General features: G+C 40.4%; 1 protein-coding gene across 1 annotated transcript; it reads left to right on the top strand.

Moving 5' to 3' along the window:
* The first annotated feature begins 30,044 nt into the window (after positions 1 to 30,044).
* apln (apelin) lies at positions 30,045 to 52,363 on the top strand. Its single transcript, XM_063494571.1, has 3 exons — positions 30,045 to 30,438; positions 43,985 to 44,157; positions 48,047 to 52,363. The coding sequence occupies exons 1-2, from the start codon at positions 30,372 to 30,374 to the stop codon at positions 44,149 to 44,151; spliced, it is 234 nt and encodes a 77-aa protein (XP_063350641.1). The 5' UTR covers positions 30,045 to 30,371; the 3' UTR covers positions 44,152 to 44,157; positions 48,047 to 52,363.
* The last annotated feature ends 19,726 nt before the right edge of the window (positions 52,364 to 72,089 follow it).

Here is a 72,089-nt window from a genome sequence, read left to right as displayed (position 1 = left end):
TCTTACATTGCAGAAGCAAAGCTGGAGACAAACAGTGGAGACATTTTATTTCGGAGCAGAAGTGGATGAATGAACTCACCACACACTAGGGCAGTCGACTGTGAGTGCACAATATCCTCAACACATTTTCATTTGTTTTGCAATTTTTGAGTAGCCTCGTGGATTAAAAGTATCTGCACAAGCTGATCAATGAATGACCTATTTTAAGTGTAAAAGAGCGATAAGAGGTACTTCCCAAAGACTGACCTGCATAAGCCGATCCGCTCAGTGTCATGCTGGTTACATGATTGCTGCAAAAGCCTTAAATTACTATGAACTGATTAGTTAAGCTGAGCTTGCACTGCAATAACTTATCTGCTTTATTATGAATCAGTGTAACACATAGTTGAAGTATATGAGTGGAATTTAGCTACGGCCTGGACCATCGAGGCCCGTCCATAACGACAATCCCGATAATAAATAATAAACACAAAGTCCACAGGCAGGCTCATCCATCCTGAATTATATTCATGAAAAACAAAAAAAAATAAACAGAAAGTTTCAAATATATCTCTCATCTGATTTTTTTATTTCACCTGATTTAAGGCTGTACTGTTTTCAAAGTAGTAACTTTATATTTGACTGTAAGTTATGTATTTACAGGATATCTGTAAACTGTGCTAGTGCTATCATCTGCAGTTTTGTCTCTTATTTTTAAGGCTGATTTTTGGGGGGGCTAGTTGGGGAAGAACATGTATCAAATCAGCTACTCAGGACATTTGTGCCCACGTGATATGTGCCCTTGCCACTCTCCTAATGGGTAGCCCAGTTTTCTCCCTAACTTCCTCCCCTGAGGCCTCACACAAAGTAATTCATTGTACATAAAGCTCACATTAATGCAAGTTAACTTATACGTTCAGGTTGACATCCTCAAAGAATGCAATAAAGCCTCTACTTTCCATAGTCAAAGAATTAGCTGAATTCCTCGAGGTTCAGATTCTGGACAAAGGTTGGATTGAGGTTCCTTGGTGAACTTCGGGCTGCCTCTGTGTATGTCTCTTCATTCATCCACCCTAGACCCAACCCTTTTACACCGCTTTAAGCAAACACATCAGCATTTAAATCACGCGGTTTCAGAGCCCTTCTCTCTACAACATGAAGAGGGAGAATCTATAAAATGATGCCGGCTACAGGCAGCCTCGCGCTTCAAAACACAGAGCTGCCAAAGTGATTTACGGCATTCTCACTTTTCCTCAGGGTGACAGCGGAGACGGAGAGGAAGACTGATTCGGGCCTTTGTGAGGTCTTCTCATAAAAGGTTGAGCGATGAGACCCTGACTGCTCTCATAACATTCCTTTGGTGTTTGGGTAACACAGCCGCACAGAAAACGATACGCCATTTACGCCATTTGCAGTGTCACCAAACACTGATGCCGCTCACCATCACTACGCATTTAAAGTGGATTTTCATGGGAAATTCACAGAGCTTTATGGCTTTAAGCTGAGATGTACACATAAAACAAACAGACTAATTCAATAATCTCAATTTGCTGCATTCTCTGTGGGCATTTTGTAACTTTATAGCTCAGCAGTGTTGAGGAAACTGTGACAGTGCCAGTCCTCCTTTGATATGAGAGAGTGTCACAGACATGAAAAACAGACAGACGATAGACAGATGGGCAGTCTGAGTGTAAGAGAGCTTTTTTTATGTATCTATGTGCAGCTTGAACCCATTTCTCCTCTACAAACAGACATAGGAGGCCGGCGCACACAGTTATGTTAATATCAAATGCTGCAATGCCTGTAGTGTGGCATGGTGGGCTGCTCCCTATTCCCTCATGCCGGAGCATTCAACATAGCGCTGCTGGACCGCCGCCTGGGAAACAGATGGCAGGGAATAACACTGTCACCCACCCTGAACACTGACATCCTGGGCCAGGACTTGGCCATGCACTTTGCTATCTGTGTGTCTGTATAGCCTTTGAAATCCCCCCCACTGCCCGTTATCCTCGCAGACCCATCGTCACATTAGGAGATATACATGAGTGAAACTGACTGGAGAGCTGAAGCTCATTAGCCAAACATAAGCTTCTATTTTATGAGTCTGTTTGCTCAATGCTGTTTGAGGGTTACTGCTGGTTGGTGTTGTTTTGGATTTAGGACAATGGGACTAATGAGCATAAGCCATAACCCCATGTGAGCTCCTCAGGAGCTGAAGGAGGAAGACTCGGGTCTTCCTACTCTCTGTCTGGATTTAAAACAATTAGATAAATAACTAGTTAAGAGGGATCAATTGGTCCCAGGATAAAGACTAAATAGAAATGATAAAACACTTTAGATTAGAAAAAGATTACAAAGAGAACATGATGTTCTAAAACTGCCTCCTGAAATAAGCCTACTTACATTTGGTAATTTGGCTTATATCGGGCTAATTTACCTTGGTAAAGATCTCATATGCTGGTATGGAATAGCTTAAGTCTTTACATGTCTGCATTTTGATATTTTTGGGATTCAAATGCCTTGATACAGGGAATTAGAAGGAAAAACTAAACATACTCTGAAATGTGTGTAGCATAACATGGTCTATGTTATACTAGACCCAATGGGTTATTTGCTATGCTATAATTAAGCAAAGAAAACTGAGGGAGAGCTTTCAATTCAAGAGACAGCCGAAGAAATAGCAAGAGAAAAAAAGTATCTTACAAATGATTTGGATGATTAAATAATCATTTTAAGCAAATATCTTCTTTTTTTGGTGATCTTTGGACTTGGTGGATAAGGTGTGGATAGATCAGTTGGATTAACTACAAAAAAGGTGAGACGTTTTATTTCTAATATGCACCGATTGATTTCTTTATATCAGTAATAGATATGTTATAAATCATTTCATAAACAACTTAAATTTTAATTGTAATCGGAAGCTAGCTCACTTTGAAGAGTCCCTGTCATATTTTTTGTAGTGTAATGGCTTTAGATTACAACACTCGGTAAAGAGATTACTAAGCTCGACCATGAGTGTTAAAATGACCCCAGACATACCAGCAAAGTCTCGCACCAAACAAGTAAGAAGCAGACACAACACTGAGTTTAACTGGAGCCATAATTAAAGTTTCTCTGTCAGATGTTCTCCAGAACAGGTTTGGGAAACCATCTTTCCTGAATGTTGCTTTGTCTCGTTCAAAGACAGAAGCAACAGCATGGATCCTTTTTAATATCAGACCACTAACCCTCACCTCACCCCCCACCAGCATTTCTAATCAGGTTGGCAGGAAGTGATTTGATCTCGGTGAAAAGCAGATCATCTGAAAATCCAATAGACTAGGACATGAAGTGCTGCCCCGGCTATTTGACCTTGTGTGTTCCTGCTGGTTTTGACAGTGGGAGATCTTAACAGCAGGTGTTTATTTTTTCACTCCTAGCACTTTTAATGCCCTATGGAAACAGACTCATCTGCCTCCTGTCTTGTGATTTTTGTCTGAGGCCACAGAGTCAACAGGTAAACATGGACTATTCTGAAGAACAATGTGACAGGCTGTTGTCTTGCAGGTTTGTGAAATATCACAGCCCAAGCAGTGCTCGGATTCAAAGTCCACTTCTAGCCAAGTAGGGGTCAAAGAATCACAAGTATCTTCGGGAGTTAACTGAGTGGACTAGCCAAGATCAATGAAGATTTTGGACCAAATTTACACAATTTTTGTCCAAGGAGTTCTGTTTTTTTTTCTCCAGTTATGATAACATCTGATTTTTTTTTAAAGTCAGTCCAATTCTTCAACAGCTTATCTCCCTCAATCTTCTTGACTGTGAATTCTTCTCCATCCTAATCCAAAATGATGACCAATTTACTTATAAACTGGCAGGACTCTCTCCCAGAAAGGTAAAAAACAAGTCCCAAGTTAACAGTTTTCAACCAAATGACAAAAACTGAGATCAGAAGTCTCAAAAACACCAGCAGACAAAACACAAAGAATGATCACTGACTCTAAGTGAAAAGGAATGTGAAATGTGGTTGTGTCTGTACGAGTTGGCTGAACTGACTCTTAACTGTAAAAAGTGAGAGAAAAGTTTTCCGGTTAATGAAAAGATACCACACACGCAATATGGGCACACTGACTCATATTGTGAAATGAAGGAATTTCCAAAGCTCCACTTTTGGTCAAAATCAGACAAAACACACTCCTGATGGTAAAATACATCCCCTCTCACCAACAGAGTGAAACATATCCATCAGTTAAATATAATAACTCTGACGAAATTTAAGGCTGCCAAGCGGGCCGTTGGTGAGTTTCCTTTGATTAATATGTATATATACATGAACAGTTCTGAAGGGTTATAGCATGCCTTCTCATGAAGGTGACTCATATTCATACCTGCCGCTTTCACTTCCCAGTTGGCGTTTGAACCTTTTCAGACTCACTCAAAGAGCAAAGTGTCAGAATACCCCAATGGCTCTCTCCATTTTTCATTTTCCTTGACTGGAGACTTTGCACCCTCTTAAACCTGTGTGTGTGTGAGCTGTCACGCCACAAGTGAGGCCGCCCTCACCTAAGAACCGCCAGACCACCAAAGGTGCCCTTGACTGAAAAATGCTATGCCCTGTACTGAAACCACCAGGGGAATGTCAAGTCAAGACCGATTTTCTAGAGGAGTCTTCCCCTGCCACCATGGCAGGAAATCAGTGTCCCTTTTTCTACAGGTGGCTTCACATCTGGAAGCTCCAGCTGCAGGAGAATGTGGATCCGGAAAAACAGATGTATGAATGCTGCGTGGCTTGTGGAAGTCCTCATTATCCACATCCTTCTAGAGGAGCCTGCCTATTGAGGCCATTAATCCTTGGCTGTTTCAGGGGTCATGTGTCACTTCTAGTCCATCACTCCCTCGTCTTCCACGCCATCTCACCCATACACACACTACGTCTGACAGGCACAGAGAGAGACAGGCTTGTTGTGATGGGTCTGAGCCAGCCAAGCGTGAGGAGCCGATAGGATGTTTTCATCACTGGGAGAGGTACACTGACAATAGACAGAGTGGTAACCTCAACAGGTCAGTCAAACTCATCTGCTATACCCACAGCTCCTCTTCAAATAGTCGCTGAAAATGTTACAAAACCCGAAGAGATTTTCTGAATGCTCACAGCAGATTTTCAACACATACATACAGTACCTGGCAAGCAGCACGGTTTTAATCTCCAAGATGCAGACATCCAAGAAAAAAAATCTAAATTTATTCCTCTTCTTTAACCTAACGAAAGCAAAGATGCTCTTCCAAACTTATTCCCATGGAAAAACGTGGGATTTTTAGGCTATCTGTAACAGTAAAGGTAAACACCGGTTCAAACAAGAGTGAAACATTTACTGCGGGATAACAAAAGATTCATCAAAGTGTCAACAAATCATGTGGGAGTGAAAAACTAAAGCTGTCATTGTACGAAGAGTGGATGCAGGTGGAATATAAGCAAGAGAGATATGAAAATATGTCATCCTTCGTCCAAAATGCTTTCATGAAACTTAGACTTGTTTGAAGCATTTTGCAGTTATGAAGAATCATAGTTTACACAAAGCAATATAGAACATCATAATTAGAAAGTATTTTAGTAAGCCTCTTAAAAGGTACGGCTGAGTTCATTATAAGGTCTCTTAGACAACAGAAATGCATTATGCACTAAAGATTATAATCAATGCTTCACTAAATTTGAACTCCACACACGATAAGCAGTATCATTTGCTGTCCAGCTGCCTTAGTCCCTACTGCAGTTAGCTAGCTAGACTCTAATGAGCTGAATAAACTAGATACACCTTCATAGACTTATTCAGTTTGCATTTTCTTGACTAACAGGAACTATAAAGTGATATAAAATAATATTCAGACAGTTTGATAATGCATGCCAATGCAGCATCATCATTTTTGTGTGCCTTTATTTCCTTAAATCCTGTTTCAGTGTCTTTGTTTTATCTCTGGGAAAATATTTTTAGCTATTCCAAGCAAAGGACTAGCGAGCTTATGCCATAGAGAGGCATCTGTCATCCGTCCATCCGTCCACAGGTCACAATAATTGCTACACCTCCGACAGTATTAGTCACCTGAATTGCGCTCAAGGTCAAAGTCATATTTAACGTTTTACAGGAAGTTTAATTTTCGCAAGAAATGCTGCTTCTCCCTGGAGTATTAGTCAGATTTTCGTCAAACTTTCATCCAATGACTATTTAAAGCATCTTCACTGTGCAGAAGTTCAAGGTCGTATTTGTCACTCTCATTGAATTTTATTCCTCATCATTTTGTGCAATACAGTCAGTCAGTGACGAAACCTATCACTTTCACTGTGTACTTCACACATTAGAATAACCTGTGAATTGTGATGGATCATGAGCCAAATAAGCTACTACGTCACTGACAATCTGCTTTTGTTTTTTGTTGCACTTCCTCTGTCACATACAGTTTTTAAAAAAAGTCTAGACTTCACTGTCACATATTTTCTGTGTTTTGCTCCATTTTATTAAGCTAATATTAAGAACCTTTGTTTGCATGACTAATGTTTAACCAGCGTTTTGCACTGTTGTAATGCTTCCTCTGACAAAGAGTCTCTTTCCACAGAAACTCCATGTCCGTCACTTCAGGTAGCTGGGGAAAGCTATCATTAATACCAGGGAAAACAAAAGCAGTAACCTTGTTGCATTTTAGTTGCACAGTGAAACCTCTGGTCTCCCAGAAGGTTTCATAGCTGGGGGTAGACAGACCTCCAGGATTAAAAGCAATGTTTATATGCTATTTTAAATATTAATGATGTCATTATTCTACATCTATTGCAATATGCATTTGACTTTGTCCTATAATAAAGTTAAACTTGTTTATCTGGTCTAAGTACTATACCAGCTCTACAGTATAATACCAGAACAACTGCAATTTATTTATTTGAAAGACAGAGAACTACAACAAAATGCTTCTATCAGTTAGAGTTGATCAAATCTGCTAAAGTTTAAGTCTGATTTAAAAAATTACAAGGAATTTTAAGCCCATCCACAGCTGAGATACACACACAAGCTACACACGTAATGATTAACATCTTGAGGCTAACATCACTTTGTTAATTAAACCATTTTACTACCAAAATAGAAAACTCCCTGAGGTACTTTAGAAAATCATGTTTTTCATTTTTAAACAGTTGCGCATCAGTTTTCTAGTAGAAACAATCCGTCTGGGGACTTTAGATGCAACGTGGATGAGTGAACCAGCTGTCCTTTCTGCCTCTTAAGCCCAATGTGGAAGTGCACAAGCACACATCTACCTCTCATGTGTCTTTCTGCTCCCCTGATCTCTCACTTGGTTAATGTGTCTGCTTGCAGAGAACAGAGTAATCTTACTTCGGTGTCAAAACGCAGCACATCCACTCTTATCCACCTCCACTCCCAAGTGTACAAGCTCCTGTCTTGGGAAACATGATATCACGTCAAAACAGTGGAGAAACAGAAATAAGTTATAGGCTGAAAGAGCCTGGGATCCCTTGAAAGTGCTCAGTGTCACAAAAAAGGGATGACAGTCCTCTGCTTTCATTTACAATACAACAGGCAGCTGGTCTTGGCCCGTGAAACTCAAGATAATTGGTTTTGTTTGCAGAGGCTGAATCATTCTTCCATCCAATTTTTCACCACAACTGTGGCTTAATACTCCACTTCAACATGGTGCCTCCTACATGTTGCAAACACATGAGGTGTTTTAACAGACGGGAAGTATTATCTCACAGACTCCTAGTTTTGGCTGTGCACCACACCATGCACTGAGCTGCACGTAGTCAATGAGTGAAATCTTACACTGACCTCCTGCTGTCACTACTACAGCAGGCATAAATCTGTTCTGAAGTTATAATTTCACTTTTCATATGAGGAAGGAAAAACATTTGTGTACTTTAAAGAATCGTAGAATCTTATACAAATATAATCTTATATTTGTGAAAGCAGGATATTAAATTCAGGCTGCTTTAATATCTAAGAGCAGACATTTCTAACAGACATCCTGATAATGTGTTTCCCATCTAGTCCTAAACCATGGCTTAAGACGGGATGGTCCTGCTCGCTTTCACGAAAAGTACCTCACGTGTCGAGTGAGCTGTTACATTATGATGTAATTTGCTTTTATAAGCTGGAGGGGCTTTAAAAACCATAAAGCTTCCATACACTGAAAATAAATCATAATAAAGGAATAAAAACTAACCTTGTTTGCTGCTGGAGATCAAGTGTCAAAAGTTTTACAGATGTTGGGCGCCAGGTTGAGCAGGTACCCATATGCCGCAGGGCTCAATGCAGTGGACCTGGTTCAACCCCAAAGTAAGATTTTCCGGTGCTTGTCTTTCCCCACTTTCTCTCCTGTTTTCCTGACTTCCCCTCACTGCAGTGTCTAATAAAGGCAAAAAGCCCCCTGAAAGGTTTTACTGATGTCTTCTTTTCACTAACTGTGTAGTACAAACCATCCAAGAAGTTTGTCATTCTCGGCACTAATTACCAGATTTGTCTGTCCTCCAAATATCTTAACCTCTGGTTCCAAAAAACCAACATGGTGGCAGCTACAAGGTAACACTGAAGATTCAAAATTAGAAAAAAATGGTTAATGTCCATCTTTCATATTCATTTTATGGTGCAGACACCTTGTTCAGCCCTCTTAGATAGATCAGAGGTTAAGTTGTAACACATGTAATAAATGTATAAAACGTTCTGTTAGTTCATTGTGTAGATAATCCATAATTATATATTTCTAATGTGAATCCATTTTTTAAAAAAAGCATATGTGTTGTGTAGTAGTGAAAAAACAGCGCTTTGTGTCAATTTATTGTTTATCTGTTACTTAATTACTTTGTTATAGCATGAATGGCCAAGGGGAATGTCTTTATCAGCAAGAGAAGCTGTAACACGTTCGAAAGCACAGTTAAAAGTCCCAAATTTATGCCCTTCTTCACATTTTCCAAAGCTGCCCAGTGGGCCAAATCGGAGTCTTTGCTGGACCAGTCGGTCAACATGGTAACATCACTTGACATGACATAGCTTAAAATGACATAACAACAAAAACACACCAAAAAAATGCATACATTGAGGAAAATTAAAATGTGTAAAGAAGCTGTTCTACTGCTAACCTTTATATTTTAAAACACAAAAAATAAGAAGCATTCAAATCTCACTTTGACTTACTGCCCCAGGTGTTACTTAACACACCGACACCCATGCTTTTGGATAAATGGCAAACATTCTGGTTAGTTATCATTTTACTTGCTCTCCATGTGTTTTGGAAGATTCTGCTCAGGAAATTCAGGCAGAACATTAATGCTGGTCATACATCAGCTGCTCGCTGCTGGATTATCGGAGAACATCCTAAGAAGCAGGCATTTGGCGCTTTTCCAACTCATGAACAAAGAGCGGCCTATCTCTCCCTCTGCTCAGGCAATGCACTTGTTAAACTCTGCTTGACGTTTGTCGTTTTTGGCTTCTTGTTGCCCATTATCGCACTGCAACCAAAAACTTTCACCTTGCCTTTTAAATGCCATTTCTCTCTATCTCTCTCTTTCTAACTTGCTGGTCACAGTTAGAAGCCAGCCAAGTGGGACTTGGTCAGTAATTGGAGTCTCTGCAGTGACTGCCTACAGCACAGCTCCAAACGATGCACTGGGGAGGCTTCCCAGGGAAAACTCAATAAGCTCTTCACACTTAAGTGTAGTCATCATTAGGATTTTTCCACTTTAGTGAACAGTACAAGACTTGTTGGCATCACCAACACGTAGGCAAAAGTAAGGAAGCATTCACATTGTTTCCTTTTGGGTGTATTTCTTTCATCGTTTCTCTACTTTAAAAGTGTCTTCATTCATTTCCTATTTCAGGGATTTGTCTTTTTAAAAGTGGGTCAAGGTTCTTTCAACCCACGACATTGTCTTTTCCCCAGTCTACAGTCATTTATACACATTTACATCAAACAGAGGAGGACAATCATTTGCAACAAAAAACACATTATTCCTGCCATTCTGTTTATTTCCACTTCCACTTCTTTGGCAATAACAATGATGTGTTTAAAGTTTAACATCAACTGCATACTTGTCTGACATGCTCTGCTGCAGAGGGGTTACTGACTGAGCAGCACTTGAGTAATACAGGGCATTAAACGGTGATGCCCCTTTTCCACTTTAAGGATTATGTGCTTACTTCAGAGCCTACTGGGCAACAAAGTGAGAGCATAAACAACGTGTTAATTGCAAAAAATGGATTCACTGCCAAATCAGCAGTATGGCTGTGCTCCTGCTACTCCTCCACAAAGGTCTAACCCCCTCTGGCTGACACAGAAAACAGTCTGCAGGTTTTGTGTCAAGGAAAAAAGATGAAAGGGAATCGAGTCCAAACTGCTTTTCAAACATTTATATTGTTCTGCCTCTAGAGATCTGTCAAAACTCTGGAAAGTGAGATCAGGCCTCGGCTCTGCAGAGAAAACTGATCCCGTCGGTGCAGGTAAAGCTCCCAGGACCATAAGCGCACGGTAAATTTCAACCTTAAGATGCTGCTTCTGCAGCTCAGCATATATGGCATGACAACCAGACCACACCGTGCATCTCGGCTGGTTGTGATCATTTCCTGATTAGGAGCCCCCAGAATTCAGACCCCTCTCACACCTGGTAAGGCATGCTGAGAGTCCTGACACGCAGGCGCTTGGGTGACAGTGTGATGTATTGGTAAGTGATGAAACACAGAGGCTCTGTGACCCCACAACAAACAGTGCTGCCGCCCCCTCAGGAGGACTGAATGCATTACCTTCACAACCTTCAGCCTTGGAAAGATGTCAACACAATGTAGCAGAACTGCAGAGAGTGTTGCACATTGCTAGATTAAGTCTTATTTGCTTTTCCAGTGCTGACAGTTTCATGTTTGTTATTAAGCAAAGGATGTTGGATATAACACTGAGGAAAACAGAACTGAGCTGCTGAAATTCAAGACACTTTCACTGCCTGACAAACACAACTCCCTATCTACAGTCGCTGGCTGCCGAAGGGCCCGTGTTACCTAATTAAAGCAAGAAGAGTGATGACTCGGTTTATCCTCAATGAGTTATCATATTCTGGACGTTTCACTACTGCATGACTCAGCTCTCCATGTTTTCCTCTAGATAGCGAGCTTGTGGCTCAGGCTTCCTGATGGGACAGATCCTGGCATGTTCACTATGGCGTCACCGCCACCCCCACCCCACATCATCAAGACACCAGGAAGCACAACTTACGAAACAGGCATGATGATGCAACACTGGGAGCAACGCTGCCTTTTAGAGTATAAACAAAACATTTGGCTGTGTGTAACTCCCCTCAGCTGAAGATTTAGAGACTGAATCTTAAGCTTTGCAGGAAGTGGTGGGCGATTGTTCAGATTTTTGAGGTGTAAAAGGAATGCTGCCTGTACAACACGTCTATAATTCACTGACTGCTCAAGCGCTGCTCTTAGTCTACATAATGTTTAATGAGCTGGGGTGTATTTAAACAAGAGGGTCAACCCAATCAGATTAATGCTAGCCACTGATGTAGCATTGAACCGCAAAACCTGACATTAATCCTGAGGGTAATGTGGCCCTTCCTGTGGCTAATGAAATCTGAAGCCTTTAAATGGCTGCACCTAATGACACTCTCTGACAGTTTTTGAATTAAGCAACCATGACTGCTGGGACTGGACTAAATAGCACACAGATGGCCCACACCAAAGTTCTGTCCACCCACCCCCATCATTGTTTGCCCTTGGGCTGTAGCATGTGATGCCATACCTGCTTGAGCACTAAAGAAGCCAAGGATTTGAAATGAGCAGGGAAACTTCGGCGCAGATTTTTACCAGCAGTGATGGATGCAAGTTTAAATTGAACTGTTGTTTATGGATAAGTTTTAGGAAGCTTTTTCAGTGGTCACCGAATTAGACTGTGTTATACTTCATGAAGAAGCATGCACACGTACATGTTCAGTGTATTTTCCTTTTTGTTTAAACACATTTTGAACTGTTTACGTGCCAGAATTTTGTCAGATTTTAAGCCAACATGTTAGGTGCTCTAACACTTCAGCTGCAGCTATATTTTAGCCGTTGACAGGTAACATCCATGTCTGACAAATGTGCAAAGTCCTCATGAAGAGGCTGAGGCGATGGTGTCACACTTTCAAGTGTTGATGGTCAGGACATTCTGGTTCAGGCCCCACTGAGACTTTTGTGTTTTGCACTTACATACTATATGCTCATTTTTTAGTGTCTATTGGGTTCAGGTGCTGCTTAAAACTAGGTTAAGGTTAGGGTCACACAACAGTAACCCTGCTCACTGACGAATGATGTGTTAAAAGTCACAGTTCACTCTGCTTTACAACACGCACATAGTTCTTGTGTAAATTAGCCATCCTAGTGGCTTTAACAAATTGGTATTGTGGTTCGAGACCTTTGGTAATTTTGTATTTTGCAGTTTATTTTTGCTTTTTTCTCACTCGCTCACTTTTAAACCCTTCCAGATAAGGGAGCAGCTGAAAACCTGCTTTCGCTTACTGATTAGGTTTAGGTACAAAAATTACATGATTAGGTTAATGAAAACATCATGGCTTAGGTTAACATATATCCCTTCATAAGAGTAACAATACAGTTTAAAAATAATGAGTTGGGAGCAACAGTTCAATCGCACGAATGCCTTGATTCTGCCACCAAAAGTATCATTAAATAAGCCATCCTATTGGCTACGACTGAGTAAAGTCATATACACCTGTTACACCCACTGGTGCAACTCCCGGCAACAAAGTGTTTCAGATTTTGACTTCTTTTTTTTAGCCATCCTCTGAATGAATGTCCACATACAGTCCCGATCAAAAGTGTTCTCAAAGTGCAAGTGTTTCCATGAGGTGAGTGGGAACATTTCTCCAAGTGGGGAAGATGGCCCCACGACAGGCATCTACTGTCTGGAACTGTTGTCCATCCATCCCCAAAGGTATTCATTTGGATTTAGATCAGGGGAACACGCAGGATGGTCCAAAAGAGTGATGTTATTGTCCTGGAAGAAGTCCCTTGTCCTGTGGCCATTGTGTACTGTAGCGTTGTCCTGTTGAAAAACCCAGCCGTTACCACACAGACGAGGGTCATGCAACATCTGGACATAGCCAGCAGAAGTTAGATGCCCCTGCACCTCCTGAAGCTCCATTGTTCTACTGAAGGAAAAAGCACCCCAGACCATTATGGCGGCCCCTCCACTTAGAAAATAGCTCAGGTGGGATCTGCTTGTCATGCCAGTAACGTTGGAAACCATCAGGACCATCAAGGTTCAATTTTTTCTCATCGGAGATTTAAACTTTTTTCTACCTTTCAATGTCCCATGTTTGGTGCTCTCTTGCAAAGTCCAAACGGAAAGTTCAGTGGCATTCAAGGCCACGAGACATTTGAAGACGTTCTTTGTTTTTGAAGCCCTTCAGTCTGAGATGTCGTCTGATGGTTATGGGGCTGCAGTCAGCACCAGTAACGTCCTTAATTTGGGTCAGGGATTATCCAGTGTCTTGACGGACACCCAAATGGACCCTTAGTGCTGGTGAAATTTTGGGGGGTCTTCCACTTGACTCTTTTGTTCCATAACCCTCAGGATCATTTAAGAAATTCCAAATGACTGTCTTACTGCGTCCCACCTCAGCAGTGATGGCACGTTGCGAGAGACCCTGCTTGTGCAGTTCCACAACCCGACCACATTCATAAAGGGAACGTTTTTTTGCCTTTGCCATCAAAACGACATGACAGTGTGACTACCTGACAGAAAATGACACCAAATCCACATTTTGCACAGATTTAGCCTTTAAAAGGCATGTGGCCCTAAAGTTTTGATCAGGTGTAAAACAACCTGTTTCAGTTTAAGCATCGTTTTCAATAAATTGCATGCTCAGAATTTCTTCTTTTGCATGTTAAAGCTCTACTTGGAACCTTGTTAAGATCCAACCATGCAAAATATGATTTTTTGCCATTTTTCAAGTGGCCTTAAACTTTTGATCAGGACTGTATGACCCAAGTGCTTTGTCTCCTCCTCAGCTGTCCTTGTCCATGTCTGTTTCCTCTTCTTTGCTTCCCTATAGTGAAACACTGGATTGCACTATTTGCACCTGCATAACTGTTCAATCTGAGGACATGGCCGCTCGATCTCCATCTCAGCCTGATGACCACGGTCTCTATGTCATTACACTGATGGCAAAGGTCACAGTTGGTGATTTTCTTTGGCCAAAAGATGCACCGGATTTTTCTCAGGCATGTTTTGCAGAAAGATGACAACCTGTCAGCCATGCACTTGGCCATGTGCCAGCATACTGATCCGCACAGAAGAGTCGACAGGAAACAGCTCCTGTAGAGTTTCAGTTTGGTGCTGAGATTGTACTGGGATGATTTCCAGATGCCTTTCATCAATCTCATCCCTCCCCAGGCTTTGCACCTTCTGTTCTTGTTAGTGACTTTAACTAAACAGTCTTAATTGAAGCCCAGAAAATGCAAATGACTAAAATTTGTTCTGCTTACTTTCTAACCTATTTCTTCTTTTTAACATTTTTACCTTTTTGGTAACTGGTGAAGAGCAGAGTATCTTCAAACTATAGCCAGGACCATACACTCCTCTATAGCTATAGTGATTTTGTGGTATTTCTCAAGCTGCTTCTGAGCACATTTTTGGATCTGGTGGGGCTGTTTCAACCTGCTGGGGGAAGGCTGGTGCCATTGGGGAGTCAAATTGACTTGAAATAACGTTCAGGTGGACGTCAAGATAGCATCCACATGAATGCCAAGCAGAACATTACATTGTTTAAAATGACAGGTTTTTCACTTCACCTGTCAGTAGATTTAATGTTGTAATTGAGTGGTGAATAAAAATACCTTTTTCGCCAACAGTAAACTGCAGGATGGACGGATCCTATTTCATGTTTCTGTTGTCAGCAAGCCTTCTTTATATGAATGTCTGTATTTCACTGTCCAAGTTATACAGTAAGAAAAATATACATGTAATTTAATAGAGAAAATGTATAATATCTCCTGCAGTTTTGCAGATTTTCTCCACACAGGTGTTTGGATGTTTTCCCCAAAATGTCAAATCTTTACTTACTAACCCTGTAAGGGAATATCAGATTTATAACTTGATTTTCAGTAATGACATTACCCAAGATGAAGTGATAAAACTCTTGAAATAATAAGGGTTTAATACATGAAAGATGATACTGTAGTCATTTTTTACTACCACTATAAATTTCTGCAATCAAATTATTGTTTTGCATTGTCTTTAGTCATGATGCCAAGCAATCTGCCATTTTTAACAGACATTAAATCCAGCCATGCTTGTCTGTGGATAGTTGAGCTTGTCACAGCTGGACCTAAACATGAAATCTGAAACCACATAATTGGCTATTTGATTGCTCCAAATATGTGGTGCATGCAATCTTCCAAAACCAAATAAACCAATTAATTTACAAACTGCCAACCACAAAGAAATCGGTCTCTCTCTGACTTTTTCTGAAGCAGTGCCATGGTGAATAAACAGCTGCATAAAACAGCTCAGACTCATTTCTTTCATGTGCAGCAAACAAACCATTCCAGCAACCCACAGAGGCACAATGTGACTGCTGCCAGGGGAGGCAGAGTGTGAAAATGACTTTATATGGCTTGAAAACGCGCCACAAAACCATAAAATTGAGCTTTGAGTGATATCGGACGAGGATGTTTTTCCCAAAATCTTGAAAAGAGGCCTTTTATTCCTCTGCCCAGAGCTGTTTTCCTTTAAGGCAAATCGTTGCTGTTTAGAAAGAATCTCAAAGCTATAGATATCCCCCACTGGGGGTAAAACCACACATCCCCAAAATGTTGACTTTTCATGCACGGTTTCACAAACCTCTCAAAAATTGAAAATGTGATTTTCAAACAACAGCAGCATCAATTTCATTGCACTGTATGCTTTGAAGTGACACTAAACAAGGAGCATTCCAGGCTTATCTGAGCAGGGGAGCCTCCCACATCGAGTTCAGGCTCAATGTCCAGATAATGAGTGAGCACTGAGGGGCCTGACTGCTCATTTGATCACAAACACATCAGGACAAGTGGGGCAAAATGCTTCAGCAGCCAACTCTCATTTAAACCAGCTGGAGGGGTGATCAGAGAGGGGGATGTGCTGCCATACTGGACACCTCAACCCACCAAGCATCATCCACTGTTTTCCCATGGTAACTGAATCACCTCACCACCTCCTCTGATTTTTCAGGCAGAAATATCGGAGAGCAGTTGGTGCTGAAATTCAAACATGCAAAGAGCCGAAGCGGCCTGAAGCCTCAAAACAGTACTCTAAAACAAGTAAGTTACAGAATGAGGGCAAACACTGGGAGATCATATTGCAATTTTTCCAATCTCTTCAGGACCTTTTGGCTTTGATTTACTTTTGACAAGAGAAATGTTGACACAAAATGCACTGGAATAAGCAAATCTGAGTATTTACTGAGTGCTACATGGTTCCAAACACCATATTTTTTTTGAATGAATGTTTAAACATATTGTCTAAAGGTTGACTAAAGAGGCTTGTGGTGTACCTTAAGTTACACTATACTGGTTGGATGACGTGTCTGTTTAGCTTGAGAATTCACAGCAATAACCACAGGAAATCCTACTGTTTGTGTGTTACGTTTCCAGTGACCTTTTTTCTTTTTTGACCCTGCAAAGCTTAAATATAACTTCTTACCTAAATCCAACAGATTGCTTTCAGATAACCTTTTGCCTTGGTTAAATAAGTTGTGCAACTGCTAGCATAGACAAACATACACTACTGTTTAAAAGTCTGGAGCCACCTTTCATTTTGCTAGATTTTGCTAGGGAAATGTGAAATGGGTGCAGCAACTTATTGAAACATGTGTAAACATAATAAGGCAAATACCGAGTTTGTGCAGTTGTAACAAGCTTGAAAGTCAATATTTGATATTTTCAACTGCCTTATGTCTCTTAGGTAAAGCTTTCTTTAAGTAGTCTTCAGAAATAGTTCTCCAGGCAGCTTGAAGGACATTTAAAGCTCGTCTTTGGATGTCTATAGGTATGTGCACACATATACATATATATAGATATATGTATATATATATATATATATATATATATATATATATATATATATATATAGTAGGGGTGCAACGATACTCGTATCGATATTGAACCGTTCGATACAGTGCTTTCGGTTCGGTACGCATGTGTATCGATCAATACAAAATTTTTAATTTATTTTATCAACTTGCTGTCTGTGTTGAGAGCTCAGTGGATCTGCGTTCGACTACTCCGCCTAGGCTGCACTGTCGAGCGCAGATCCACTGAGCGCAGCGCAAGCTAGCAAGACAGAAGCTAAGCTCGTTGCAACATGGCAAATTGAACCTCCCCCACCCTCATTCAGATCTGGCCTTTGGAACTATTTTGGTCTTCATGTGAAGTATGACCCTGAAGGTAAGCGCGTCATGGACAAAAGTAGTGCTGGGCGATATGGAAAAAATATTTATCACGATATGAATTATTTTATATCACGATAACGATATATATCACGATATACCACCTGACCTGTGGTCATCTGGAAAGTATGCAGTCTGTAAACAGCGAGTGGAGAGGGTGCAGTCTTTGTTTTGAGTTACCGTAAAGCATGTCGCAAATCCGGGTGCACGTAAAGCAGTACCATGTCGCAAAACCACAAGACGGAGTTTCTTTGCGAAAAATATCATTTTTTTATACTTTATTTTCTCTTGCATAAAGTTAAGAGTATGTATAGTGAGAAGACAACACTAATATATTTGCCACAGGCTATTTAACCCCTTAAGACCTACCACAGAACCAAGTCCGAAAGAGCTTATCTTTACATTTTACATGCTGTAGTGCCATTTGTGGGAGCATTTCAAGTTGCTATACATCAATACAACCGTTATAGCCCAAAGTTTAATAATATGTATGCATTAAGTCCATAGTAACTACATAAATTGCAAAAAAGTGCAATAAACTACAAAAAATTTGAAAATCTTTTTTTTTGTTACATATATTTCTAGTTAGAGAAATTTAAGAGGCTTATCCCTCAAAACTGTAAATACAAAAAAGTTGCACAAAATAGTTTCCAACCACGAGAAATTTATTTTGAGTGTCTTCATAGTTTTATTTTTGAGATACACAAATTTTTATATACCACAGGAAAAATGAAAATAAATAAATGCAAATTTGCAAAAACACAGCATGTGCATCAAAATAAACTATTTCCAACAGTGTAATGTGACTTCTAAGCATCCCGGAAACGATACAGAAAAGCATAAAGTCAAACATGACTTTTAAAAACACCAACATAGGCTTTGAAGCTAAAAAACTATATTTTCCGCGAAAATGACGTCACTTCCGGTTTCGGACAGACAATGCTGGACATGCGATAGTTCGCGCTGACTTATATTCCAACGTAGTATGTGTTATGAACAGCTGATCGGATCGGCAAAGCCTGTTTCTGGAATATTATGTTTTTGTTGCTGCAAGTCTGGAATATTATGTTTTTGTTGCTGGAAGTGCTTTTTATGCAATTTTTGCAAAGCTATATGTGGAAGGAAACCGTGACCTAGGGCAAGCTAATGGAATAAGATGTAAGTACAACTCCTACGGTTTCATATGCAAAAAAAAATTATTGCGCTACCTCACGTGGTTCCAGTACTACAGGGATTTAAAAATAGTTAGGGAAAACGGAGTGTGCCTGCTCCGACCGGTTGTAAAGGGTTAATGATATATTTTATGTAATAATTTATAAAATTAGGGTTAGAAACGATAGAAACGATAGAAGACAAATGGCACGATAGACACTTTTCTATCGTCCACACGATATATATCGTCATATCGCCCAGCACTGGACAAAAGTAAAACAGTATGTCGGATGTGCCACGCAATGCTCAATTACATGGGTGGGAACTACTGTAGCGCAGTTTGCTCGTTAACGTGTTGACGCTGTCCAGCCCCACGCACGGGGCGATCCGCGGTAGCTGTTAACGGAGATTTGCCGTGTTGTGGCGTTAATGTCATTTCAGATTAACGCTGACAGCACTAGTGGGAACACAATGACTATGACTGCACATTTACTCCGACATCATCCTAGTGCAAAGACAAGTGGAAGCAGACAAAAACAACAAGCAGGCATGCTACAAACTTTACCCGAGTCATTTAGACAGCTGTTAGCACATGATTCTCCTTATGGGGACCTGATATGTTTAATATGCTGCTGAGAATATACCCCAGAAGAAGCGTATAGTATAGCTTTTATTTTGGAAAGAGCCATTTCTCTGTAATAAACTCTCTTTTCCAAAGATGAGGGATTTCTCCATCAGATATTTATTTTTTTATTACTTTGTCGTTTCAGCAACATTAAATTTAAAAACTGTACTTTTGAGTTAAAATATATATTTATAATTTTAATAAATGACAAATTAAAAAAGCATGAACATTTTTTTGTATCAAAAAAATATCGAACCGTGACACCAAAGTATCGAACCGAACCGTGAATTTTGTGTATCGTTGCACCCCTAATATATATATATCCTAGATTCTCTACATTGTGAAACTAGGAACTGAACAACTGTGGCTTTCTGTCCCCGTGCTGTTCAGTGCTATACCACCACACAATTAGCAATCAACAATCAGTTAACAGTTAGCACTTAGTTAAACAGTTAGCATTATAGCAGGCAGATGGCACTGCATGAATTGACAAAAAGTTTAATCAACCACTATCAATAGACTTCAAAAACTACCTTAAATCTAGCACATCTGCTCCAATTGAGCAGATGTGAGATCCAGAAGGGCCCGTCATTTGAAATAAAGCTACGTCTGCTAAATGGTGAAGTCTGTTCTTCTCCGGAAAGATTGGCTACTGTGGATCAAGTTGCAAACACAAGAAATCACAGACAGTAGGAGAGAGAACAACAGAAATGCAGTGCAAGTGATTGTTCAAAGTGATATGGTCTTCAACTTTAATCTTATTTGAGGAAAAGGAGAAAGTCAAAGTGTGTGTTGAAGTACGACAAGAATGCTCAGGAAAAAAAAACAAACTGTAAACAAAAATAAACAAGAAACTGATGTGCAAGTGGTCATAATGAGACTTCCAGGGAGCATCTGAAAAAGGCAGAAGCATTGAGGTTGAACCACGTTGCATCATTCAGCCAGCACAAAGTTTACAGCAATCACTAGTTCCTTGCACCATCAGTATAAAAGACACTCATTGGTCGCCACTGCCATCTTGGTGTTCTGGAATTGCTTGTGGGGAGAGAGGGGGTGGGGTGGACTGTGAAACTGAGGACACTACACGCTCATTGGTTAATATCTTGTGACTGACAAGTTGTTAGTTAAAAACTTTTTTCTTAAAATATTATCATATAATCCTCAAACTAAATGACTATGGGTTTGAAGTGTGGTACATGTCTATTGGTTCATCTGCAGCGTTGATACTCTTCTGTAATGGTTTGACCGGTATGTTACTCATCTCTAGTAGCTGAAATCTGAAGCAAGAGAAACTGGTGCCAACTTATAATACAGCCAGACCCATGAGATACCAGTGTGGTCATCAGTGCCATCACATCAAAGAGCTGAATGACCGTCTTAGAAGCACAGACTGTGCTGAAGTTGTGTGCTTCTAATTTGGTGCACTGAATTCCTTTTAATGTAACTCTCAAATATGATTCAGCTACTTTGATGTCCTTAAAATCATTGCATTTTTCAGTCTTTTCTCTATTCTCTAGTCAATTACATATCAACAACTTGATGCATTTAGGCATGAAGACATGGTCACGATGACCTGCTGAAGTTCAAACTTACAATCAGGATGAGGAAGATAGGAACGGAAGAATTTAAGTGACAGTAGTATGGTTCTTGGTGCCAGATGGGTTGGCCCAAGCATCTACTGTGATTGATCTACTGGTATTTTCCTGAAAAATCATGTAGAGGTTTTACAGAAAATGATCTGAAAAAGATAAACTATTCAGTGAGTGGACGTTCTCTGGGAGAAGATACTGATACCAAAGGTCAGAGGAGAATGGTCAGATTGCTTAAAGCTGATAGGGAGGCAAAAGTAACACCATCCATCCATCCATCCATCCATCCATCAATCCATCAATCCATCCATCCATCCATCCATTTATTCATCTATCCATTCTCTTCTGCTAATTCAGGGTCGCTGGGAGGCCAGAATCTATGCAAACTACCACAGAGTGAGAGGTGCTGTACAGCAGCGGTCCCCAACCTTTTTTGCACCATGGACCGGTTTATGTCCGACAATATTTTCATGGATTTTAAGGTGTCATGGATAAATACAACAAAATAAAAAAAAGTACCGGTACCAAAAAAAAGAAAATTTATTCATAACACACAGGCAAAGACCCAGGGAAACTGAGCTAATGATAAAAAAAAATAACGATAAAAAACCCATAAATTTCACACCCGAGCCTCAACTCTCGTGGCCCGGTACCAAATGACTCACAGACCGGTACCGGTCCGTGGCCCAGGGGTTGGGGACTGCTGCTGTACAGTACACCCTGGATAGGCCACCTATCTGGCACAGAATGCAGCATGTCACGAAGCTCACATCAATTCAAACTGGTGTCTTGAACATGAAAATTATTTCACTGTACTCAAATAGGCTCCACAGTCTCCAGATCACAATCCAACAGAGCACAATTAGGATGTGATGTAACAGAAAATGTGCATCATGGTTATGCGAAGAATCTGCAGCAAGTGTGTGGTGCTATCGTGTCAACATGGACCAAAAAAACAGTATTAAGGTCTAGCTCTAATAAAGTGGCCGGTAAGAGTAGACGTGATAAACACTAACACGCCTAGAACCACTGTGTAAAATGTAGCCATTTGTATATTTCATTTTAGATTTCTGTTTAAGATAAATCATGTACAAAAGTCACATATGATGGTGAAAATATGCTAAATGTGTTGACCTTACAGGGCTAAAACTCTGAGCTCTGGTGTGAATGATTCAAGCCATCCAGTCTCGATATGTTAGAGTGGTTGTGTGTGTACATGTGTTTTTGCGTGATGGTGTGGAGAGTTGATTCAGAGGCATTAGCCATTTGTTGTGCTTTGTCAGATCTGATGCCAAAAAAACAAAGTCTGCCAGTTAGTGAAACCGAATAGCAGGAACTATTCGATTGACCCCCGACATAAGCTGAGGAGTTATGAGTGAATAAGTAGAAACCTCCCTCTTTAATAGAGCACACGTCTGCTTTAAATTTATGGGGCTGTGTGCATTCATAGATAAAAATGATGTGAAATACAATTCCTAATACCAAAAGCCTAGTTGCTATGTAACTCAGGGAGGTCAGGCGTTCCCTGTGAAGAGACGCCGTTTCTTCAGAGACGTCCATTCATCAAGTGCTGCCACCGTGCCAAAAGTACAAAGCACAGCATATCTTTTGTTGACTCCATTTCCCTTTTTGTTTGTCTTTCCTGTCTCTTTTCTTCTTTTAAACTCTTTTCAGAGTCGTATTTAACTTCTTTATAATAGCCACAACACAGAGAAATGACCATATTTCTTTCCTTTTAAAGGCAGGAAGACTTTGTCAGCAGAGATGCATGAGCAATTGTTTTTCTTGTCCAATCAAATTTAGGATAAGGCCCATAAAAACTGCGTCCTACTATTTGGCAGCTAATTAAACCAAAAACATTGAAAAAATCATTTAAGGAATATATGCAAGCTTTCATTCATCTGTCAGGTGATCTCCATCTGCATTTCATTGGGGTACATATAAAAGCCTGTTTAAGGGGACTCTAAGCTCATGTTGAGAAATGCCCTTCATCTACCCCTCCTGAGGCAGGTGGGGACTGGGGTGGCTCACATAAAACAGAAACAAATTCAGCTCGGGACACTTGAAGTTTTAGTCTGCCATAAAACATAATGTGCCATTAATGAAGTTGCCTTTTCTTGCCCCCTTTTTCTTTTTTTGTTCATAACAATAGCAGCTGGGGAAACAGTCACCAGATCTGCTCATGCTTTAAAGTCTGCGCAACCATGAATAATTTACTTTGATTGCACGTATCGGAAAAATAAAAAAGGAGTCTTTTTTTTAAATGAAGGGTTGTCGCTTTTTTATTTTTTTGTTGAAAAGAGCAAAGAGAATTCAGAATGGGGGAAGGTGACAAGACATCAAAGACAAGTCTTATACACAGATAAGAGACAAAAGACTTCAAAACACTGCCAGTTTCTAGGCTTTGCTCTTTATACCCCCACTTTTCTTCACTTCCACAAGTTGATAAGTTCTTTTTCCTCCATTTATTTATAATTTAGGACACCTTTACTTAAATTAAGTATTGAAAAAAAGAAATCAATGCATTGGACATTTGATCAGCTTATTCTCCTTCAATTATTACCATTATATATCAAACTATTGTACTAATGATATGAATTACTAAGCTTTGCGTGAATCAGTTAAATATTCCCATACCATCACCCAGTAGTCTTCCTGTCTGAGTGTATAAAAATTAATGCAGCACATTACACAGGCCAGCTGTTACACAGAAATTTCAAGTTTAGACAGTGGAATAGCCCCCAGCAATTTTTCTATCATTAACAAACTAATTCTCCTTCAGCTGCCTCTCATTGGTCTGAATGTCTTTATTGTTTTCAGATGTGTAAATCCATTAATTTGGTTTGTACATAGTAATCACACTTATCAGGTGTTTTACTTTTGATCCATTAATATATGCTGCGCTTGATAAACTGCTGGTCATGTTTCACATAAACTAACTGCATACTTCTTAATAAATTCCTGCACCATTAGTCGATCATCCACACAACTTTGCAGCATTGCGTCCATTGCAGTGTTTAGAAAATCTGGTCCTTAAAGTTTGGCATCATCTGTCATCATCTCCTACTGACAGTCGATTGTGTTCACTCACAAAACAAGATGATCAGTTGCAGTTAAATCAGTAGTCAGGCTACAACTATCAAATAATCATTTCTTCTGAGCTCCTCTCTATTTTCTGTCTTAGGCCTGCTTACTTCCTACCTATAGTATATATTTTATGACAGTGATCGATAGATACTCCATTGCATTTTATGTACCGCTTATATTTAATGTTTTGTCTCTACTTATTTATTTTATGTCTTGAAAGTGTCAGCAACAAGACAACTGAATTTCCATGAAATTTCCCAGTTGGATTAATAAAGTATCTCTCGATTCATCTATGCACTTTTTAAGCTTTCATTTAATGAATGCTCCCCGAAGAGAGAAAAACCTTATATATAGATATTACTAATGGGTATAGACAAGAAACAGAGGGACAAGAGAGTTCACCACATATAGATGGGTGATAAAACAGCAAAGATTAAAAAAAACCCATAAGTTTCACTTCAGCTCTTTGTATTTTATAACTTCTCCATGTAAGTCTGAAGGAGAACATATTTTTGACACTGCCCCCTGGTAATTGTACACAACATTTAGACAACAGCGTGCAAAGCTGCGTGCATAGGCTCTATGTTGAAGCCAAACACAACCATGCCAACAGTTAAGAGCTCAGGGATGTGCTAAATGCTCTGTTTTGAGGGGGGGTTTTCCCTACTCTTGGATCCTCCCCACCACCAATTGTGGCTGATGGCTGCCCCTCCCTGAGCCTGGTCCATGCCAGAGGTTTCTTCCTGTAAAAAGAGTGTTTTCCTTCCCACTGTCGCTAAGTGCTTACACGGGTATTATCTGATTGTTAGGGTTTTTTCCTCTATTATTGTAGGGTCTTTATTTTAGACTATAAAGTGCCTGAGGTAATTTTTGTTGTGATTTCGCACTATATAAGTAAAACTGAATTGAATTAAAAAGTTTCAGACAGAAAACTGGGGAGCTACACAAAGATCCAAAACTAAAATAAACAAAAATAAGATTATTTTTTTAACTGTATAAATGAACTTTTTGACAGTTTAAGTAAAGCAAAGATATGTTGCAGTTGTTAAACATTAACATCTTCATTAGCAACCAGTCAGTTTAGTGTTAATTTACCAGCAATAACTAAAATATAGAATGAGATAGCCTCAACAGCTGCACTAATGAACACATATTTCATCTGTACAGAGGTTTAGTGCAGTTTCTTTTGATTTTCAGGCAGCCTAAAAAGTAATGCCCTTATAACAACAGTTAGCTGCTATCAAAAGTGCACTTTTCTTACTCCTTAAAACATCCCATGACCTGCATCAAGAAAGAAGAAATACGTTTAGTGAAAGGTTTAATGAGCCAAGTTCCGACAAGAGTTGATCTTTAGCTCCGTCAATTCGCAGTACAGACTAAAGCTTTGTGAGCTTTCAAAGACACCTAATGTCTGTTTTCAGAGTCTGTCTTCTCCTCCCCAAGAACATTTCCTTATCGCTCATCTGTCAAGTCACATTTCTCTGTCTTGAGCGAGACCAAGCCGTGGCATGCTCCGACCCTGACAGTTAAAGAAAAATAAAATAGAAGAAGAAAAAAAAAAACATCGTCTATAAGAAACAAATCGGCCATTTCCAAACTGCATGCCACTGTTCAGACAGATCAAACTTCTGATAACTGCAACAATATTGCAGAGGAAGAGGGCAGTTACCCACTTTAGATTCAACACCCTCTCCATTTAGCATGTTTTGACTCAGTTTGATCCTCTGCTACAATGAAGGACGGGTGGATGATTGCTATATCTTCTGTGTACTGAGAAAAACAACACTGCTGAAGAATGGTGCACTCAGGAGCCAGAAGATTGGTATGCTGAAGATCATGGGAGCGTGTAAAAGTCTGGCGTACCGCCATCGAGTCCCCCTCTGTACAGCACATACCGGTACACATCAACAGCAAAGACGTACAGTAAAGTTAAAGGTGAGGAGTCATACTTAAGAAAGTTTCTGTGCTGAAGAGGCATTCAGCAGAAGCAGTGAAACATCTGCCCTGAGGGTGATGTCAGACAGGTTGGTATCACCTGCCACCTGGAGAAAAACCCTCAGTAGATTTTTATTGCTGATTAGCTGGGGGAGAGTGCAGACCATTCAAAAGACTTCCCTTGTTTGTTTTTATTTTTTTAACCATATCTATGAGGAATCTGTGCCTGACAGGACCATGAGGGTGCAAAGCCTGTTTTGTACATGCTTTGAGTTCGATACTGCAAACCAGAGTGGCAAATCCACGTATAATTTTCTCATGATTTGAAGAACCGCTCTGCAGCATGAACAGATTTCTTTAAAAATAGACATTACGCAGGTGCAATATCACAGGATAAAAATCTGCCCTCCCAACCTGCAAATCCACAGAGATGTAAGTCAGCTGACAGGATTAATGTGATTAATAAAAGCGTTGGTGAAAAGTGCTCCCTGGGAATGAAAAGTTGCCTTTTTGTCTGCAGGCAGCTCAAGGGACTCACAACATATCCTTCTTAGATCTGTTGGCAACTTTAGTTGTAGACTGATGAGCCATATCAGACTGATTATAGAGACAACTGTCTGAAAGTCACAACGCTGCAGCATTAGATACAAGGGGATAACCTGCCTGGTCAACACATACAAAGAAGGAGCACAAGTGAAAACAATTTGGAATCTCCCGATGAAAAATGTCATCGTTTCTATTATTTATTTTGATTATTTTGGATTTAAAAGTAGAAAAAGAGGAGGAAGATGAGAAGTTAATTTGTATTTATATGATTACGTTTGTGTAAATTGCTTTATTCTCATGGGTTTCTGATTGTTCTCGTAAGTGTGCTCAGATTCATTAGAGGAGATAAACCTCAGCTGGTGTCCAAATTTAGTGATAAACAGACTGTTTGAATTTCTTCATAAAGAGGCAGCCACTTGATGTTTCACTGTGTTATCTGCATGAAAAACACGAGTTAAACAGATGCTACGTTTCATCGTTACAGCAGTTCTTTATAGTTGTTTAATGACTGCGAGGAACTCAATTCCTGCAAGTATGAAAATACAGAAAATGTGCATGTGTGAAAGTCAGAAGAATGAGGACCTGAAATTGGGGGAAAATTGCTGCCCTATCTTTCATGGGGCTTCAGTGAACCCTGAACATTTCTCAGTTAAATGTCAATGTGACAAATAAAGGCAGATAAGTTAATCCACTGAGCCTCTGATTCTTGACATTTGATGATACGGTGCGCAGGCTGCTTGAGGGAAGGATCACAAAAAGAGCAAAACAGAGCTTAGACTCTTACAGCTCGCATCTCATCTTTGAAACGTCCTAATGAAGATGTCACACTTTCTTCCCTCCACGCTGATTGCTCCCAAGAAGCCAATTAGCAAACCGAACCTGATCTCACATTGACATTCAGTCAAGACGGTGACTGTGACGCTTGTTATGATGGGGGTTGATTTGTTTTCCTTTTCAGTAAAGGTGCGCTGCATCTGATAAGATGCTCAAGAAATGGAAGCGGAAGTGTTCGGTTCACTTTATTCAATCATCAAAAAAAACAACAACAATGCAAACAAACATCCGCAAAATTCATTAGCATTTCAGATATCTGGGGGCTTTATTTAGCAGCGGATGGTAAACAGGAAACACATTAATTGTGAATACAGCAAATAATGCAACAAATCTTCTCTGAGATCAGGCGACCAATTTAGCCACAGCTGAGAGGCCACCTGTTGACAGTTCCTGCGGCACACGCTGACTTATCTTTGAAAGATACCTTCTCCATCATCCATGGAACACTTATCTTAGGAATGTCTGTCTGTTATTAAAAACTCAGGAATCAGGAAAAGTCGTCAGCAGTGACCGAATCCAGCCATCCACAGCATTCCTTCAACAAAAGCTTCCTGTAAACAGCCAAGTGTTTCCCGTGTTGAGGCACATGTGGAAGCATTGCTGCCCTCAGACTTTTGTTGCCAGCGCGGTGCTGCCAGGACTCGCTCTATATCCCTGGATGTGAGGCGGCAATCCTCCACTGGCACACAGTCCACTGATACACTCTAAGGAAACACCATCTGTTACATTTTCATTACAGGCTTTGCTTCAAGCTAAGACAATTAAAGCTAATAGAGTGCAAATGTTTGAGCCCATGCTGCCAACTTTATAATGTCTCACATATTCTTATTACTATCCAACCTGCGTTTTAATGACAAGTAAATCCACAGTCATGAATTATGATCACTAGCATCTGGATTCTCCACATTCTGGATATCTGCTTCGGTTTCAGCCTTGATACCTATCTTAGCTGTTAATTTGAAAGAACTCCGCAGGCGGTTATCCTACATAGATTTGAAATTATCCTCGAATGTTGTATTAAATCGAATTCTGAATTACTCCTAACTACTCCTAACTACTAAGTGGGCTGGTAATGGCGCTATAATCCGCAGTATCTGTCATTATGTACAATTGGAAAGAATTGCCCATTCTTTCTGTCAATGATCAGTGAGCACTTCTGAGAAAATGCTGTGAACAGATTCTTTAAAGGCACTTGGGCGAATTATCTTTCAGCTAAAAAAAGGACAGGCTTGGATAAGCATCTTTAGCCCCAGGGGCTCGGCCACCCCCCGAGGTGAGAGGATTGCTTCACATGAAGTGAAGGCTTCAAGTGCTGCATGTAAAAATGGAAGGTGCTCTTGTTGTTGGATCTCAAGTGGGTGGCACGGACATGTTGCCCTCTGGGACCCGGGGCCTCGGGAAGACAAAGGCCAGGCTGTGCGAAGCGGGAGATGTGGAGTTGAGGGTCACGGGGCCCCTTTTCTCAGGTCTACACCACCAAAGTGACTGTTTAGTGACAACACATAGAAAAGAAGTTGTGTGGAGGATTATGGTGGGTGAGGGGTTGTCTCTGTAAGTCGTGAGCAAAGTAGGTCCATCTATCACGTGCAAGTGTAGTCCTTTGGGGGCTTATTGGAAACTCACACCACGTAAACAATATTTTACAAAACAAAAACATGTTCAAGATAAAAAATTAGCTTCATTCACGAATAAGTATGTTATCATTTAAAGGCTGCAAATCTACTGAGCGTTATTGGATCCGATCCTTTTGCTCCTTGTACCAGAGCGCAGTATAAAAGATTGTTATAGGGTGGAGTTCAGCATTACTGTAGTGTTTAAATATTCTGTATGTATAATATAATACACACAAAATTTATGGCCCTTCCTGAATGATTTTATTCCCAAGAGTCTATGGAGAACGTGTCGCCTTCATGTTGCTCAATGGCTAAACGCGATAAGAAAAGTTCTAGTGCTTGCTTACAGTTCTCACAATTCACAGCAAGAAATGCAACCTTTCCTGTTTATTGTCTGATAAACAGATGAAAAAAAAAATAAGTTGAGTTATTTTCTAGCCATGCAGGGCGTCGGCTCTCGTGCAGCTTTTGTTCGTAGAAAGAATATAATCTGTGTAACAAAATAAAACAAATGACTTCAGGGGTAGTGAAACAAATGCAAGAGATAGAATCAGGCCGAGTCTGATAAGTTTTTTCCTGCATTTACTCCAAAGTGTCACGGACGCTAACTTCAAACGGCACAGATGATTTAAGCCGTACCTTTGGCGAGACACGACTGCCAGGGCAAAGAATAGTATGAGGAAGAAAGAGCTATACAGCTGGCGGAGATACAAAAGCAGGAAAGCATGAACCTCATCTCACACCTTCCCTTCTTTCATCTACTTCCCCTTATAAGCTGGTATTTTGATTTGTGGATTCCTGGCAAGCAGCCCTTTTTGCAATTCAAAGACTTTTCAACAAGAGCATCTGTTTGGGTATTATCATAAACCTGCATGTGCCCCCCACCACACACCCTTCACCTCCCTACTCCTCCCTCTCCTCCTTCCCTTTTCTCTCTCTCCTTCTCCTTCATCAGCCGTGTGCACTTGCATGTTTGAGGAAAATGGGTGGAGATGGTGGGTGATGATGGGGCAAGGGGGGCTTTTCCGTGACCCACAGAGTCAATGATACATAAGCCACATGACCAACTAGTCTCCTTATCCAAGGCAAACAGGAGTAACACACACACACAGACACGCACAGAGGCACACCGACAGGCAGACCCGCAGGCTGACTTTCAGCACATTCACAGCTCCGCTGAACTCACGTTGCCGTTTCTTTGACAGAAGAAAAGAAGAGATTCACGTTCACACACCTCCGTGGGAGAGCTCAGATAAAGACGCGCCTTCAGTCTTGGAGTGGCGCTGTCACACACTGATACACAAATACGTATTTAGACAAATACACAGGCACAGTCAGGGAGCCACCACACGCACGCACACACATTCCCACAAACTGACACACTCACTTCTCTCACACACACACACATACACAGGGGAGCAAACAGTCTCTCTCTCTCTCTCTCTCTCTCTTGCTCGCTCAGCTGCTCTCCCTCTCTCTCTCTCACTCCCTCCCATCCACACACACACACCACTACAGTATATCAGTGAGTGACTAGCGGAGAGCCAGAGGGGAGTGCAGAAATGAATGTGAAGATCCTGACGCTGGTGATTGTGCTCTTGGTGTCTCTGCTGTGTTCTGCCAGTGCTGGTGAGTACAGGAGCGGCCAGTCTTGTCGCTGGTCGTCTCCCTTTGCTTTGTATTTCTCTCTCTGTGTGCCTTGGTCTTGTGCAAGCAGCTGTAGTTGATCAGTTACCCAGCATGGTTAGCCTTGTGTGGGCTCTGAAAGGCAGGAATAAATATCAGCACCTGGTTGTATACAGTACTGCACTGCAGTGGTTATACTGTCTGCTATTGTACTGCCATGGCTTTTAAGATAAAGTTGAATGTGGGTTCTAGCTTGGATTGATCGTTTTCCTCCCTGCCTCACCTTGATGTGTGCTTGTAAGAGATGAAATGTGAAGAGCTTTTTATTGATGGGCATTCATGTGTTGAACTGCTGCTGAGTGATACATATCCTGGATGTATGGATGTTTGTGGCTGTTATGAAATATAAGATATGCACGGCACATGTTCTGTAAGGTGGAGTGGTTCATTTATTGCTTGATGTATTCCATCTGAACCAAGTCCTATATAATTATTAGAGCACCTTACATATATATATGCACGCGTACCTCCCGTGGTGATGATAATGAGGACTGTAATTGTTATACGCATCAGTGAGGGGAACTCAGATCCCAGATGCGTGGCTTGTCTCTGGAGGGGCTCGGGCTTGATGCCTTGTCACAGTAAAATTCCGTAAAGTGCTGTTGCGTCTCTGGAGCCATTGTTAAACAACATATCAGTTCTACTCTGGACCTCAAATGTCTGCAATTTGGAACAAAAACACTGACTTGGGACATTTAAACAGCGAGAGGGCATATCCACTCTGGTAGTTCATGGAAGTAAATTGATCCTGAGGGGCGCAGTTTAGACAATCTGCAGATTTGATGCAGGTAACATTATGGTGTGAAAAAACAACAGTTAGGCCTGTGTAAATGTCTAGACTATTCTTGGGTTTATCACCTACCCACCAAGTACAGCTGCTTAGAAAAACACATAGGCAGGTTGTGCTGATATTTAATACATATGTAAGATCCATATTGCTGGATATAGACCATTTATTATAACATTTAGCCTACTGGCATGCTATTTGGACTACATTATGAAGCATAAAGGCCTAAGCGTATTCACTGTAAGACTCCTTATGCTGCTAGGTCCTGTACAGACAGTGTTTTGAGATACTGTGTAGACTTTATGCTTTCAAGATGCTGTCCACTCCGTATCGATCCGTGGCCACAGCACTCACGGTTCCCATGCTTCCCAGCACATTCATTACAGCGACATGCTATTTTTGTCTGAGGCTCTCAGCACATGAGTAAAATGGGAAGCAATTATCTTGCATCATGGTCAGTGTCGTTTTTCACGCCCTGCGTGTGGCTAAGCATGTTCCACGCCTGAGAGCCCACCGTGCTACACCAGCGACAGGGAAAAGAAAGCTGCTGTGCCTCGGGCTTTCATGGCAGCTTATCCGTCTCAACGTTCAAGTCCTGCCGCCTATGCGCCTCTCTGTTCCCTGGCCGCTCCTGTAGTACCAGAGCTCCATTGACAGAGAGGAAGAGAGAGAAATGGAGCGAAGAGAGAGGAAGGGATGCAAGTGTGTTGCAGCGTTGATGGGTGTGGGGAGGGATGCTAGCTGGAGTGTGCCTGCGTAGCACAAGCCTCTGCTACAGTATGCGCTGTCGCGGGAAGGTGTCGGAAAAGGCTCTGCATGTAGGCAGTGGGTGTGAAGCCTTTCATCTTGAGACAAATGCTTTTCCAGTTCAGTGGGCTTTCGCTTTCTCAGGCATCTGTGCGTGTGTACATGTGTGTCTAAGAAAGAAGAGATACATAGAGAGTAAGACAGAGAAAGCATGTTTGTGTGTGTGTTTGTGTGTGTGTGTGTGTGTGTGTGTGCACTTGCAGGAAGCAGTGAATATAGATCTGGATCTGACTGATATAGGGTGGGGAACTGTGAGCTTTGACGCCTTGATTGCATTTATGGGTGCAGATGCATATTAGCAAAAACTCCTCGCGCAACAGGCAATTCACCTAGACAACCTAAAGGTACTTACGATATTCATCCAGCACACTAAAAGAGCTGCTGTGGCCTTCTCTATGTAATATTAGCATCCTTTAGCAGCGCACTTCAATTACCCATCCTTGAAAAGCACTCTGGCACAAGAGTAGGCTCCAGCTTTGGACATGTGGTATCCATAATTCATCCCAAGGCCGATCACTCTTCCTGCGTCTGAGGAACTTTAAAAACTGGGGTATAAACAGTGTTCAGTCTCGCGTCTGTCACAGCCTCTTAGAAAATATCAAAGCTTAATTTTTCTGTGCCATGGAAACACCCTGCCAATCTTCACCTGGGGTAAAAACAATAGCAGCTGGTTCAGACAAGCATATGCACATGCACAGACACACACAAACACACACAGGTTCAATTGTGCAGCCTGGGATGAACAGGTGAGGCTGTGGTGAGTGTGAGCGGGGCACGAGGACCAGATTAGAGCCATTATCTGGTAGAGAAATCGTCTGCTTAGGAAGGGGGCGATTTTATGAGAGCTGTCAGCAGCGCTATTATTCCATATTAAACTTTGATGTATTGTTGGGGCTGGCTGCTCAGTGCTACCAGCATGCATCTACATACTGTACTCTTTCCAGCCTCGCTCAGATGCTCAGCCAAGTGTTACGGGTCAAAGTACATGCAGCCACTCATTAAGTCACATAGAGTCATAAAAACTGGCTAGTTAGGTGTGATTATTTCGTTAAACAACATCTATAGATGTAAACCTATCATGACCAGGAAGCTTTAAATCATAATCCCCCAGTTTTCTAAAGTAATGAAGGTGTTTGTGCCTGTGGATGTTATTACGGTGGAGAAAAGAAAAGCAGCTAAACTTTTCCAGATGTCCAGGGATAATATAATAATAGTGGGCAAACAGTTGTGTCAAAAGGGGAGCAGTGGAAAGGTTATTACAGGATTACAGAGAATCACAAAGCCTTTTTAAGGCACAGAAGCTTGTGAGGACCAGTTGGGTTTATATCGCATCCACAGGGTCAGATAAAATCTGTTTCATGAAGAACCTGGATTTCCTCTTGATGCAGCCTAAGAATGAAATAGATCCAACGACCTGCAGCATCACTGTAGATTCTCTTCTGCAGAGACAAACGCAGACATTGACCAATCTAAGCAGAGTTTGGAGTCTCAGTAAAGAGTGATTTGTTTTCCTCTTGTTGACTTCTCTGTTGGCTTAAATAGAAGCACCAGAACAATGTTTTTATGATTATATATATATGCACTCTGGTTGACTTTGGGACCTAGGATGAAAATAAATTTGTCAGCTGTCAGCTATTTTTCCATCCTACTTATACTGTATGGATGTGCTGATATATTGCACTGTATATCACATTCTTTAGACTGTAATTATGGACAACCAAGAGGGGTCATCAGGAATTTCTGACAGAGACAATATTTCTTACTTGGTGAAAAAAAAACATCTATCCAATATAAACAGTAATACCATCAATTTAGTGTAAACACAGTTTGCAGGTATCTGGATTTGCTTGTTAACAGCTACAAACCCATAGTTTATTATACATGAGGTTCTCACGTCTTCTGTGTTGACATTGCATAAATAAGGCGTTAAACCACTGTGGTCTGTATTTAACAGCACATAGACAGCGCTGCTTTACTGCATAGAATAAAATACGCTGGTATTTTAATCTGTTTGTTAATTAAACGATACTATTTTCATTCAATATCACCCAAATATGCTTGGGTTTATGATGTGAGCTTCAGTGTTCCTTGAAGTTTCTGTGAGAAGCACATAAAAAAACTTTCTGAGATCTGTATAATATCACCCAACATGAGCTTTGAAAATGGCATTCTGGCACTCACAAATAATTGCTCTGGAGTGGAAGTTGAGGAAGAGATTTAGTGAAAAATCATAACTCATTTGGTAGGGATATAAGGCTAACCTTTGGGTGAACACTCCCCAGAGAGGTCAGCTGTTGAAGACTTTGGCATATGTGACTGCTGTGCTGCTGTAATGTGATTCAGAACCCACTGAATGAATAAATCTACTCACTTAGATCTTCCCTTGAGAGTTAATCCAGTGAAGGGGGTAGAAAAGCAAAGGGAGGAGTTAAGGAACGTCCAAGAGACAGAAAAGAGAAGGATGGGCAGGAAGAGATGTTATCTGGATTGTGAAGAGACAGCTACAGCTACACCTAAAATTTCAAAGTGGATGTTTCAGCCTGCAGTAATGGATAATAATGGCATTTCTTTTATGTAAATAAGTCTTCTGTTAAGCTACATTTTCTTTCCTTTTCCTATTGGAGACCAGATCTCCTTTGAGTTTTGAGAACACAGCCCTTTAGCTTGGATAAGCGTTAGTTTAAGGGGCTCCTGTGTTAACCAGAGCTCATGTGATCACCAGACCCTATCATCAGGCCCGGGGCACTCCTTACAACTTAATTAGAGCCAGATATTTTCAAAATCTGCCCCTTTTTCCTCCAGTGTCCAATATTAAATTGATTTATGGCTCTCTTTTTGAACATTAAGTGCTACATTTATAGTGGTTGTAGCAGCAGATCAGATTCCTGATCGAGATCTGAGTGGACATTTTTATTAACAGCCTGCCAGACCGCAGAATAAATACTGTGGTCTTTGGGAAAGCAGGTGCCTTAATTACTTTCATACTCGATTTGTAAAAAGCCAGAAAAGGAAAATATGACTTTTGTGTATTACTTTAAAGACACCATTTGTAAAAGAAGTACATATTTAAGGACCAAACAGTTATGCAGAAACAGAATTTAATAAATACTGCTTAGGGTATTGTCGCCTCTAACATCAAATCTCTATGGATGGCATTTTGGATAGTGAGATTTCATATATGGCTAAAAGTGCTGCACAGCTGGCTGATGTTAGGCAGTTCTACCTCAGATGAGGGATTTCAGTGCTGTGAAGATGGCAGTGTGGATTGGGGCTATGGAAGTGTAGCCGCACTTCTTAGATTTTGGGTTCATTTAGTGACTCCCCCACTGGGATCTGCTTAAACTCAAAGCCTCAGGCAACACGATGTGCATGTCTCACTTATACTCAGGGAATTATAGGATGTTGTGGTATACCTCATGTGGTTTCAGACTGTCATGTACCTTATGTTCTCGACTTAAATTAAGTCCTTGGAAATGGGAAATGTACAACCTCCACACAACTGGGTACCTTCAGTGACTGAGAACTCACTCATTTATGAAATCATGCATTATTCATCACAATTGCGCAGTCTTTGATCACAAATGTTATTTTCCCTGGGAGACTATTTCACACCTACACATACATTTAAACACTGGTCAATGAAATGATCCGCCACTGACTGAATACCATGGATAAGGGCCTGGCCCCTCACTGTGTGCCTCTGCCTCATTCATTGAAGAAGACAGCCCACCCTGCAATACTCAGAGCCCCTGAACATGAGCAGATGTTTTTGACAAAAAAAAAAAAAGGAAAGCAAAACAATATATGGAATTCATAAACATGCATCTACATCAGGCAAACAGTTTATCCTAAGAGTAGACGGAAACCTCGCTGACGCAGAAGGCCAATAACACACAGAAGTTCATCTCACCTGCAGCACTGTGCAGCTAAATCTGTCAGTAAAAGTCTTTACAATTTTATTTCTTTGCTAAATCTGTGTGATGAAATTGCTTATTAAATTTCATTGCACTGCCTTTAACCAAATGTCATTTCTCTGCACGCCACATGCGCAGTATATAATTTTATAGGGGAGACACTTTGGATTATAGATATACAGAAGTGGAAAACATTAAAGCAGAAATGCAAGATTTACTCCCACAGATTATTTCTATATATAGGAATACCTTATTGTGAACTACTCTTTAGCATTAAGCTTCAGGTTTCTACACTATTCCTTGTAGTTTGGTTGACAGGTAACACTGTCTGATGCAATGTAGGTGCTATTTTCCTTTAATAGCTCTGAATATGCAATGGGGAAAGGCAATGGTCTCCTTTGGCTTTAAAAGCTGCAGTGAACCCTTTGCAGTGATGTTTCTCTCCCTCTTTCTGTTTCTCTCTTTTTCCCACATCTCAAATGGGAACGCAGAACGCAGGTTCACAGCATGGGGGGTGATGACACAGGAGAGGGAGGGGCTGTGTTTCACATCTGATTAGTGTGCCCATGGAAACGGATGGTTGGAGGATCCCTTTGCCCTTGACGTGCAATCTCTAGAGATTAGGGCAACGGTTGGTATCCTTACCTACCTACTGTAGCTGCCATGCGCAGAGATTTACCCCCGCTGATGTTAGCGGAAACAGCAGCAGCAGCAGCAGCAAGCATCTCTCCTGTTCCTGCCCTCAGCTGTTTGGGCACACCTAGTGGAAAGTTGTAAAAGGAAATCTCCCCTTGAGTTTACTTTATGTTTCCTTTTCGGACTACTTAGTTCATGCAGCAGCTTCCAACCTGCAGTAACCTTATAGCCACAAATTCACCTCTTCAGCTGTAGTGGGGGCTGTGAATAAACCAACATGCAGTCAAGTGGTGGGGAGAGGCAGTGGCTTCATTAGCTGGCTCAATGCTGCTGCTGCTGCTCCTGGCCCTTTGAACTCATAGTGCTCTGATCATAGCAGACCACCAGCCTCACACCTCATCATTTCATACGCTCTCTAATTCAGGAGTATATACAGCATCACACTTCACAGGCAGCTGACATACTCAAAGGCACACAAAAAAGCCAGAAACCAGAGAGCTGCACGGTTTGTTTTTAATCACTTCTGAACCTTTAGTTCAGAGTTTTGGGGGTAACTTTCAGAGTAAGCTGGACGCAGGGTTAAGTTTGAAAGCTGCAGTAAGAGGAGCAACTTTTCATGCACTTTTGTTTCCTCGGTGGAGTTTGTGTAGACAAAGCCAGCCTTTAGCTCAACCACAAGCCTAGTATTATCACAGTACAACAATGCTGCATATCAAACAGCCCCCGACAGAAATAAAAGAAAGTGCTCACGACCAAAACAAACCCCCCCTCCTCTCCTCCGAGAGGAACACTCCAAGTGCAGTGGCCCACAGAGGAGGTTAAAAACACCACAGACTCAGCCAGAGGGCTGATCTGGCATTCAGACTCAGTGCAGTGAAATTTGTAAATTGAGAACCTGGTCGGTTGACAATGTCATTCTTTTTGCTCCAAACTGAGCGCCTTTCATGGTGGCTGCCATGGTAACATGGTCTGAAAGTCGGGAAGCAATTGGTACCAGTTTCTGCCAAAGCCCAGACTTACTGGTAGGAATGCAATATGCAGCATTTCCGACACTAAATGCTGGATTGTACAGGATAAACGACAAGGGACGTCCTCCTTAGTTAGGCACCATTCCATATGTGCAGGATGAATGTGTGGGGAGGCTGTCAGGCAGTGAGCAAATCCGCTGTGTGATGCTGTAGCAGAGCTGAGGCTTATTCTAGGTTAAAGAAAATGTTTGGCTTGTATCTGGCACAATTAGCACATTTCATCCTTAGCTTAATAACCCTGATCCCCTAATGTGCTTATGTAGTGGGAGCATCTCTGCCGATGACATGTCTGTGTCTGGCAGTGTGGGTTAGTATGTCTGTGGCAAAGGCGTGTCATAGAGGGATTCATTAGCTTAAGCGACTGCTCCTCTCCTTTTAGTGAATGAAGGAGGGAGGCACACGACGGAGACAGCAGGCCTCCAACGTCATGTAATAACCATGGCTACACACACCAGGGTATTTATTCTTCCTCTCTCCCACTAACGCAAATATTGTTTTGCTACCCGTAAGAATTACACAGTCCCATAATAAGCAACAACTATCTCCCTTACAGAAATAAATAATGATACCGTCCTCACATAATTGTGTATATAACAAACAAATACTATAATACTAGTCCCTGTTTCATTTGAGCCTAAATGAAAAAATGTTGTTATGCAGTGAGGAATACTTTTATATTATTAATGTTTAAGTGAAGTTTATAAGACTTTTGTAATTGTGCAAAGAGGACAAGAGCTTTAGTTCTGTGTCTCTCATTTAATCCAATAATGATGCAAACAGGCTTTTAACCCCGAGAGACACAAGAAATAAGACTAAGAGTCTCCAGCTGTGCTAGCTGCTCATTGAGGCTGTACTTTGAGCAAAATACTACTTGTAGCATCTAACGTGCTTTAAACGATAACACTAACATTCAGGGACAATTAGCATATAATGTTTATCTTACTTTAACTAGTCATTATTGTAACATTTAACAGGATTAAAGTCTGTGTGGGTTCTCAGTCATCCAGGTCATAGTAATCTAAGGAGGTTGGAAAGAAAAGCAACCACACTTCTCTAAGGTAACAGGATTTAAGCACTTTACATGAAGTACAACTGAGAATGATGGGAATGTAAATAATTTTGTGAAGGGGCTTACATGGAAAGTTAAAGACAACCTGTTAAGATTTCTTTAATTTCTGTTACATATACACTCTGAGCATCCTTTGGGGAAAAATCTCAGGCTTCAGACTGACAGGTTTTTTTTCTGCTTCTGGCTCTGTATGGTCTCAAGAAAAATAATATTCTTAATATGAGTATGTCAAGTGCACAGCTCTGCCCCACCCACCTGCTGTTTAAACCTTATGTTTGCAGGGGGCACCCAATCAGACGAAAGTTGCTATAAAGAGGAACTGGTATCGAGGAGCTTGTTTCAGACTGCAGGGTTGAAACCGGTGTTTAGTATGATAAAAATAAGGATTATTTTGAACTGTGAATCATGCAAAGCTGCTCTAGGAGAGTCCAAGAATAAAAATATAGAACTGAACATGACATAATATGTTCACTTTAAGGACTCATCCTCACATGGGATCAAACATTTCAACTTACAAATAATAAAAGTCTTGTGCAAAAATCGAGGCCAGTACTTCTTGGTCATGTTGTGGTATTTCAGTGATTGAATGCAAAAAAGCACTTTTGGGACAGCAGAAAGGTTCTCAAAGGATTAATCCTCAGGACGCCATGAATTTCTGTAAAATTGTTAATTATAATAGTTGCTGACATTACTTGATAATCCTGGACATTAATGAGTTTTTTGATGCCCAGAGAAAAATGCCTCTTCACATTCCCCATTCCCATTCTGCCAGCTATTTGTTTACAGCTTGATATACATCGGTACAGTCTGCAGCGCACAAGGCACAGATGTGTCAGATGAATGATGTAGGGACAGCGATAAAACAAAACACAGGAGAGATTAGATTTGAAAAGCCCAGCCAACCGTGAAAATGCATCTCTGAGATTGCACACAATTGATTCATAATCAGTGTGACTGTGAGTGATGAGGCACAACGAGTAAACAAACAAATAAGATTCAAGAGGACAGCAAATCAATTTGAGGTGACAAAGAAAATTAAACACAGCTACGATTACATTTTAGTAGCCATTCTTCACTGTGCCTGTTTACATTTGATGCAACAGTTTCTAATGAACACAGCCCCCCCCGTATACTTGTTGCTGTAGACTCATGGGCTGGTTTAATCTCTTATGTCCAAGTGGCAGAAAAACCATTACGCTGTAGCTGCATTTACAAGAGCAGACATTTGTTATGTGGTCGTTTTGGCAGTCAATACACACAAATCAGCTTTACAACTATTAATAAGCAGCTCTGGCCCATTTGCTGTGCTGTGTTCCTGCACTGACACAGCACTGTGATATATAGGTTGCTCTTGCCAGCTATGAGGGCAGCTGATGAACTTGGCATTAAACCAGAGGACAGCTATTTCTCTTCTCTCTTCTGACTAGATGGACAAGTCCTGGAAGATGTATGTCTCTCCAGGCTCTGTTGATGGACTGCTGCAGAATCAACAGGGATAAGCTGTCAGTATTCGACTTTTCGCCTGGCTGTAATAAGACACAGCACCAGCCATCACAAAAAAAACACAACATAACAGATATCACCTTAGGAGGTGGTGAAATTAGGGCTTGGAAATAGGGAGCAGCCCAGCTGCTATTCATCATTAGTCTTTTTCTTCTCCTCTACCCACCCTCACTCGTGGCCTTCTTAAGCAACAGCACCGACAATAAACAGTCATTCCTGAAAATCCTTCTTTATTGAACTTTAATTCAGAAATTACAAAGTGTGGAGATTTGAGGGCAAAACTGGGGCTCCAGGGTCATCAGAAGTAGAGATAAGAGGCTTCTTATTGTGAGACATATACTATCCTGCCATTTTACTGTTGTGCCAGCTGGACATAAACACGTGAATGTCTCATGGGAAAAGATCAAATGTGATACCACAGAAGCTGGATCCAATTTCACAGCAGTAAGATAGCTGAGATATCTTTGTTTATGGAGATGAAATATGTGTTATCCAATGATAAACTTGCCATGGAAACAATCAAATGATCTTCTGCAGAAGCAACAGATGCTGCAATAATCATTCTGCAGGTATTCCAGTGATCCTAGGCTAGCTGTTGATGTATGTTGTTTCTGTCACATTTCGATGCGTTCCCTACAAGCTGCAAGAGTTAATCTATACTGCCAGTGTTATCACTGAGGCTCAGCTTATTTTTAGCAGCTTTCATTGCACTTCTCCATCCCATAGGCACATTGTATGAGTTGAGATTTGTCAGGAGAATCACAAGATGTTCTCCTTTCAAAACCCCAGTGCCGAGCAGTGCCTGACAGCTTGCCATGGTAGGAGACATCTAAATTGTCTCATTATGGACCTGGGTTATGACAGGCTGAGCCACCCGGAGAGGATGATGAGTTGTGTGAGCTGAGGTACAATTACTTTACCATCTTGCACTGCAGCGTGTTTAAGTCTGCACAGTGACTGACTCCATGTGTGCTTTGCAGCACTTGTTAAAGTAGTCCATCACTCAAAGATCAGCTGCAGTTGGGCTTTGAGCAGAACTGCAGGTACCACTGTGAGACATAAAAAGTCAGTATGTTTTAAGTGGACTGCCTGCTGCCCTCTCTAAAGCTGGAGATTGGAGGATTGCAACCCCCAATTTAATGTTTCTTCTTAACTCAGAAAATCATGTTCACTTCATAGAGCTATCGGGCAGGAGGACAGAAAATAGGCAGGGTTTTAAATGTTTAAATCCTGACAAAAACCATGCACCATTTACCCATTCCCAAAACCGTTGTCATGTCTTCCACCTCCAAATATGACCACCCAGCCACATTTCAACTAACTCTGTCTCTAAAAAACTGTACGAACAAGTTCATTTCAAGCATGCTGAAGACTCCCTCCATTGTGTTTCTGTGTGTTCTGTGTCCAAATGCCGAAGGTGTTTCAGGGGTGAATGAGGAGAAACAGGACCTCCCTATAAAACTTCTGTTAGCCTCAAAATCTTCTCAAACACAGAGAGTATTAACATTCAATCCCCTGGATTTGAGAGAAATGAACCGAATGCCTTCAGAATGAGTAAACGTTCCTCATTCACTGTGTGTCTAGAACAATAACAAAAGGATAATGCGCAGATTAGTGCTCCAAGGGGCAAAGATGTGCTTTAGATGCGGAAATATGCAACCAAGACTTTCCCTGCTGGCAATGAATTAGCCCACTGTTAGCGCACAAATATACTGTGTAATATGCTTGCCGGAGAAGATTAGCATGGAAATGGAACTTGAGATGTCTGGTGTTTCAGGGATATACATTAAAAACATTCAACAAGCTGTCTGGCTCAGTCACGCCATACACCATTATTTAAACCTGAAAGCTAGAAACCCTTCTCTATTTCCTCCTTTTCAGTGGAAGCTGGTCTTTTAAAATGTCTTCATAAAGCCACAGCTGAAGGTCATTAATTAATAAAGGCTGCAGAAAGACTGTTTTGAATGCTGCTCTTGAAGAAAGTTGCCCTCTATTCAACCACACTGATCTTAGCTATTAGAGAAACTTGAGGGTTTTAAATGCAGTTCTGGAGGCAGTCTTTAAAGTTTCAGACAGACAAAATCCTCGGGGTCACAGCTGTGCCTTCTTCATTTAATATCATGACTGTGCCGCAACCAAACCGATGGAAACAGTCTTAAGGAAGCAGGGAACTTAGCATCATCATGGCTTTTCTAAGCTCCTCAAGTGCTGTCCTCAGTGTATTTTCTGCTTTTACAAGCCTATGCAGTCAACTGGCTGACTTATCTTAAGCTGCGTCCTCACCCCAGCTCTTGTAAAGGCAGGGAAGGTCATTCTCTGGGGAATTCTAAAAATGGTGCCAGTCTCTCTGAGGAGGGGAGACGGGAATGTCATGACCTCATGTGAATAATGTCAATCAGCTTGTTTGATGAGAGACACCCAAAGAAAGGAGGAAGGTTGGCAGTTTGGATCTGAAGAAATCTTTGTCCTATGGGTAGATAAGGTTGCTGAACAAAGTATTTTACTAAAGCAAGAAAGGTTCACTCTAAAAACCCCCAAGCTGTCTTTGGGGTTATCTCTGCTTTAGTTTGAGATTACACCGTGGTATGGAGTTTATAAGCGATGGCTATTTTTGAGGCAGAGGAGGGATTTAATGAAAGAAAGTATTGTGTTTGGTTAGAAGGACCTAGAGGTTTTCAAGTATGACCTATACTACAGACTACAACTCACAATATCTTCCTCTTCTACTTCAATTCTGAAACAAAATGTAAGTCAGCCTTTTGTGAGTCCTTCAATCTTTACAAGTCAGAAATCTCTAGAGTGCCCATGCAATCAGTGTGCAGCTCCATTTCAGTAACTTAATATTATATGAAATTAATGGTTGGTTGCACACATCCATTTGTTAGTTAAAATGAAAAATGCATCACTGTGTATGTAATACCTGCAATATTTGCTGGTATGACATTTAATCACTTTGACATGTCCAAAGCCCTTTGCTGCTTTTACTCAAATTTTACTGGATGAACAAACTGGGTGTGGTGTGAAAGATCACCCATGATAAATATTATGTTACACACAAAGATATGCAGCAAAATATTTTAAAGAAAAGATCTCTTGATCCCCAAAAAGAGGTTGGGAGTGGGGGGGAGTCTCTGCTAGTTTGTAATAGGTTGAAAGGTCATAGAGACACTTAGGGTGGACCAAACCATTAAAAAATGGAGTTGGGGGATGAAGCACTGGGGGGGTGGCTTAAGGGGATCAGGCCACACTTATTGAGAGATGACTGAAAACATCTGGGTTCACTCTCATACACACATTCACACGCACTCTGTGAGACCCAACGCTGTTAAACCCATCCCCAAGAATGGATCAAACACTGCAACGAGATGCACCTCCACGAGTTTTGGTGCTTGTTTGTAATCTTGAGGGAGGGTGACAGAGACATGAGACATGAGGGTTTGAGGGTTTTTTTGCTTCTGCCAGGGCCGTGTATCTGTTATGCTTTCCTTTGGACCACACTGAGTTGATGAAGTACAACACTGGGTGGGCTTAGAGAAGGCCACACACACTCTCTCACACACTTATTTACGTCTATCTCTTCTTTCCTCATCTATTACCAATGTGATTCTTCTCTGCATCCGGTGACATATTTTCTTAGGCTCTGATGGACTTGGCAGATATCCTGAATGAAAAAACATTGTGAAAAACCATCATCAAGACCATTTTCAGGTGTTAAATTGGTCCTTTCTCTGTGTGTGTCTTCCAGGTCCCATGGCCTCCACGGTGCATGGCAGAGAGCTGCAAGATGCATCTATGGTGAGAAAAATGGTCCAGCAAAACTCTGCAAGGGGCGGTCAGACCCACAGACCAACCAGCTCGAAGAGAAGACGCCCACGGCCTCGTCTTTCCCACAAGGGGCCCATGCCGTTCTAGAGCAAGGTGAGTTTTTTTTAACTGACCACTCATGCTGCTACAAACCCATAGTAAAACAGTCGAGTTTCAAGCAGTAAAGGCTTCTACTCTCTATGGATATCTTGTGGAAAAAAACAATGTGCTAATCTCTGCTGTGTTTGCCCATTAGACCAATTTTCTGTCAAGTCAGACCTCCACATTTCTCCAGAGAATATGAGCCAATACACCTCCTGATATATTAAATTCTAACTGCTGACTAGTGAGGAAACCCAACTTCACAGAGGAATTTCTAGGGGGAATGTTATTTTGAGTCCTGAAATACTTTGTTGGCAGAATCTCTTTGGATGTTTTGGATTGAATGGGAAACTTAAACTCTTACAGGAATACTGAAAACTCTGTTAATGGCAGCCAGACTGAGCTCCAACATAAGGATGTTATTGTTGGCAAGCAGATTATTAGACTTAGCCCACCAGCTTGCATGATTTCCTATTATGACTAAGGTGGTTTTTAAGTCTACCTCATTTATTTCCTCATACAGTAGAAAGATATACTTAGAAATCTTACCTTTGAGCCAATTCAGCTGGAACAAATCTTTACTGTCCACCTGGTTAAGTCAGTTAAAACACATTTTCCTCAAAAATAATACTCTGTAGAGCCGGGTTTGTGGGTGGCACCATTTTTCTTGCGAGGGAATGTTTAACTTGCTGTCAAATAAAACAAAGCTTTGTATGAAAAAGCTTTCATCCAAGATCTGAGATAACATTGTACTTATCACTTTTTCAAATTGATCAGAACCAAAACAAACTCTGCGTTTCAATAAAAACCAGATAAAGCTTCAATGCTAAACTAAAATATACCACGGCCATTTAAATAACATGATCAAATTTACAGAATATACAGATTTAAATTTACTGATGTCAGCATGTCACAGCATCCACATGGCTGCCTCAGACGCCATGAGAGACAAGACACAATATCCCTGCAGGAGGTGTCGACTATACAACACTGACCTGCAGAGGTCCACCATAAATTTAATCTGTAGTGAGAGGAGGCTGCAGCCAGAGTGTGTCAATGGATGGTTAATCAGTTTTAAGAAAAAAAGGATCAAAGCTGCAGAAGTTTGGAAGCTCTTTTCTTTAAAGTAGCCATTTTTACAATCTATAGTGAATCATAGGTGATTATTTTTCATTGTACTTCTCTACATTTAGATTTCCTTTGAACTCACTCCAGAACTCTAAAGGGTAAAAACAATGAGTAAGGACCAAGCCAAAGTAGTTTGCACTTGAAGGACAGCATGGGTCTTACAACTTCCCTCGGTCTGCCAATAAAATGTGAGAATCCTCTCTGAGTTGAGTGGTCAGAGCTTATGTTCAGTGCCAGAGTTTTAGCCAGATAATGAGGGGAGCTTCAGGAAGTTGTGAAGCTCTGTAAAAGTGAACGGCTCAGTGACTCACAATGCTGTCTCCGCAAACACCACTTAAACCACAACAAGCTGAAGATTTCCTTTTTTTGTTCACTTCCCTCTCTGACTCCCCTCATTCTCGCGGAGTTCATAGTTCACCTCATTCATAGATTGCTCCCCACATACCATGCCAATCCACCCCCACAGTGGGAATCGGGCTGTCCATTAGCAGCATTTTAGTGATAGCACTACCAACCTTCACTGAGTAAATGATCCAAAGAAAATCGGAGCTCAAACTCTGAAGTTCTTCAGTCCCAGTTTGTTCACAGCCTGACTGAAGGAATTAAGTCTTCACAAGACCTGATGTCTCACATCAGTCCGTCCAACAAGCAGCTTGAAAGGCTTTGCTCTTACTCATGTGTCCTGCTTTCTTCTTCAGTTTGTGCTGATGATGGGAAAACCACCTCTAGCAGCAGCTGGAGTTGCAGTTTGTTCGATCAAAGCTTGAGTTCAATGGATATATCCAGCTGAGGACAGGATTCTTACACATGCAGATTGTCTATGGATTTGTCATTACTGGCCTAAACTTCATTACCAGACTATTCATATCAAAGATTAAGAACAGTTAATGCCCTGGCATCATCCATCCTCCAGCTCTGAGCTATTTAGCAACATCACCCCATTTCAATGTCAACAACAGCTCGTCTTTTATTATCTATGACACCAGAGGCAAAGCTGGATTTTCTCATCATTACACATTCCAGATGTGAACCACTCTGAGAAGAAAGAGAGCGACCTGGGTCATCTTCTTTGAGTAGGCTCAGATCAAACCATGCTATTACAACTCTTGGATCTAAGCCATGCCAGTGACAGTCTAAAAGACGACGGGATATTTTAGATTTAAAGCCAGAGGCAATTTGTGAAAACCCCTAGTGGCCTTGAGTGTGAGAAAGCTCAGTGAATGAATCTTTTAAAAGAGTTTCCCATCAAAACAATGTAAATCAGGTCTGCATCTTCTCCCATACACTCACTATGTGGTAGAGTATGACTTCAAGAGGGCTGCTGTACTGAGATCATACCATACACCAAACGGGGCGACAACAACAAACAACAGTACAGCTCAGTGGTGATTAGATATACCATACATCAGGTCTCAAGGCATTGCATGACCTCAGAAAAATGCTATCGCAAAACAAAAACAGGTTCTTATCAGTGAATGAACCTCGTTGTCCGAGCCTTCTGAAATTATCACAGACCAGGAAAAGATAAAAGATGTGGGAAGATCAAAGATTTCGTCATTGTCATGAAGTGATCCAATGCCCCGAGCGCAGTATAACGTTGGGATTGTGTTTCACAGCAAGATACACAATTGTTTTTCTTACTCCCTGCTGCATCTTCCAGTCGAAGGCACTGAAATCTGGTTGAAACATGTCTGGGACAGACTTATATTCTAGTTTATCAAGCGCAAGATAACACAAGGTATGACACATAGAAGGTTTTAGAAACTGAAATGTCTTCACGCGAGTTGAGAAGTAGTAAGAAATCCAGCGTGATGACCTTCAACACTGCCAAAAACACACTTTTTAAACTCAGGAATATATCAATACATAAAAATATATACAGAAAGACTAAAATACAATTTTTTATCATGAAGATACCTCTGTTTATCTGGCACAAAGAGCAAAATTATCAAAAACAACGACTAACAAAATATTGGTACTAGCAACAGAAAATGATTAGGTTTGATGAATAGATGGATGGATTTAATGCCAAAATTACTGAGCCTATATTTTGCTAATAATAATACATCCTGCATTTACAGAATAGTAAAACTGAAAATTAAAAATGATTTTAACAGGTAGCGCACACTGTTAACAGCATTGTTCATAGTATCGTTATAATAGAACATAAATAGAAAAAATTACAAATTTAAACCAGATGTCAAAGCATAGTTTAGTTAAATAAATCTATTAGACATATATGTTTTTAAATGAGGAAATAGTAATTTAAATGACATTGTATATTTTTAAACCAAACTACAATAATATAAAATATTCAAGTTTAGTCAATTATCAGTTTGGTCAAATCTTCCAACACAACAAACATGTTGAGTCTTTGGTGCATGTTTACTGAGACTGGAATGTAAACGTGGCGGAGAGACAACTGCCTCCACGAAGTGGTGTGATATCTTACTCCTGACAAACACCCTTAAAATTATCCTAATCAAAAGAGCCTAAGAATAAACTAACACTGAACTGAAAACGTCAAATAAATAGAAAATGAAAGTAACCCTGGGTCGCAGTGAATTATCCCTTCAAAATAAAACTAAAACTAAAAAAGAAATTGGTTAATCACTCAATATTTTTTGTGGATTCATCTTCACTGGCTGCATAAACTGAGGCAAAATGTTACAATAGTCTTAAGTTAATGTCTGCATGACTGAATGATTTTTAGGAAAAACAGATGGCATGGGCTCATGAACTTTCTTTTCTGTGTCGTCTTCCTGTTTTGCAGGCACTGCTTTGAGCGCCCTCCCCCAGGTTCTGATTTCTATGCTCTTCCTTTGCCTTGGGGGGCCTTGCAATGAAGGGCCTACGCTTGCCCAGCCTGAAGAGTGATGTCCATAGCACCTGCTGGTTCTTCAAGCAACTCTGTCCACAAAAAAAATCAGGACAAGCCGCTCACCCTCAGCTCTAGGAGGAATTGGGGGCAGGGAAGGGGGGTGGGGGGTATTGAGCCCGAGCTATCAGACTCTATTTCTCTGTCTCTCTTTCTCTCTCCCTGACTACTTATCTATCTCTGTCTTCTCCCAAGTGTTTTTTTTTTCTTTTCAATTTTCTTATTATTTGCTTAATAGAGCCCAATCATAGCAATCTCCCTGAGTGTCTCACACACTTTGCATGACATGTGGTGGAGAGGGAGCCTGGTCAAAACAATCTGAATCCTAAAGCATCTGTCCCTTCTCCACGATGCGGTATTCCAACATCTCGGATCCAAGGTTCCTGCAGCCGCTGATTTCATTGCTGTGTAGCTATTTAACGGCTTTACTGTCGGGTGAGGGCGCTGATCATGCAGACGGGGCAGTGTCAGTTTTAATAGTTGGCAAATATTAAGTTCGCTTGTGATACTCTGGATGTCTGATGCGAAAAAGGAATAAAAAGGTTTTGTTTGAAACGGACGAGCAAAAGCGTCACAACTTAATAACATCACTATCATCACTTAATTATCATTATTAATGGTGCTTTGTACCTCCTTATGACAGTACGTCCACATGCAAAGCAAAGACGGACTAAAAAGAGAGCACATACTATCAAAACAATCTAGTAAAGTGACAGAATAAGTCCTTCATTTAGGAGATTCTTTAATCCAAAGCTATTCTGGTGTTTCTGAACTCATTAACACCTTGGGAGGCGGGGTTTACGGGCATGCTCTGTAACATGTCCCACCTTGGATGAGTCCTTTGACCCCAAATCCCAATCCTGTCCCCAATCCCCAGCCTTCTCACCACACTGCTGCCCCCGTGCAGCTGCTCTACACGACTGTTAACTGGCAGTGGCGGTCTGCTCCACCGACAGGCCGCCTTGCCTTTTAATGAAGTGCCAAATAATAACCTTCTCCACAATGCTGCCAGGAGCGAAGCAATGAAAGGTTAGGGCGAAAACGAGAAACACATTACCTCTTGTTTGAAGTCTTGATACACTGACACATTATGCATTTTAAATTTCTGCAAAGAGAAATCCAACACGAGGAGGACAAGTTAAATTAGACCAAAAAGAGCTCAGTTAATATGCCACCATGATCAGCCTACCACTAGTGCTCTGGCTGTTTTAACATTCAGCATATGGCTGGTTTGACCCTTTGACCGATATCTTTCACTGACAAAAATGCTATGCCTTTCCATCATACTGGAATATATTACTGTTTATGTTTATTTCTGTGTTATAGTTTGATTTCTTTTTTTCTCAGGGTGCTGTGATAGAGGCTTGTACTAGAGCAGTCTATTTTGTGCATTTATTTAACAAGACACAAACATACAATACATTTAAAACGTATATGAGCATATTTTCGTATATTGTATCTTTACTCTCCCTCGTATGTATACATCAATATAGCCATGATTTATTCCGATTCAGTCATTTTCAGTCACGATCCTTTCCCTACATTATGTTGGGTACAGTTGCCTTCCTGGTCTGCCTTTCCACAGCACAGGTGGTCACGGCTTTGATCATTACACTCATTAAATCCTAGAGTTAATCTTTCTCAGATGGATCTCCCCAAGGTTGGCCGGGGCCACTTAGTCTGAGCTCATTGTTAAATTGGCTTAGACAGAAACTGCACCCTTCCCCCTTTGCAATCTCCGAACCCCCTGCTGATTCAGTGTGTAACCATGTAACATATTTGGACTGTGACCTGTAGAAAAAGACACCTTACAATCTTTTGTTGTTGTGTATTAGCTGTGCAGAGCAACTTGCTAATTGCTTTTGTTTTCTTTAATCCGCTCCAGTTCAATCAGCAAACTCATTTCTTTCAAATCAGTTTTGACCACATAAGCAACTGGCAACTGATTAACCTAGATTTCCAACACTTTTTCCCTCTCGCCATGTCTCATGCAAATATTATAATAAAATGCAGAGACTTCTCAGTCCCAGCATGAGATGCTTTTATTAAGAGAGCATCTAAAATCACAGTGGTAATCCACCCAGCCAAGCTCACCTTGATTAAAAATGTATTAAATCCTAGGGCACTGTGAAGTGTAATAATTTCAGTTCCACCATTATTTTTTCATACCCTCTCAGACAGAGATGTAGATTTCATTAATGCTCCTCGGGAGTGAGACAGCTTTGCTCAGGATGTCTCATGTATTATTGGGGATGATAGTAAGGAGATATGAGCTGAGGATGAAAGTTCAAAGCCACAGGAGTTGGGATGCTGGAAGTAGACTGGGTCATGACACGGGGTTCAAATCAATATTTCCCCCATCTCAGAAGTTATTGTTACGGAGCCGAGCAACGTCTGTATCCGCACTGTTTTTCATGAATGTATCCTCACCATTCGCACCAGCCACGCTGCCCTTTCAGAGACCAGAGCAAACCAATGTTTATGTACAGAACCCTTTTTAAATCTCGGCCTGGTTATCAGTTGAATCCAAAAAAGACAAAAATCAAAAGCCAAATATCCCACTGATCCAAAGCCTCCGATGTCAATGAGTCCCAACAAATAGACGTGGCTTTGCTACAAGACTTCTCTGCATGGGTTTGCAAGGCTGCACTTTTGCAATTCCATTATGCTGCTGGAAAAATACACCCTGAAAACAAGAGTCTCTTGGTATGGAATGGTTTTCCAGTGTATTGTGACATTTTTATTTTTTATTTTTGTCTGATTCTTGTCTAGCTGGTTGTCCAAAGCTTACTTTTTTGAATACAGTGTGAGAAGCTGTATCTTTTGTGGATGTAACAAAATAGAAAAGTAGTCTGCAGCACAATATGTCGTGGACACGTGAAAGCTTTCAGGCATTCTTTTCTTGTAGATCATAGCCCACAGCCCTCCCCTGCACATCAGGTTAATGGGCCTTGTGGTGTGGAAGGACAAGCACGTCCAGGCTCAAACTGAAATGGTAAACCAATACATTATGCTCGGGGAGCAAAACCATTTTCCTTAATGGTCTTTTCCAGCAAGGCTTACACAAGAGAAACGATTCCTATCCTCTCAATGTTTCCTCTCCAGTTCCTCTTCTCTGTGACCATCACAAGGCCTGAGTAATGTTCCTATGCACTTGTTAGCATGTTTTCCTGGTAGAAAAATGTTTGTTCTGAGAACTTGCCCCCTCTGTGTTTAGTTATTTTCGTCCAAATGCATTTGGCTGGGAGTGTGTAAGGAGTGGGGATGAGCAGAGAGATAGATATGTGTTACTGGTGGAAATGAGAATAAGCTAGAAACAGGTTTTAAAATATGAGCTTAGCCATTGATCTCCAATAGCTATCGACACAAACCGCCCTGCCCCGACACACACACTCACGCGCAAAAAGATTGCAGAAAAAACACACGGTTTTTATTTTTTTAAACCTAAGATTCCTCTACACTGAACCAAACATTTCACTCATTGTGGAAGTGGCAGACAGCACATTCCATGATTTTACCTTAGCCCATCAAACTGTATCATGTTGGCCTTCAGAGTGGGTGTCTGCAGGATCGAGTGGCTGATATTCAATCCAACGCATTCACAGTTTTTCCACCGGCTGGGCAATCCAAAGGATAACTAGATTTTATCTCCCGTGAGAAATGACTACGATCTGTCATTATCTTGGAGCCTCAAAATGAGACTTCCTACACCCAAAATAGCACAGGCCCCTCCTGCCTTGATTGCGACACGTTCTCCATCTATGTAACCACTGTGTCAAAAATCAGTTACATTCAGAACAATCTTAGGAGAAACGCAGTGTGTAGGCTTACACACCATCGCAACAGTGTTACTAGGTCTCAAGCAGATACCATTTGAAAGACGATGTATTACTCCTGAAACTTATATCCTGTTTATGGTGTGTGCTCATATTACTCACCAGGCCAAATGTACAGTCCCTGTCTCTGTTTTGATGTTGAACTGGGCAAAAATAAATGACATAAATAAATAAATAAATAAAACAAGTGTATCAGAAATGGTTGAAATACTGTGTACATATTTGAACTTTTGGTTTCTAATTTATAAAAGATAAGCTTTAGCTCTTGGAGTACTTATTTTATTTTTCCTTTCATGCGTAGCTTTGTGTTTTTATTTTCTATTTCTGTAAAGTGTGTAAATATATCTTTATGATAATAAGTAATATTAAAAATCTTATTTTAAGAAAAAGACTGTCCTGTGCTTTCTTTAAAGGAAAACTTCACATTGACGAAATAAGACAAAGAGTCTACACCCATGGATTTAGACACAGCTGTGTTATCCAGATATGTCTGTTATTGGATGTTCTTAACTCAGCTCCACAGAAGCAAAGATTTTCAACTTCCTGTGGATGCTGGATGAAAAGTCAGTTAATCAACAAAATTAGCAGACTTCATCCTCTGACAAATTTAAACTCCTGTACAAAATGTACCCATTGACTAATCTTGTAAGGGTAAATATTTTCAAAATAAGTAAAAACTTTAGACTCTTGTCATATCTGGTGCTTGTGGATATCCTCTCTCTAATAGTAATGAAATACTTCAAATTATTGTTGAAATATTTCTTGAAAATATGAAAATCTGAAGCTGATGTAAGTGTTACAGAGAACCCACACAGACTTCTATGAATTTCATAGCCCCCTTTTTACATAATACCATTGAGTATTCATTGAGATATTTCAATCTGCATAACAGTGGTGGTCAACTGACAATCAAACTGAAATCACGGTTCCTAGCACCACATAAATTATGTTTATTGGCTTTGTAGCTCCAGCAGTCACTATCATGATGCAAAAAAATCAGACAGAAGCCATCATGTAAATAATTGTAGAAGAAGCATACTGCAAACCTTAACACTCAAAGTAATTAAATAATTAAGTAATGTAAACTTAATTTTTTAAGAATAGTCCTACTAACTCAAATAACACAAGATCAGCTAACATTTTTTTTCATTTGAGCTAGTTTAACTTATTATTTTAAACTATTTTGCATATTAAGTACCTGCTACTCAAAAATAATTTTTATTACTTTTTTTGATTTTTGAAATATTTAAACATTGAAATATACAATTTATTACCCTTGAAAGAATGAATTTACTGCTCCCATTCATTCAGCATGAGTCTGATGGGGTAGATCTGAGAGGATACTGTGGCACTGGCTACAGTAATCCATGAACAACTCAGTTCATTACCAGTCTGTGAAAATCATTCATAGTAACTTTGTGGAAGTCTCCCAAGAACTGCTGATGAACTTCTTGGTCATGTTTGGACCTACTCCTGCAACAATCCCAAGGGACTGAACAATACTGTATTCATTCAGAGTAGACTAGACTGGATGCTGGTAAACTGTTAGCTAACTTAGAGACTCAAGCGTCTGGATCACTGTATCTTGTTTTGTTTATTGTTGTTGTTTATTTCATCTTTGAATGTTAACCATGCAGGTATTGAAAAATACCAGAACCAGGACAGTGGTATATGAACATTTTAAAATTTTCAAGTTTCAACAGTTTACAGTATAATTAATTAATTAATCAAATCTGCTATTTAGATATTCAAAAGTACATATTGCCTTAAGCATTTAATAATCTTTTTAAAATGATTGATTTTAATATTTGTTGAATATTAATAATGAAGTGTGTTATTTGTGGAGGCCAAGAAAATATTTTTGAACTGAACAAATGTCCTTAAGAGGTTTAATTTAGTAGTACTCAATGCAATTGAGGCAATCGGTTGACTTTTTCAAGTTTTTAAAGTTGATGTTTGACCTTTGTTTAATTGTAAAGGATTACAAAAGTGGACAATAAATATTAAGTTTTGCTAAACTTAAAAAGTCACTCTGTTGTAGTCATTCCTTTTAAGTTATGTCATCTTATTTCCATGGGAGAAATGAGTGAAAACTTTAAGTTCTAGTTATTCAATATTAGTTTATTTAATTATTAAATATTTTACTTTTATTTTAGTCAAAAGGTACATGTCAAATGTAATCAAAATGTTGGAGTTCTGATAAGCTTCAACTTTTAAGTTATTTGACTTTTAAAAAAGGCAACTGGTTGCCTTAAAAAGTTTTTTAAAGTTCTGCTAACTTCTTCAGGTTTACGGTGCAGCACTGTGACAAACAGAGGCGATCAGATGTAAATAAATTCTGGAAATTTGCAGTTATTACAGGTAAAATAATCACTAGCGCATGAATGCAGGTTGAATTGATCTTATTTTTAGATGAGTAACTCAAGAGAGTATTAAATATATTTGAGGGTTATCCATGCAACAGGATGCCAGAAATGTACACTTGGTACTGGAGATTCTTCTGGTAACTGATTTCAGATTTTAAGTTCAGAGGGAAAAAAAGTTACCTAAAGGTAAAGGGGAAGAAAAGAGAGTCAAAATAAAAGTGTTTAACCACTGTCTGTATAAATACTGGTATGTTTCACATGGTGAGCCACATTTTTCAATATTCAAACAGTTCTTTAAAAATGCAGCTGTGTGGCACTTCTACTACAAATAAGGGCCTGAAGTCAGTAGTGCTAGAATAAACAACCTTCACGGCTTACAGATTAATATGTACACGTCTGTTCATGCATTACTCTGGTAATATGTGCTTCTATGCCTGTCTGTTCTAACACCCTACATACAATAGCTCATATTTCATTTATTTAGTTAAATAGTTAATGAATTTTCAGCATCAAAGGATCACAGAACTGCATCAGTTTACAGGGAAGTCAGCTGTTTCTCTTTTAGCTAATGGGTGGGTACATTAATAAAATGCAAATAAATACAACAGCTTAAGCAACCAGCAACAGCAGCAGTTATTTCTAGTCAAGTAATTACACACATGCATTGTTGGCATTTAGTGAAAATATCATGAAGAGATGTGTGGAGAGAGAACCCAGGTCTTTATATAGAGAGAGGGAACTGATAAAAGACAGGAAGCAGGTGATGAGCAAGACAGGTAAATCAATTAATCAAGTACTAAAACTAATGCAAGACACAAAAGGAAACTAACCTGAAATGACAAACCAGAAATAATCAAAAGACAAATGCAAAAGAATTGGAAAACACACTGAAGAAGACAGGGAAACACAGAACTAACTACAATTAAAATCTCAAAATCACAGCACAAAGCGAGTCTGAAAGAGTCTGAATCTGAACCTCAACTTAATTCATAACTAGATGCTCAGAAACAGCCATCTCATTTACAGAACTGCTCGGCCAACTTTGATTTACTCACACTTTTTAAGTGTTTTAAGTCAACTCAGTTACTTGTGTAAAAACCATCATGCTTGTTTGACAGCTATGACCATTAGCCTTTCACTTTAGCTGAATCTTACATAGAAATTTATTCTCTACAGTACGCCTTTGGAAATGTTAACCCACTCTTCATCCAGTGAGGAACACTTCATTGGTGACAGGTAGCCTTCCCAGAGTTTACAGTGCATACTAAGCATGGAGAACATTAATGCATCACAGCTGCTGAGCATGCATGGAGAGTATGGATATGTGTAAATGCAATGAGATCAATGTGCATACATGTCATATCTACATGCAAGGGAGGCTCCTCCAGCTCTCAATTCTTGACAGTAAGAATTAAAAATTCAGGACATAGTGTCTCCAAACATTCCGATTCCTGGTTTTCTGTTTATACTTTTAGATGTGTTTTTACACACAATGCTTTTTCATCATATATTTCATTCAAAAAACACTCCTTGGGGAGGCTATTTGATGAAATGCACTGGGCTTTGCTTGGGAGCCATTCTTCCTCCCCAAACTCCCACTGGGACCACTCAGGGAAGTGTCTGGTTAACGCATAGAGCTGACATGTCATGATAGACATGGGGTGCCCCACTGAGTCCCAATAGACCCCAAAAGACGCCCAAGGTTATGTCATCAAGCCTGGGTCAGCTGTATAATTGGGCTCGGGGTCACCAGGAGGATATGGAGCGTGACAATGAGGCTATAGAGTTACAGCTTGTGGCCGGGCAGTGAGGTCCAGCGCTGGTGGGGCATTACAGCGAGGCCAGACGTCCCTCTAAAGAGTTCAAGGTCTATGAATGAGAGTGGCTCCAGTGATGCTGCCTCAATGTGTGTCACTGCCTGCCAGCCACCAGTACACTGCTGGGACAGAGAGAGTGGGTGAAGGAGACACTGAGACTGCATGATGGGATTTGTTGTGAGAAAAGCATAAAACTTTCAAAATGATGGGTGAGCCACTGTGGATAATGAGTGTCAGACACAGTTCCAAACTTTCGTGAGGTTCTTCAAATTGTTGACAGCCTCTCCTCAGCTAGAGAAAAAACACACTGGAAATGTGTAGTGTTCTGTGCCTTCTGTACCCCGATGTACAGTATGTATACCATAGAAACAGACTTTGCAAGTAACATCTGGATCGCTCTTGGCAGAGTCCCATCAACTTCTACCACATCATAAAAACCTTTATTGCAGTTGGCTCTCCCACAGTACCACCAACATAGCCCACAGAACCGCTGACAAACCCACACTCGTGGACATTACCCAGCTCTCTGCAGTCTCTCAACCACCTGGAATCCCAGACTCACATTATAGAGGCTGTGCAGACTGTGATTGCAAATTAAGCACATATGTAACAAACAGGTGTTGCAAAGTGTTTTGATTACTTTTATAAATGTTATTCTGTCGTTACGTAGCAATAACTCCATGATTCAAAGGGAGGTATGTAGTCTAAGCCAAGAGTTTTAGGGAGTGGTATTCCTCAAGGTATTTGAAGACACACAACTGACAAAACTGTGAGAACTGTACTTCAAAATGATATTAAGAAGTAATATTAGAGTAGTAAAGCAGTATTTAAATAAATAGGACTTAATTAATGCCAGTTTGTCATAATCAACAACGCTACTGCATTAATAAAAAATGGTGCCTTTTCCCAAAGGAAAATCATCAGGTCTGCAATTCATTTCAATTCCAATTTTATTTATATAGCGCCAAATCACAACAACAGTCACATCAAGGTGTTTTTTAGTGTAAGTTAAAGCAACCCTACAATAATAGAGAGAAAACCCCAACATTTGGATGACACCCTATGAGCAAGCATTTGGCAAGCCATCTGCTGCGATTGGTTGGAGGATGAGGGGAGGAAGACAGGATAAGGACACACTGTGGATGAGACCCAAAGATTAACAATAAGTAATAATGAAATGCAGAGTGGTGTAAAAGCACACAGTGAGTGGAAAAAAGGTGAGTGAAGAAGAAATGCAGTGAAGAAGTGCATCATGGGAACCCCCCAGCAGCCTGGGCATATTGCTCCATACCTAAAGGAGGATTCAGGGTCACCTGATCCAGCCCAAACTATATGTTTTGTTAAAAGGGACAGCGTTTTTTAAAAAGTATTTTTAAAGTATAATACATTTTTAATTATCAAAACGCCAAAGGTTACAGGAAAATGCTTTTAAGTAAGGTAACACAGGCTCATTAACTTACGACAACTCCTGGACACTTTATTAAGTATACCGGTTTAACTGCTTATTAATGTAAATATCTAATTACTCAGACACACAGAGGCAACCCTATGTATGCAGGCATATAGACACAGTCAAGACAACTGGGTGTTCAAGTTCAAATTAAGCATCAGAAAGCTACACAACCATCTCTAATGTTTCCAGGGGATAGTCTTAAAAAGAGAAAATATCCAGTGAGCAGCAGTTCCCTAGGTGAAAATGTCATGTTGGTGTCAGAGACCAGAAGAGATGATAGGAAGGCAACAGATTTTGAACAATAGAAGATTGGACAAACTTTGTCTGGTGTGACAAGTTTTGATTTCAGCTGCAACATTTGGATGTTATGGAGGATACCATGCCGTGTCACAAAGCTCAAATCATCTCAAACTGGTTTATTGATCATGACGAGTTCACTGTACTCAAATGGCCTCAGTGTTTACCAAATTTCAATCCAATGAAGCACCTTGGGATGTCATTCAATAAAGTGATTCCTATCATGTGGAGCTGACAAATCTACAACATGTCATCATGGAGCAAAATCTCTGTTGAATGTTTCCAGCACCTTGTTGAATTTACACCACAAACATTCGAGGTAGTTCTGAAGGCAAAAGAGGCCCAAACCACTACTAGCAATGTGTACCTAATAATGTGAAACATGTGTTGACTATTTATGTTGACCAACCTTGCCTGAAAAACCATTCTGATCCAGAAAAAAGTCATGCTGCTCCACTACAGAATGTCACCGCATAGCAAAAAATGCCATTACAATTTCACAAAAAGTGTTAAATAATCAAATTATTGCATATCAAAGCTTACGATAAATGTAATATAAAGTAATCACCACAGCTCAAAGTCTTCCCTTCAGCTACCATGCTATGTTAGCTAATGTTAGGACATTAAGACGATTAAGATATATGACGTGCTCTTAAGTATAACCATGGGACTATTATTTACTGTCAGCTAGCATTAAATGTCTGCAAGTGCTCACTTGCTATCCAGCTATGTAAAGGACAGGAAAATGATGTGCTACCGGATGCAAGATCACTTATCAACCAACACACTCATTACTCTGGACGTCTGGCAAAAATAGCAAAAAGAAGTCATGCTTTTTGTCAAAATATTAAGAACCTTTGATTTTAATGCTTGAAAGCTATGGACAGAGAGGCTCTTGTGACACGACACTGATTCAACAAAAACTAAGAGACAACTCTGTCACACAAATTAAGAACATTAAAACTGGGTTATGTAAGTGAAAAGAGAAAAGCCAGTGTGCCAGCTTATATTTCACATCTAAATTTGGTTTAAAAATACTTGAGAAGCTCAGCAAACTCCTGCAACCTCCAGTAAATTTTATCTCACACTTTTCTTGCTGTAAGGTGAGACAGCTTAGCACTACACCACCACAAATAAGCCCGCTATGTTGCACACATGGGGTGGATGTAGCAAGGTAGAGCAGGTCATCTACTAATTGGAAGGTTGGTGGTTCAATCCCAAAATATCCTTGAGCACGATACTAAACACTATAGTTTGAACGTTAGCTAGAAAGCAATTAAGCATAGAAAAAGGTGGTTGTATGAATAGGCATGAATGGGTGAATGAGGCATGTTGTACAAGGCACTTTGAGCCTGTAGGTAGAGTAGAAAATGGGTACATACAAACCAGTCCATGATATAACCCTATATGAAACATGTATATACATATAGATTTCATAAACATGACGCCTTTCAAAAGGCCATAACTGGCTGGCCAGAAGTGGGGCTAGCCCAAAACATACACAGGTCCAAACCCTGTGTATGTGGACCAAGAGAAAGTGCATGCATAAAACTGCTTTTACTTCTCAAGTGAACACACAGAAAAACAACGCCTGGAGCCAGGTAAGAGGCAGGAACTCCAGGCCGCATAATGCACCTCAGCTGTGTTGACACCAGCAGCTCTGCAGTGGCGACGGATCACTGGAGTGGTCATAAAAACAAAGCAAGCACAAACACAGGGCAAGGAGGCAGGCAGCTGGTAGAGAAATGCAAGACTGGGATGGAAGTGACAGAGAAAAAAGAGTCGACTATGCCAGTTGCCAAGACTTCCCCCTCGACTGTACACATGTTTGGGATTTTCTCTAATTTTGAACTTCCCCTGCTCTTTTAAAACCTCAACAAGGAAAACAAGATGTCGGAACGGTGTCAAGTGAATTTGCACCTTTCTCTTCACTTCAGTTCTTTGTCAATGAGCCAAGACTTCATTCCGGATTATTCTACATACACTTTTCAGATTAGGCACATTATCTTTAGCTCATAAGCCAGGAACAAAGCAAGTGCACTGGCCCATAGGGTAATATAATGAGGGTCATAACTTTCCCATCATTAGAGCGTTACACTTTGATGACTGACAGTCTTTGGATATAAAGTCTTTCTTCTAGTGTCCCGTTTGGGGGCCAAAAGAACATCTCCTGACCTTTCACAAATCTCCCTGATAGCTTTTCTTAATGGCGCTTACATGAACACAAAGGTGTCTGTGAAGCGATATAGATGCATTAGTGAAGGCTTGGCTGTCATGTACAAAGTGGTAAACACCTTAAAGGAATCTATGTGACCTGGCAAAGCTGCAAGAAGCTATTGTGTTGTGCTTTCATGTTAAAAGGACCCTGAAAGTTTTCAGTGAGCAGTGACTTTCTACAGGAAGGGTTCTCGTACCCTTTAAACTTCCTCGTGCCTTCCTGCAAGTTATAGCTCTAACAACAACGGCTTCAAACAAAAATCAAAAACATCCATTTGTCCTTGAAGTTTTTTTGTTAGCAACCATTAAAAAGAAAACAAAAAAACAAAACAGATTACATACACGACTACACCCAGTGTGCTCAGTGTCAGGATGTGAGTAAGCAGATCGTACGGGTGTCACCCCAAAACAACCTGTTTATCAGCTGTGCACATGGCACAGATTATCTAAAGACACATCCTGGGCTTTAAAGAGATCGTTGATGAGTTCCACGTCAGCACGCTCCTCTTCCCCTCTCACTCAACGCTGCTAAAGAAACAATTTGCTGCTGATCAGGGGATACATGCGGTGTTATTACCGTGTTAGGGGTAGTTATGGGGCTGGGTCTCTGAAGGCTGAGAGGAAGGCATCGCTCTGCCTCATGGGCCACCGTGTGACCACAGACGAGGCGTCGATGTTCCAAATCTCCTCACCACATGGACGCTCAAAGACCACACCAACCTGACTGCTGATGTAGATGCTGAATGTCTTTGTTGGAATAAGCTGATAATATTTACGGAAGGAGGGTTAATTGAGCATTAATAGCCACATTTAGCCAATGTAGCTGTTATGATTGTCTAACCACTAAGGAAACAGACACACATGTAACATCACACGTTAGCTATGACTCTCCCACACATTAAAGGACAAACCTGAGCCATAATACTGCAGTAGTTATACACTGTTTTCTGGCATGACCACGTTCAGAAACACACATTTTAGTAATCATGAACAATAAAAAAGGATTTATGATGAATTTTACTTAAAGTTCAGCACAATAGCACAATTATTAAACTCTGTGTTTGGTTTATTTTTGCTAAATCCAGATATATCTCAAATTTTTTCACTTCATTTTATTTTTATCTGGTTACCCCACCTGCAGGGACCTGCCCCATAGCTTGAGAACCACTTCCCCACAGTGAGGGTATGTTGTGGCTGTCATTTATTGGCATAATCTGGGCACGCTTTATGCCTTAGGGTAGGACCACAGCAAACCAACTTGATTAACTTTATCCATTGATTAAACACTTTTATATTGACGGAAGTGGGTTTTTTTACCGGATGTCAGTGCCTTCATCCATTCGGAATGCTGTTCATCCAACCAGTGGAGCTCCAGGAAGACTGGCACATGTGCATTCAAGCTGTTCTGGTGGGATGTGATGGCACCACATGATAGTTTTAGCTTACAAACATGTGAGATTAGGTGATGATAGGGTCATAAAATCTTGCCTTTCCATGTCTGGGTGACATGATGGCTGGCAGAGCTCTCTGTGAACACTGAAACATCATGAAAGGCTCAGAAACCTGACATCAAAGTGACATCTCACACTTTGCAGATTAAGCCATAATTAAGTTTATATCACGTAGTTTGAATCTAGCAAAACACACCTTGTGTGTGTTTCTACTTTTACGTCCTACAGAGGTGATTTTGTCCTCTAGGAGAATTTTAAAAAAAAATTTCATTAGAATACGCACTGCTAAAACATATTTAGCAGTGCATGTTATATTTAGGAAATTCCACATAATTGAAGCATTTCTTATTTCTTTAGTGATAACATATTAGCAGCTCTAATATAGCAGCACTATTTTAAAGCTTTCTGTTGTTAAATAGAGCTGCAAAGACGCAGCTCTATTTTACTGTAAAAAGAACAGTGGAAGTGTCAAAACTTTTAGACACAAGCTAAACCATTAAGATAGCTCATGTATGCAATTAGCTTTCTGTTATCATTAACCATTACTTGCACATGTAAAAACAGCCTGAAAGAGTCATTACAATGAAAGGACTTTAAAAATAAGGAAAACAAACAGGAACCAGACAAATGTTGTGAGTTAACACCGTTTACATTCAACTGCTCAGCTGATATCCGTCCACTTATGTCCACTAATTATGTTAGCCTACATCATTCACTTCCCCTACTCTCTCTACTCGTGTGAAGAAATGAGAGCCCCCGGTCGTATGCCACACAGCTGCTCTCGCTCTGACAAACATAGTATGTGGTATTGTGAGTGGAAAGAGCTTCATTAAACCCGCAGCAGTGCAGGGTTAAACAACTTTTCTGGCAGAAAACCAGCCCTGCATTCTGTGCTTCTTGTGAGACAGTGCGCTGCTGGAGGTGATTTTTTTTTCTCCCACAATCAAACAGCAGTTTTCACAATCAAACGTCTATTCTTGTAAATATTTGATTATACAATCAAATTTTAAATATTTGTTGACAGCCCTGAAAAGGGCACGGCGTTTTTACTTGCTAAGCAACCCAAACTGCAATAAATCAGGAAACCGTGGTCACAGTGGTGACTGGATATCTAGCTCACTTTAAACAGCAAAAACAAAAATATAACTGATTGAAGCGGGAGCTCGGACTGAGCCATTCAAAGGGAAGACAATGATGTCGTGACACACACTGACCTATAATTGCCAACAGCAGAAAGCTGAGGGGCAGTGATTGGTTAGCCCTTAGGGCCTGTGGCCTTAGAGGATGAGAGCCATCATGCAATTGCAAAGGATCAGCAAATCACTGTCAGATGCCCACTGGCTAGACCACTCCACCCCAAACCTATTTTTCCATCAGCATCAGAGGGTTTACCGAAAACAATAAAAGCAAATGGTTACAGTAAAACGGAAAAATCCTTTGGGCATGTTTCAACAAAAAGCAAAGCGTTAGAAGAACAAAGAGGGTTTGATTTTATGCACGATATAGTCACTAGTGGAAATAAATACATGAAACGTAATAGGGCTAAAGAAATGTTAGCTTCTGAGCTTCATTCATTCACAGATAAAGTGTGTTTGTACACGTCCAATGAATACATTGCTGTGGAGACAGAGTCATCAGTTAGCAAGAAAGTGTTTGGGTGGTGTCCAGGCATTTCTAATCTGCCAACACAGATTAGGTGAACTATTTAAACCATAATAGCAGATTTCCTTAAATCACTGCCAAAACTCCACACTTTAACAAGCTTTTGAAGATGCTCTAGAAAACTGTTCCCATTAGCATGTCAGGGAGTTTCTGATGTCTTAATGCAGGTCAGCTCTCAGACCTGCAGCTGCACAGAGAGAGACAGACTGGGAGAAGAGGTAGGGGGGTGGTATAAACCCAGAATCAGCAGCTCTCTCTCTGCCTCCTCTCTTATCTGCTCACACAGCCAGCTGAGGAGCACACAGACACTCTCAGACACAGCCAAGCTTTCCTGGCATCTCTCCCCCCCACTACAGAGAAATGAGTTTGTCCTCCAATCTACACCTCTGTGTGAAGCCCAGCAGACATCAAGCAGCAGCAGCAGCTATGAGCACATTTAATTGGCCAGCTGTCTGAGTGGTCAGAGCTACTAATTATTTGAGAAGACAGCAGTTTTTGACAGTCTCTCAAGCCATATAGGAGTAAACATTGTAAGAGTACATAAGAGTGCAAGCATGAGCCATATGCAGATATCGGAGAACTGTCCTTGCGCCCTATATTCCCACAGGAGCAGATCTGCACTTTCACATTTCTCCTTCAGGAAGTTAATGGATTAAAAATTCAGCATATGGTAATACAAAGCCTGTGAGTCGGGCTCAGCTCACAGGCAATAGATGCAAACGAGTCTCCTGACTAAATGAAAGTGATGTCTTATCAACTAATTATCTCCCCTGAATTGTTTATCAAACACAAACCCCAAAGACTTCTCCCTTCTTTGTTACTGCACTTGTGTTAAATCTCTCAGTGAGTGCAGTAAGCGACATCTCTGCCTAACACTGCGTGTATGGCTGGTAAACACAGAGATCAGCAATATACAAAGCACACTGACCGTGGATGCCACAGGGAGTCACAGTGGAGATGAGTCAGGAGGGCCGCAGGGTGGAGAAAATGATGAAGGGCCAGGAGGTTAATGCTGAAAAGAGCACACATTGCTTTTATATGAGATGCACTTGATGGTGTTTGAATGCAGCTTTTGTGAGCTGCAGTATTTTTTGTACAGCAAAACTGAAACTGATGGCAAGAAAAATGAACTTAACAACCTCAGTGAACAATTAAAGAGGAAAAAGAGAGCAGCCACACATTCTCTAAGAACTTATAAATCTCATTCTTAATATGTAATCAAGAGTAAAAAAAAAAACAATAATAACTAACGTCCTTAGGCTCTAATATAAATTAATGAATATCAAGTCTTCATCCACTTGCATTGCACATAATTATATTAGAGAAATACACAATGGTTTTCTGAAACTGAGAGTAAGGCTGTAGAATTAATCACATTTTTTATTTTCAGCTTTGGTTTCTAAAGATTATTAAGCCAAGATAAACATTATTGTTTTCTCCAATTAAAAATTAAAATGCAGTTTAAGGCTTTACTTAAATGTGCATCGTGTAGCTAAAGTAGCTAACATTTCTAATAGGTAATAATCGCTACTTTGACAGCTTTTATTGCCAGCTAACACAGTATGAGGCAGACACCAAAATACAAAGATAACAGTGGGTCACAAAAACACTTCACTAATGTAAGTCAGCTCTTTTTTTTTTTGTAGCTTGCGGAATTTGAACTCACCTGTTAGCTTCCACAGTTAGCAACTTACGCTAAGCTTTTTACACTTTTAAACACACCAAGGTTATGTGGTAAGGTTCTTGTATAAAAGATATAAGAATGGTTTTATCCTATCCTTTCATTACCTGCAACCTGCAAATATTTAAAGCAACCAAATACTCAAGCTTAAAAAACATCATGCAAATACATAGCTGCTATACCACATCCTGGAATTGAACTATTTGTGAGCTGTGAGTGACAGTGAGTGGAAAATTACAGATTACACTGTGTGCATTTGCCAGTCTGTAGTGTGAACACAACCACTGTAGTTGAGTGAAAAACCACATTACCTTTGAAAGAATAAATGCCTTCAGATCACTTCAAACTATACTACACCTGTTCAAATGATGTTAATGTAAATATTTGTCCAGCCAGTCATATGCAGTGATGGGAATAACAGCGTTACAAGTAACGGCGTTACTTTTTTCAGTAACGAGTAATCTAACTTATTACTATTTCTATCGTTACAACGCCATTACCGTTACTAACAAGAAAATGCGGTGCAGTCCCGTTACTATTTTTCAACAAACAGACAGCTGAAGCCCTCTTGCACGGAAGTAGCTGTCTATGTAAGTAATCTGGGCGCTACTTTTTTGAAGAAGTAACTAGTAACTATAATTAAGTACTTTTTCAAAGTAACTTGCCCAACACTGGTCACATGGCTGCAACTCAGTGCATTTAGGCATGTAGACATGGTCAAGATGGCCTGCTGAAGTTCAAACTGAGCATTTGATTGGAGCAGAAAACTAATTTAAGTGACTTTGGAGGTGGTATGGCTGTTGGTGCCAGATAAGTTGGTCTGAGTATTTAGAAACTGATGATTTACTGGGGTAGTGGAGGCCTATAGTCGGACAAGTCTCAGTTTCTACTGCAACATTTGCATGGTAGAATCTGAATTTGGCATAAATAGCATGAAAGCATGGATCTATCCTCCTTTGTATCAATGATTCAGCGTGGTATCCAAGAAAGATGATTCTTTTCATCTGGACAAAGAATCAGCTTTCCTGGATTTCCTTACCTGGATGATTGAGCATGCATGAACGCGTTCAGTATGGAACTGATGGTGTAATAGTGTAGGGACTATTTTCTTGGCACACTTTGGCTCCTTCAGTAGCAACTGGGCGTCATGAAAAACACTCCCATCATGGATGTTTAGCTGACAAATCTGCAGCAACTGTGTGATTCCATAATGTCAATATGGACTGAGGAATATTTACAGCACTTTGTTGAATCCATGTCATAAAGAATGGTGACAAAGGGGGTCCAACGAGGTACTAACAAGGTGCACCAGATAGTGTATTTTTAAACTGTTATCATATCAAAAACTAATGAGAATCATCGTCAATCACCAACTTTCAATAGCTGCATCACATGTATCAGCAAATAAATAATTTCACCATTTATGGTAAATTAGAGGTTTTCACCATGTACTTTTTACTTGACAAAAAAGCAAAAATATACATATATTTTTTTTAAAACACAGATCTGTTATTACCAAAGAAAAAAATCATTTTTTTTGCCTGCCATAAAAACACAGGACTCCTGTATGAATCTGCTGCTCCCCGTTTACTCCCATGTACACCAAGCATGAACACCCAGCCAGGAAATGAACTTACTTTCCAAGGAGAACATCTGCCTGCAACAGGTAAACATTAGAGGCAAACCACATGGAGGGACCCAATGCCAGCCAATCACATCTCAGAAAAACACTCCAGGCAAAGGCAATGAGCTCTGAGTGTACACACAGACTGATAAGGATGACATAGGATTAGAGATGATTTGACATGACTCAGGTCTCAGAAGGTCAGATGCGTGGGCGCCACACATGTTTAGAAAAACCACAAATTATATAATCTTTTAGGACTCTGATTATACGACATTCTCCTTGATCTCATAATATACCAGTATTTAAATAGTTTCATTGATAAAGTGGAAAACAAACTATTGATTAGATTTTGACGACTAAAGGAACAGACTCGCCTCGTGGTTGAGGAGAGCTCATCAACACAGGGCTGTCTCTTCAACAGCTCCTCCATATATGTAAACATGACCCCAGTTAGAATAACAACTGCCTGAAAAATTTTAAAGGTAATCTCATCTCTGGGGGAACTCTATGAGACCAGACTGAGTATGTGTGCGGCAAACACAGCTTAACAGAGGCAGAGAGAGAAATTCAGTGACAGATTCTCTTCTTTGGTTTGAAGATAAATCATTGGTCTGTGCGGCTCAGCGGACTGGAGGCTTGCACCATGTGTTCCTGTCATCACAGGGTCAAAACCAGCTCACGACCTCTGCTAGACATCATCCGTTTCCTTCCCAAATTTCCTGTCATGTTCCACAGCGGACTATCTAGTGAAGCAGAGGTTTCCTTATGGGGTGATAGTGATGCCTTACTCTCATTCTAATATTGCTACTGATGTTGGCGTACCTTTAAAAGAAGACATCTGCTATTAATCATTTCTGTGCTGCATGAAAAACCACAGGAACATGACGCTGAAAAATTATCAAGCACAGTAACCCGTCACACAAAAAAAGATTAATTTCAGTCATTGCGTCTGTTTAATTCCATTCTGCATGAGTTGGCTGTTTTTATATCAGTGTGTACATTACGCAGCACTTGTCATACTGTCAGTGGACTGACAGCACGAAATGGAAATAATCCCTGAAAAACATGTCAGTTTACAAACTTTATTGTCACATTTATGTCTTGTTATTCAGGAAATTGCTGTTCTGTGACAGTAGCAGTGCAACCCTTCACGAAAACTAAGAAAAAATGAACAAAACAAAATTCTTTTTATCATCAACTACGCAACTGTGATAAAGGGCAACATTTTCTTTCGTCTAGGTAGTCTTGCATTTCTGTACTGGACACAAGTGATGGGAAGCTTGTTGACTCAGATGTTAAGCGCCCAGTTACACAGGCCTAGAGGGCAGAAACCACTGGCTGCTACTGGAGGCTTCAGGCAGTCACTGTGAAATCCATTAGCCCAGTCATCGAAGCGTAGACACCATTCAGTGACTCCTTGGAAACCTTGGTCACTTTCAAAAAATGTGTATTCCCCAACCAGTTGGCAAGTGGTTACCTGGAGTTGCTTCATGAAATTGGTTACAAAGAGGTATCTGTGCTGCACTGAAAACCATCCATAGCACAACAGTCATACTTTAAATGGAAGATGCTGACTTGCCTGCAAACACTCACCAACTACCCACCAAGTAGTAGTGAAACTATGAAAAGTGCAACACAAAGGCGTTGGTTGCAGCGGTACGGCACAACTGTGAAGGTGACTGTTCTCCGTTTCCAGTTTGCATCAAACTGTTCGGTTTTACTATAGCTTGGCAAGTAGTTAAAGAGAGTTTGCAGACAAACTGGCTTTTTCCATGCAATCTCCTAAATCTCAATATAATCACAAGGAGATGACTATTGCTAGCAACCAGTCAAGGAATACACATTTCTTTTAGGGCCATTATTTATTTGGAAGATGCACAACAAACAACAACAGGTCAGACTTTAACCCATTCATTTCATTTGTTATACAAGCAACAACAAATGAGCTAAACTGGCACCCAAGCAATACACATTTCATCCTAGCAACTAGGCTGGACGCTGGCAAGAACAAGGAGATAAAGATAACCACCGAGAAGGTTCGTGGATGTAGTGAAGGAAGACATGCAGAAGGTTGGTGTAACAGAGGAGGATGCTAGGGATATGGTGAGATAGAGGCAGATGATCCACTGTGGTAACTCCTATAGACAGGAGCCAAAAGAGGAAGAAGAAAAAGACCCACAGGCTCCCAGGGGTTCACCAACAAGCCTCTAGGCCTGTGTGACCGAGAGCTAACATGCTGACAATGATAATGCTAACATATTCAGATATTAAGCATGTTCCTAAGTTTTATGTAGCTTAAATGGCATGGTCCGTCCTGTACTCTGGCGCTGACCCACCTTTCTTTCACTCTTTCTCTTAGTCTTTCCCCCTTCTCTCTCTTTTTCTGTGTTTGCTTTATGTTTGCGATCTGTGGTAGTAACATCCAGGCTCTTGGTTATCTCAGTCATTCCCTGAGATAACTTACCTCGTCTGTATTGCAGATTACTCCACTGTCGGCCAGTGTCTCACTGCCTCTTCTGCCTTTGCAAAACCTGCCCAGACTCCCCATCTGCACAATATCTGTTGTCTCTTAATAAATCCTTAAACTTTGTTTGCTTGTTTTTATGTAATGCATTTAGTCCAGTGCTTTAAAGGATAAATTTGACATGTGGTAGAAACATCAGCAACTTATTATTACATGCATCAGTTTGCTGGTTGCATGGTTATGACCTTTAACTTTCACATTTTATCCACTGGGTACCACTTTAGTGTTGCTTTTCAGCTTGCAGAAATCACTCAGTGATACTTAAAGACCTGAAGGACAAGTAGTGAGCTGGTGTCCCGCGAGACTAGTTGTGCTCAGGATAGAGATCTAACCCTAACCCTAGAGCTGTGATAGGTTTGCCTTATAATATATGATTAACAATATTTGTGTTTCCTCACAGCAACAGAAAATAAAAGCTAAAACAATAAAAATAGTGAACATATAAGGAAATTCTTGTCTTCAGGTTGGACGTCCTTACTCCTCTTCATGCACTGAGTTGGGAGTAAGAATGCACTGTTTGTTGGTACCAGAGGAAATTTTGAAGAATCGTCAAAAGCAGTAAGCTTCATCTTATTGTACCGACATTCATAATTCCCACATGTCTTGACGGTTCCATTACAGCTATCATAGAGTGATGGAATTCAACTCCCATTCAAACTTTACTTTTTAGTCTAATAGATATTTAAAAACTAAATCTAATACAACATACTATATGCTTTAAAACAACTAAGTTGCAAAGTCCATGGGGAAGGTACTGAAGACAGTAACAAGGTAAGAAATTACCTTGTTAAATTTTTGACTGATTTTGTCTTTTAAACTTTGGTTTTGTCAAAGAGTCATCCATTCACTGTGGAAACATTTTAGGTCATTCTTCCTGGAACTCTTGTGGATTGATTTAATCGGTGGAGTCAAGTTGTTCCCACAATATTTCACTGGCACTGATACCATGTTACCCACTCCAGTACAGACAGCATCAACTATGCTTCTTCCATACATAGCTCTTCAATGCAGAGGACAAAATTCTCTGCATTTAAGAGGAAAATGGCTCCAAACAACATCCACCCACAGGGTACTATATGAAATTGTCATAGTGTGCCTTGCCCTTGTCCTCAGTTATGTGCCTAGGTCTTACATAAGAAGAGTTGTAGACACCACAGAAGAATGACTGTCGTTCTTGTGCTGTATATACATGAAAAAGGAGGGAACGCAAATGTCTATAGATCTGTAAAGCCATGTAATTGTGTTACATCTTGTAGCCATGTTGAAAACCAGAACTAAAATAAGGCAATAAGTTGCAATCCTAAACCTGAAGTTCTGCAAACAGGAAAAGCAAAAACATGTACAGTACAGATGAAGCATGACAAATGAGTAGAAGTTGGTTTGATATGCATTTCAGTGTTCCCGCTTGTATTTGACCAGAGAGGGAAACCCATAAAAAAATAAACAAATAAGTAATCATACTGCTGTTTGTCACTACCAGTACAACTACAAATGATCTATCATGGCTATTAATAGACTAATTGGGGAGACAGAGCATCATCATGAGCCACTGACAGCAACGAAGGGGGATGGTATCTGGTCTCAAGAACAGCAACAGTGCAAAGTAATGCATTTTGGGTGAGTAATATGATTGATATTTTTCTGTTTTTACTATGTCTTGCAGTACTCTCTTTAGATGTAGATATTTTCATTTTGTTGAAGTCTGATTTTAATTGCTTCCTGTCTGCTAAAGGTGGAAGCCAACCCGGTGGATTTATCCCATATAAAACCAGCTCCAGACTTTGAGGAAAGGGCTCGACAGAAAAATATTCTAGGCTATGTTAAGGGAGTAAACCGTGAAAATCCACCTTTGCCAATCGCCCAGCCCCACAGGGTTTTATCAGAGATTTCTTTTACTGAGCTGTGTACAAGGGTAAAGGGTAGATGTCTGCAGGGACAGTGGTTTGAACTCAGGACCAGAGTTCTGATATTAAAATGTCAGCCTCGCTCAACCGCTGTCACTTCTTCTCCAGTTAAAATATATTTAGATCAATTTTTCAAACGGCGGCAATAACTCCAAACCACACACATTGTTGTGTTGTTTCTTTGCTGAGTCGGTGAAAATAACTTTGTGGTCACAGTTACTAGAAACTCACACTATAATGACCTCAGCCGCTGGCAGCTCTCCACGGACCTTTCACTGCGTGCCAACAACACAACTCAAAAGGCAACAAAAGGCAAAAGAGACAACCGAACAAACCTCTGCTTCTTTGACACTCTCAGCATCTCCTGAAAAACAGAGCAGCTCTGTGCTCGACCTGGATATCTGACAGGTTATTATCCCATTAGATGGGCTTCATTTACAGTCCAGACAATATAGGAGAGCTCAAGAGACAGCTTATGGTTACTTGGCTGAATGTTTTTGTGCCAACAGGCAATCAAAATTCTGTTTGCCATTAGAAATACACTTAATGCATTCAACAGACTGTTGTGTGTTGTGTTTATATGGGTAAAAAAAGAACAAAAAAAACATATACTTGAAATTAAATCATCAACTGATTACAAACTTCACACTTTTGAAAAGTATGTGCATCAGTATCACTGTGAAACAAATACTAACATTAGGTACCATAGGCATATATATTTTTAGGAGCAGAAATACTGTAGAGTTAGTCATGTATCTTAATTGCACTACTTACATAGTAAATGGGCATAAATCATAAAACCTCACAAATCATTTTTAAGCCATTTAAAATGAGGCCACGGCATGCATTACCATCACCCGGAGGTCATTTCATTTTTAGCGTGAGCATAATGGTCTTCCTGCATTGAATGTTTAGGGACTCTGTCAGCACTAAGCTAATCGCTCCATCGTGTAATGTTTTATGTGAGGCATGAGGTGGGAATGTAAAACACGGTGAAGAGCATGGATGTTTCTTGGATGCCGTGTATCAACAGATCCCTGAAATGTGTTTTGACATGGCTACAAGACGACGAAAACTCAGAGTTCTGAATGTTACATGAAGCT

Source organism: Pelmatolapia mariae, linkage group LG2, assembly GCF_036321145.2.
Source record: "Pelmatolapia mariae isolate MD_Pm_ZW linkage group LG2, Pm_UMD_F_2, whole genome shotgun sequence".
Classification (NCBI taxonomy): domain Eukaryota; kingdom Metazoa; phylum Chordata; class Actinopteri; order Cichliformes; family Cichlidae; genus Pelmatolapia; species Pelmatolapia mariae.
Note: the sequence above shows the minus strand (reverse complement) of the source record. Positions and strands in the feature narration are given on the sequence as shown.

Coding starts and splice junctions, on each gene's coding strand:
- apln (XM_063494571.1), top strand. CDS start 30,372: ATGAATGTGAAGATCCTGACGCTGGTGATTGTGCTCTTGGTGTCTCTG. Junction 30,439..43,984: donor GCTGTGTTCTGCCAGTGCTG/GTGAGTACAGGA, acceptor TGTGTCTTCCAG/GTCCCATGGCCTCCACGGTG.